Source organism: Pyrgilauda ruficollis, unplaced genomic scaffold (genome assembly GCF_017590135.1).
Source record: "Pyrgilauda ruficollis isolate IOZ18807 unplaced genomic scaffold, ASM1759013v1 scaffold37, whole genome shotgun sequence".
NCBI classification, from domain to species: domain Eukaryota; kingdom Metazoa; phylum Chordata; class Aves; order Passeriformes; family Passeridae; genus Pyrgilauda; species Pyrgilauda ruficollis.
In genome coordinates, this window is record NW_024525156.1 from 7153824 (window position 1) to 7225912 (window position 72089).

Below are 72089 nucleotides of genomic sequence, written 5' to 3' on the forward strand. Positions count from 1 at the left end.
ACTTAGCAACAAGAATTTATATTTTCTCATGGTACATGCATTCCTCTGCATGGCTTACAATTTTTTTATTTATATTAAAGTTTTAATATAGTAATTTTCAAATAAGAATATTTGAAATATATATGAAATATAATATTTCTTTTAATATTCAAATGGCTTGGATGATACTTACAATATCGTGTATTCTGGAAATTCATTTAATAAAAACAATGTCTGTAGATATAACTTCATGGCACCCTGAAAATTACTTAATTGGAGCAATTTTTTCTCCACAGCATGATGTGCCATTTAAATAATTTTATGGAACTAAATTTTGAGTAACTGAGGAGTGGGAAGGGTGTGCTCTGTAACTCAATTTTCAAATTTCTGAATGAGAAATAATAATCTTGAAACCTGCATGATATGTATTGCACAGCACGTGAAACTGACAGAAATATTTTTCTATCTTCTCTAATGGATTATGAAGCACTCAACTTTTTGCCAGAATATTTCCTCATTACTTGTTCAGCTCAGAAATATCCCTCATCATTCACACAGCCCGTCTGTATGAATTGTCAATAGAGAAATCATCAGTTAAGCTGAATATAAGTCATGGAAGTTAGAGTTCTGTAAAATGTATAAAGATTTTAAAAAGTCCTCCTCTTTTCACTGAAATTAAAAGAAAAAGCTCACACTCATTTGTAATAGCAGTGGCATCTCTTGTGTTTAAGCCATGAGATGACAGTTTCAGTGAAAAAGATTTACAAGTTTGACTGACAGTTCAGCAGAGAGAAACCCTTGAAGGTGGCACAGCTAGCTATTGTAGGATTGACATTGTAACATGACTTGAATAAATGGAATTGAAGAACAAATGATAACAAAAAAAATCACTTTGTTCATCAGCTCATCATTTCCAGTCCAACCTGCTGCAAATAGCACAAAACCAAAACTCTGAAATCTTGCTTCTTGTAAGAAGCTCAGTCATTGCAGCTCCTCTGGCTGCTAATAAATGTTTCTCTCCATAAACCCTCCCATTTTAAAGGATTTGTTGCAATACTTGGGAAAGTGGTTCACCTAAGGTATGCAGAGACAAAAATAATTTCCAGGTTACAAAGTAAAAACCTGAGAATTGAGAGATTTGGCTGCAAAACAAGAAAGAAATGTTCCATGCTTCTGTATTTTAGGTAAGTGATGTGGGTCGTTTTGGGGGGGGGGGGGGGGGCCGGGGAAGGGGCAAGAGAGGGGGAAGGCTGAAAGAGGGGAAGGGCTAAGAGAGCAACTGATTTCATAGCACAGTTTAAGAGGGAGACTGAAGTGGGCGCGGAATCAGATTTGGGCCAATGGGATTACAGGTACAGGATGGTTCAGGGCAGGACCACAGGCTTAGAATACACCATACATTTCGGAGGGGTGAGACAGAGCATACCGTTTAAACAAAATGCAATACTACAGGTAAGAGAGAGGACTGGTTAGTGCACGATCTATAAAAAATCCACACAGAACTGATCTTTGTAAAATGTCATATTCTCTCAGAAAATCTGAGATCTAAAGTCAAAATGACCAAGGAAATCCTGGATCTTCAGAAGAGGCTCAGTATCTAGAATGATTATGGTTGGTGAGGTTACAAGAAAAAGCCACGGCAGCTAAGTGCAAAATACCTTAAATCAGTTGTATGTGTGACATTAGAGCATAAATAACTCAGCTGAAATCTAGTGTATGTTAACATTCTGGAAATTTTCACCTGCAATGATTCCTTTCAAAACCTGTACAACAAATTGATAATCAAAATCAAGCAAATAAAAAAAAGGAATTTCACTCAGGCTTTCTGGTTAAATTATCACTACACTGTAATTTTTTCTGTTAAATAAAAGCACCTTTAGTTTCTTGTGCTTTGACCATTTATTAGGTGAGATACAAATTCAAGGTACTTTGAATACACATGGAACCCTTTAATTATGCCATTAAAATATTGTGCCTTTCCAGTGAGATAATGGATTTCTTAAATAGATTCTTTGACATATTCTACAGGAAGCTTGTGGTTGGCAGCTGCTGCTGCATCTTCAAGGCAGTGACAGAGTGAGGGACAATACAAAAGACTCTGCCTTAAGAGATGCACAACCTTCATGCAGTTTAACTGTTAAGGATTGTGATTAAAAAATATCTTAATATCTGTAATGTTTTAGTGGTTGAACTCCACTCTGTTGTAAACTTTGTAGGAAATATGAAACATGAATAATGGATTGTAGTTGAGATCAAATTATGCCACAGCTAGCATGTTCACATAAGAGCTAGCAAGCATGAATATTTGCTGTATTTGCTGTTGTAGTCACTACTTCAAGAAAGATGCAGAATTTTAATAATCTGGTTTGGTCTGGCAAGTTTTCTATCACTAGAGAAAGGAATAAGTTACTTAATACACTTTAACACCTACTTGCTGGTATTGCTAATAGAAGGATTTTCAAAACATTCTTTCTTTGGGCTGCAGCACATTTGGACAGCTGAGACAAAGCAGAAATATAAATTGATGATCAATCTGTAATGAAAATTTTTGATGTTTTAATCTTCTTTTGTCCTGGCGAATTTAGCAGACATCTTTAGGAAGATGTCTGAATTCCAATTCATACACAAAGGACTTTGTTACTGTCAGGAAGAAAAGTATCATCGGCTCATCTGGACTACATGATGAACAGGTGAATTTGTTTTCAACTACCTTACTCTCTTCTGGTAACAGTTTGAGTTCTGCCTTCATGCTATATTATATTACTCCTGAATTTCATTACTTCTTAAAGGCCATCTATTCCCAGATCAGTCACTGCAGAATTGTATCTCTATTGGGTGTTCCTGGAAAATAGGTCTCCAGCTGTTCAGTCCTCAAAGACAGAAGCAGAAAACCTTGGAAGGATGTTACAAGATCTGGTCCTCTTAATATCATGGATATATATTATATTGCACTGACACTGCAACTCTTGTTTGAATCACAAAGTTGTAGAATTCCAGAAAAATGGAGTCCAAATGAAGAAGTTTCTGAAAATTCATAGAGTGTACTAGCAAAGTTGTTTCTCTTTTCCTTTCTGTTCTGATCCATCTGCGCAATTCCTTATTTTTCCATCTCCATGCATAGAAAACACCTTGATAGATAATTTGGCATATATTGCAAAGTGTTAAATTCTCTTTAGCTCTTGTAATCTGTCTCTCCATTGTATTGACTGAACAAATTACACAAAATCAGGGTTTCTTACAATCACAAAATTATTTGGTGCATTGTGGGTAAGCAAAGTATCTTTAAAAAACCAACGGTTTGTTGAAGTTAAGTGGATGTACCTTTTGCACACTATAGCTGTGAAACTAATAACGCTTTCTAAAAACAAGCAAGGTTGAGTGACAAGTTTTCACTAAGTTCATGTTTCCCTGAATTTAAAGGCTGGTTTAAGCTTTATCTTTCAGAGCATTCAGAGCAAAACACACTAAGATATCAGCATTAGGGTGCCATGGTTTGACATAGCTTGTTTTTTAGTAAAGGCGTAGACTTTAAGCACCATACCCACTACACAGGGATTCATCATTTATTTAGTAAGTTGTTTCCTACTTTCTTCATTTATGACTGCACATGATGAATATGTGCTTATTTTTAGAGGCAAGGATGAGGAGTCCATGGCACGTGCTGTGACATTTTTGCACAAAGAGTTGGAGGGCAGGAGGAACCCAGCAGCAGATAGTCCAGGGGAGAGGGAAAGCCAGTCGTTGAGAGACAGCAGAGCAGGAGGGGCAGCACCCCCAAAGATAAAGGACATAGTCCCATGGTACACAAGGGAGAAGAGCAGCTCCAGTGATTTGGTTCAGTGGACAGTTCAGATCACCAGGCCAACTTATAGCCAGAAGGCAGCTCCAAGACCAAGCTGGAAAGCCACGGAAGTCAAATCCACAGGTCAAGAACAGTGAGATACACAGGTGACCACAGGCACAGGCAAAGCGGTAATATAGCTCTGGCAAAAACAAGTCTAAGCATCTTTGCCTAAAAACATTTCCTGTACAAAGAGGAATGGGATGCTAAAAAGGCTTCTCACAGCCTTTTCTGTCCAAGCTCTTTTCCCAGCACTCTAACCCTCATTTCCACAGCTGCACCACATCAGAACTGGCCTTGAGCACAGTCAAACCCCAGAGGGGAAGCAAGAAAAAACTCAGGACTCTGACACATAATTAGAAATGTTAATTTTTGCAACTGCATGCTATACCTGGTGTGAACAGTTACCACCAGCTGTCATAAATTGAATAAATTAACAATGTAGAATTAGTTTTATCTCCAGCATGCAGATGAAGTTGGTCTCTGAAAAAGAAATCCTAAACTCAACAATATTTTGACCTCAATGAATGAGGCCATGATTTCATCCACAGAATTCAAATGAGTTTCCAAAGATCACAAATGGGTTTTAAAGTCCCTCTTATATGTATTGAAGAAGTTCTCATGAAATTTAATAGGCTTGCATTGCCTTTATTTTTTGCTTGTATTATGAACTCAGTCTACACTTGTAGCAAAAACAAGGATAAAACTGACAATCTATTTAGCCGAGGCTTCCAATTTGATTTGAAAATGGTAGTTGCTTTTAAAGCACCTCCTTTATAATACAATGTATCTTTCACCTTCTTGAACTTGATGGGACAAAGAATGTAGCATGTACATTCTTATGATATTGTTTTGGCTGGTACAATAGCTGGTATGGACAGCAGCTCTGTATTTGTGCTGAAAACAACATTGATGACTCCGAGATTTATTTGTTACTGCTGAGTGGCCCTTACACAGAGCCAAAGCCTTTTTTTTGCTCCTGACCCCACCACACCAGCAATGGTACTGGGGTGCAGAAATATTTGAAAAGGGCAAAGTTGGGACAGCTGACCTCATCTGACCAAAGGGAAAATCCATGTCATGTTATGCTCAGTATAGAAAGTTGGGCGGACAAGAAGGAAGTGGAATATGGCATTCAGGGTGATGGCATATGTCTTCCCAAGTCACTTTTAGAAGTGATGGAGCCCTGCTTTCCTGGGGATGGTCTGCACATGGGAATGAATGAATGGATGAATGAATGAATTAAGTAATTAATTAATTTCTTGTTCTGATGTTTTGTGTGCCGAGCTTTTACTTTCTCTATTTAAGCGTCTTTATTCAATCCATGAGTTTGTTTTTATTTTTCTGATTCTCTCCCCCATCCCACAAACGAGCAGTGAGCAAACAGCTCTGCAGGGCTTTGTGGCAGGCTGAGGTTAACCACAGCATAAGCCCAAAGATTTCATGATTTCTGCAGTCTAGATTAAAATATTTCATGGGACTACATCTAAATGAACTTCTGCTTAAGCCAAATTGCACTGTGTCTCTAGTTTTATTTCAGGTAAGACCCAGCACATTTTTTTCCAAAAGCTTAAGTGTTTTTGACAATGTTTTTCTATCTTCATTTTCAACAGCTTTACTCTTGGTTTTTATTTAGTATTTAGTCATTTATTCCCAGAATTGGTCTAGAATTTTCCTACTTGTGCATTTTCAGTTATTTCATAGAATAATAGAATGGTTTGTATTGGCAGGGACAGCTTACACTAGACCAGGTTGCTTAAAGCTCTTCCAACCTTATTTTGAATACTTCCAGTGTCCATAACTTCTCTGGGCAGCCTCTTCCAGTGACTCACTATCCTCACCTTTCTTCCTTCTCTCTTATATAAAAGTACTCTTTTTCAGATTAAAATCTGATATAAATCTGCCTTTCTGTTTGTCTGAAACTATTGTCCTATTAGCCTTGGCCAGAAATGTTTCTCTAACTGTCATATAAGCTTCCTTTAGATATGGACAGGTGCTATAAGTTCTCCCCAGAGCCTTGTTTTCTTCAGGTCAAAAAACCCCAACTCTCTCACTCTTCCCAAGGAGACAAAATGTTCCAGCCTTCTGATCATTTTTTCAGCCCTCCTCTGGAGCTCTTCCAAGAGGTCTATGTCTTTCTTGTTCCAGGGAATTCAGAGCTGGATGTGTCACTCCAGGTGGGGTCTCACAACAGTGAAGTAGAGGCACAGAACCAACTCCCTTTACCTGCAGGCCATGTTCCTGTTTATGCAGTAAAGGATGCAGTTGGCTTTCTGGGCTGTGGGCGCACATTGTTAGCTCATGCCAAGTTTTTCATCCAGCAGCAACCTCAAGACATTTGCCAAAGGGCTGCTCAGAATCCCTTAATTCCTCAGACTATACCAATGTTGGGATTATTCTGTCTCAGGTTCAGGGCCTTGCATGTGGACTTGTTGAATTTAATGAGGTTTTTATGCTTCTTTCCTTCAGGCATATCAGGTTCAGCACTCAGCTTGGAGTGGCATGCAAAGTTGCTGGGGTTGTACTCAATCCTGCAGTCTCTGTAACTGATGACTGGTCCCTCCACCCACCCTTGAGGGACACCACTCAGAAAGGACTTTAATTCTGAACAGTGAAAGCTCAAAGTAAAGTATTAAAAAGATGTTTCATATGATGCTCACATTTTCTAGGTGGTCTTGACGTCATGTGCTGTTATGTAAACTGCTGCAACAGCAGGTGTGCTCAAGATTTGTGAACTGAGTACCCCTAATTACTGAGATAACCGGAGACAGCGATTTACTTTAACTACTCCCCACCTTTATGGGTATCCATAGTCCCATCAGGCCAGGAACTGGCCCTGCTTTTAAGGGTTTTTTATTGTTTTATGATTGGTTGGTTGGTTGGGTTTTTTGTTTATTTTTTGGTAGTTTGTTTGTTTGTTTTTAATTTATAGATGCCATATTCTTTAGTGTGTTCTGGGACATAAAACACTTCCATACATTTCTTCAGCTCTGTTTTTCTGTTTATTTTTTCCTATAATAAATACGGCAAAATGCTATTTAGATATGAAGTACCATAAGGTGTTGAAAATGGAAGAATAGAGATAAGCAAATCTGTAAAGGACCTCACAGAAATCACTAAGAAACAACTGAAGCAACTGAATTTCCTAGCACAGAGATCAAACAGAATAAGAAACCTTTATAAGAAGATAATAAAGCTAATATTAAACAAGCTATTTATCTGGCCATTAAGTATAACTTTATGGATCACAATTAAATGTTGAAAATGAAATTTGCTTTACTATGTTCTTGCTGACTTTTTTGGTCATGTGACAGAAATTCAGCACCTCTCCATGGTGCTCATCTCCAACTTTCTCACCAAAATAAAATGGAAATAATCAGATCCTATTATCATTAAGAGAGTGGAGAAGGTTATAAAGGGAAAACGATAAAAGATGGCAAACTGTCTACACTGCAAATTAGAATCACTTCACAACCAGGTCAGGACACAGCAGCACTTTAATCAAATTCTATACAGTTCATACTTGCAGTATTGACAAATCCTAATTGTAATGAAATACTATTTGTTCCCTGGTGTTGAATATTTCTGTAATGACTATAGTGGTTTGAGCCAACTGAGCATATAATTCACTTTCTTGGTTGAGACTAAAAAGTGAAAAGTGAAAGCAATAGAAGAGAAGTGGAAAAGAGGGTAAGTATAGGTCAGATACAAACAGAGATGTTGAAAAGTCCTTCAAAACTTTTCTCTCTGTAAAGCCTGTCATTTATTTTAACATCAGATTGTTATCCAAAGGTACTCTTGAAACTGCAATGCAAACTCAAAATGGCATATGGCTGATGACATTACTACCTCTTAAAAACATTCATTAATATTAATCTTATTAATAGACACTTGTTTTTCTTTATGTAGTCACTAAGAGATTACTTGGATCACCGCAAAAATGTGCATCTCATCTATTAACTCCTGAACATTGGTACTTTGGTTTTATGAACTCGGGAGTTTATCTTAATAGTCATCAGTATGAGGCTCCAACAGAAGTGCTGGAAAAATTATTCAGTAGCATCATTCAAATGTTAATAGAAGCATAAAAGCTAGTAAAATTGAACAGTTTTATTAGATTGCAGTGTAAGTTTTCACATGTTCAGAGCTTTGTTAACGTCCTTAAAAAAAAATGTATTCCCTGTATAATTGCAGTCAGGTTAATGGGATAGGTGTGGGATGAACTACCAGGAAATGGTAGGTTGTAGTCTAATCTACCATTGATTTATTAAGGGCTTCAAAAAATTAATTTTTCACATCATGACAGAATCTTATCTAGAGCAACAATGTACTATTTGGCCCATTACCTCCAAATAGTCTGCTTAAGGTGAAACTTAATGTATCAATATTAAGTCCATCAATGTTAAGTGCAGTCATCAAACACCTTCCAGCCTGGTTGTATCTTTGTGGTGCTAGTAAGTATTTGCAGTGCATAGTGCCAAGTGTCTCAACCAAACAGAGATGAAATAAAAAGAAACCTAATGCTTAAAACTTACATAACTACTTTACTACCTTTAAAATAAAAATATTTATAACATGCTTGAAATCTATTCTTATTTTGAGAAACCATTTGAATATATTTAGATTATGTAATTCCGCATGTGACATAGCATGTGACATAGCACAGGAAAAGTCAGAATACAGTCCATGTATATTTGGCCCTTCACAGATCAGATACTGTAAATTTCCATCAATAAGTAGTGTGCAGTATCAGGAGCGAGAATAAAGAGCTTAAATTTTATGTTTCCATGAAAATATTATTCTTTGTTTCTGGGGCCTGTGAAACAGCTGAACGAATATAGAAGATAATGCCGCTTAAAACATTATTTTCTTATTGACTCCTGTTATAAATAAAACTTTACATGAACAGTTAAACATTCAATTTTTTTTTTTTTTAATCCAGAAAATTTCCATGATAAAGGTCAATCCTGTATCTCAATGAGGAAGCCAATTGTTTATGAAAATATCCTTCTTGGTTCAAAAAGTCATTATTCACTATGTTCAAAGTTTTGTTCCTTATTCAAACATGCTGAATTTATATTAGTAGAGAAGAAAAAGCTGAAAAAAAAATGTTTTCTTGTTTGTGCTTTTCCTTCCCTTTTCACTTTTTAAATTATTTTTCTTTCTAATTCCCATTGGGAAGAAAGAAGGCTGAATGAGAAATGTAGAAAACAAGGGAAAACAAAAAAATTGAGAAAAAGCTCTTTTGAGCTCACTCACAAAGAAACAACAAATACAAATGCAAACAGAAAGGGCAAGAGGAGGCAGCCTTAATCACCGAACTGTGAATTACCTGGCAGTGCTAATTATTTTTTCCAAAATTCCACCTCAGCAAATTATTCTGAAACAGTTCAAAAAAGTTTCATCTACAGCAATGATAAAGGATCACAGAAGCATTATTTGTTTTTAAAAATGAACAATTTTTCTTACAACATATATAAAATTCATACCCCATTCTTTGCTACTGTATAATTTTCTATTAAGACCCTTCTCACCTGGCTTCTTACTTGCCCTTGCTAGTTCTAAAATGTGAAGGGACATTTTAAGAAAAAGAAAACCAGGAAAACACTATTTTTTCACGTAACAATGAAAGTTTAAAACAGAAAGATTAATTTAAAAATACATTTTTAGAGAAAATTTTTGGGCTGTGTTCTCTAACCTCTGGATACAAATAGAAAGTTGTCAAAGGAGTTTGCATTATCACTGTTAAGGGCAGAGATCATCTGAGACAAGAAAAATGATCCCACAATAAAACAATTATTAAACATAAAAATGAAACCTAGATTAATATAAATAATTGATCATAGATGTCAATAAAATAAATAACAGGATTTGAACAGTATCCATGGAGTTTGCTGCTGTTAAGAGTATGAATGACTTTTCTTACATAGCTCATGAAAGTAGTCTTTGGACTGTATATTTACAATGAGAAAGATATTATACTGAGGAATATTGATTTATGACACTAGTCTCACAGATCTTATAGCCAGGTATAAAGTCCTGACAGAAACAGCCATATGAATTTTCTTTTGAAGATAGGTTATAATCTGTATACTTTTTGGTAATACTTAGTCTCAATTTAGAAAGATGCTATATAGTTCTGTGAAATTTGATGGATTTGCACCTCACTGGATGAATAAAAAATGACTTCTAGGACCTCTTTTGCTTACTAACTTTTACATGTAAAGAAGTTTCAGATTATCCTGATAACAACTGATTTGTATACTATTCCTCCTGCTCTTGCATTGTCTCTGGAGGAGCAAGACACTCATTCATTGAATTTTGGAGATACACAGTGAAGAAAAGAACTATGTTGTAAAGTAGTCAAGGAAAGAGTATGTTGTGTAGCTCAGGATGGTCCACACTTGACAGAGCAACAGTGGCTTGCTTTCCCCAGGGATTTTCTGTATGCATATACAGGAAGGCATTTGTTTCTCTCTATCTTGCTCTTACCCTATGATTACAGTCATAACCCTAGGCCCTGTGAAGGCATCAGAAAAAAAATCAGAACAAGAGCAGTTTCTCCTCAGCTCCTCAGGGAAAATCTGCCAAAAGAAGATGTATTTTGTGTGGCAGTCAACATTTGGAACATTTTATTACAATCTGGATTCAAGTATAGGATTCATCCTTTTATACTGTTTTTGCTCTTTAACCTGAACAAACTTGGAAAAACATAAATGAGTTATACTGAGTGACAACTATTCACAAAGGAGATAGAGAACAAACTGACATTATATTCTCTCTTTGGGTCACCAACCTCAAATTCTCTTGTGATCTGTAAAACAACATTTACTATGTGAACTTACACATTACGACCAATGACATGATTTTACTTTTTAATGATGAATAGTTCTAAACTGAAAGCTGGGCAAGTTTCTGAGTTGCAAAAGACTTATGAAGGTATATTAATTCTGAAGCTTCAAAATGAAAAAAGATTTTGAATCCAACATTATTACATTGAAATTTTTTAACTTACTTTTAGCTGATGCTATGGCTTGATGTGTGGGGCAGCCATAATGATTTCTGGGTGCTTGTGGTAACACTGCTATATTATGTCTTTCATGTCACTGCCTGCCTAACAGAAAGATCTTTAGGTGAAGACAGGCCTGGCACAAAGCTAGGTTCTCTGGTTTGTTTGGGTTTTTTTGAGTGCATATTCTCTACTGCCTCCATAAGAAAATTTGCATGGTGGCTAAGCAGAATCGAATTCTAAGTCTTTACTTTATGCTAATACTTAGTGTTGCTAAGACCTGTTACAGGGACCCTCACATTTCCCTGCTAGTTGGGAATAATCTGTATATGTATCGTGCAGCTGTTTAAATCGCAGACTGTGTGCTATTTAAAATGAGTGAAAAGTTACATAAAAGAAGTCAGGAACTGAGTTCTGTCTGAAATTTGTTTTAGCTTACCTAAGTGACTACCTGGGCATAGCAGACCTGACTAACAGTGTTCCTTGTTCAAACAATTTTAGTCATGTTGAAAATTGGGAATTGGCTGCTATCTTCTCTCAGAAACATCACAAATTTCCTCTGTCTTCACTTTGAGATACTTTAAAAGTTTTCAGATTAACTATGCTTTCTTTCCTCCCTTGTTTTTTCTGTCCTGCCTCCTCTAGTTTCATTTTCCTGACTTCCAGATCAGGCAATCTTGCATCATTATTAATCTTGTTTGAAATAAGTGAACATATTTCAGCGGTATCTCTAGCACAGACAAAATATATGGCTACTGGCTTGTCACTGAATGAGATAGAAAAAGTAGAATGCTGATGAAGCAATTAAAAATCTGCTCCAAGTGCTGTTGAGAGTCCTCATACTTCTAGTGACTCAGTAAAGCCCTTTATGTTGCATCTATTGCAGCCATTTCTAACATTTCTGTTATTCCATGAGGTTTCAGATAGGCAGAAGTGAATGGACAGGTGGAAACCAAGGATCTTCTCTGTTATCAAGCTGTCTTCTTATCATCTGATATAGCACAACTGGAGCAATATACAATAGAATATCCCTTTACTTGCTTCCAACCTTTACCATAAATTGGGAAAAAACGGTTCCTTCTGCCTTACACATAATCTTGGTATAGACTTAAGGTTAAATATTTGCCCACTGTTTTGTGGTTTAGGTGGTTTGTGAATGGTAAAAATTAAGCTAAGGGTACAAACTTGACTTGACTGTAAAAATGAACTCTGGATAAAAATTAAAACTTTTGTAGGCTTATTTCCAAACAGTATCCAGTCTGATATCACAGATATTGTGCAAACAGCATAAGAGGCACTTTGATTTCCTCTTTTTTTTTTAATTATTAAGATACCACTAAAAATTGAAAAAAGACTTATGCTTGTATGCAACAGCTTGCATGCCTCTGTAACTTCAGCATGCTTGAAAAGCTAATTTTTCAGCTTCAGCAATAAGTTAAAAATGTCCTTGAATGGTAGCAGCAATGAATCTCCAACACACTTCACTTGAATTTTTATAAGATTGGCTCCAGGCTTTGAGAGCACCATGATGTTTTTCAGTTTTCGTAAAGAAACAGGTGCAGAAATGCTTTTGGATTCTTGCTTTTGTTTACTTCCTTTTGTAATATTGTAGTGCTGTTGTAGCCAGCCATTGTGATCTTCAGGTGACTAAGTTTGCTTTTATTTCTCAAAGAGCCTGCAAGTTGTAGTTCAGGGTTTACAACCCTTCAGTTTTTCTTACTGAAGTTATATCCTGATGTCAACATCTTTCTATCACACAGGTTAAAAACATGGCTACCAACATGGCAGATGGGTAGAAATGTGCAAATGTGAATTTTGGGCATTTTTCTTTGCTTTCTTAACCACATATGCTTGATGAAAGAAAAAGTTGCAACCATCAGCTAATCTCAGCCATCACAGAAGGTATTACGAGTCTTTTCTCTCTGTAGACCATTTTTATTTTTTTATAATTGATTTTTCTGGTTTCCACTCTTGTAACAGAACTCAGGGCAGCACATACTCAAGGCCCCTATAGGTGATGTGATTTTTGTTACAATGAACCTTCAGAGACTTCCTCTCCATCCCTCCGCTCTCAAAATGAACATGCTTAAAACACTCATGTTAAGTCTTTCTTACTCCTGTGGGAATTTATTGAAACAATTAACTTGCACTTCTGTTTTCCTATTAGATATACAATTGTCTTTCACAAAAAGACAGAGGCCAAGGCCATGAAAAATCTTAGGCCTCATGAATTAAACTAGAAGTATGCTGTCAGTCTTGCAGGCTGAGATAATATCCTTCTAAAATAAAAGTAATGCTATCAGAGCAATGTATCTTTATCAGATAAATAAAAAATAAGGGTCTCATTGTTCTCTAAACCTAATCTAATGGATGACAGTCTGTCATTATGGGATACAGAGGAAAATATGTGCAGTAAAATAGAGTAGAATTGCTGGTGTCTGGACAGTGTTGATTTGTCAAATATTCACTTATGATCTTTCTTATCAAAGCAAATGGACTTTAGAGAATAAGATAAAATGACAAGAAGTGCTGTCTTAGGGTGATATAACCATTTGTTAACTCAGTGCCCTTAATGAAAATACTAAAATAAGAGATATTAAATGTCTTTGACCAAGGAGTAAGAAAACAGGATTATAGATTTATTCTACCATAAACAGCACCACTCGGTAGATATTTATGAATTTGTGGCTCACTATACATTGCATTATGGTAGAAAAGCCACATTTTCATGTGATTCTGAAGAAGACTTTTTCACACTAATGGGTCTATTTCTCCAATACTGCATTGTATTTCTCAAGTGAACATATGGACCACTTAGAGGAAAGTCAAATATCTCTTTTATCGTAAGGTCTTTCTGCATGGTGCAAGAATGGGTGATCTTTTTTTTCCTTAATATTTTTACCATTACTTGGGTTGTCTCTTCAAATTTAGTCCCTTACTATGGTTTTGTTTCCTTAATAATATCTGTTCTCATAACCAAACACTGAATTGCCCCTTTGCTTACTTTAAAAAGCTGATCCTTTTAAAAAATCAAGTAGTTGATATTGCTGTTTGCCTTTCTTCACCATACTAAGGTATCTGATTACAGCAATTTCACTTTTTTTTATTAGAATAAAAAATTGTCTTCAGTTAGAAAATTACAACTTCTTTGACAGCTATTAGAATTCCTGGTAGTTCTCAATCCATGTCATAACAAGGACTAATTTTTTTATACCTGCCTGAACTTCCACCTCCCTAACAGTGATAGACTAGTTAAATATTCAGAATTATTATTTCATCCTATATAATGAACAGCTCAGTTGCATTAATCTAATTTGAAAATGAATCCTTTATCTGATTCTTGGAATATATATGTGCCAGCAAGTATTAAGTGTTTTTATTGGTATACTGTGGGCATTTATTTGACAGGATTTAAGACTGTCAGTTTTCTCAAGTTGAGTCTCACATCATTTCATGAAACTTGTGACTACTACTAGTAGAAGTTAACTTCTTTTAGATCTGGCAGGCAGCTATCTAGTTTAATCTGAAGTCATAAGGCTAAGGTGTCCTTTGAAATTTGAAGTTTCAAAAGGTAGCTTTGATCCTTCTTGTCTTTAGATTTTGCAACACACTGAGACATATTACCAGTATGTCCACACCTAGTGGAACAATTGAAATGGTTTTATTTCAAGTTACAATTTCCCTCCCTTACCTCTCTCTTTCCTTCACAACTTCTGTAATCAATGTAGTCTATGAAAGTTTCCATGATAACAACTAAGGCATTTTATTTATTTCTTCCATGCAGCATTTGGGTTTCTCTCTAATTCTTCTTCATCCTTTAATTGCATAAGTTAGACCAGCTATCAAAACGTAACTCAGCACCAAGAATATGTTGCTAACAAGTGGGTTTATGCCATGTGTATCCAGTTCTATTAGCCCCTCTATTACATTTGTGCTGATTCAAGTAAGGTCAGATTTAAACACATCTTTTTTCATGTTTCCTACACAAAGGAAGCCATTTTTTTCAATATTAGATTCTGGGAAACACGAGTGACAGTGTGTTGACTTACACAATACGATCCCAACATCAGCCTTACAAGATCATGGTAGAAGAAGGAATGCAGGCATTTGTGTTGAGGTCCATGTCAATTTTCCCTACACTGAAGATTACTCTGACAATAACAGTTTTAAAGTATCTCTTGTAAACGCTAACACGTAAGTAGTTCCTATGTTGAACAAGACCCTCTGCAGACTTCAGTGGCTTATAAGAGGCCTCTACAATTAAGTCCAAATCTATCAAAATTTATCTGTACATATTGGCAGGTGCCCTGATTAGTCTTTAAAAAATTATATCACAATAATGTTAATGCATGCATGGAATAATGTAGTAATGGCAGTGAAATGATAAGGAAGATGAACCTTGTCTTACTGCTGGTATACTGAAAATGTAAATTCTGCTTTTTTTCCTCATGGATCCTTCTTCTATTTTTGGTTTTTCTGGTTGCTTTTGTACTATTTTCTACAATCTTTTCTTTGCAACCTGATAATCCTACTTGAAGCTCTTACAGAGTTTAGGAATTTCTGTGGTTTTTCAGATCTAATAAATTTCTTTTTAAGATCATTTTGGCATTGGAATTAGATTTTAGCTTTGTTCTTTCTGTAAGGTGTTATAGGGTCTCTTGGGAAGGGGAAGATAAAGAGAGAGTGTGTAAAAGAATTTCCAGCCAAACAGTCAGTGTTGCAGTCAAAATCTCTTGATAAATGCCCTCTTTTTCCTTTTTTTTTTTTTTTTTGTTTCTTCCACTAACAAGATGAAAATAATGGCAATTCATCACACTTAAGAACAAAAGCAATAATCTGTCCTGTTCTTTTCTGTTTCTCTAACAACTTCTATCAGATCAAGTCTCCTAGGATCCTTCCCACCAAAGAATAAAACCACTTATGCCCTCTTCTTCTGCAGAGAATTTTGTTTAAATCAGGCAGCTGAGAATTATGGCTCTAGTCTGAGACCCAGCATATGTGCCTAATTTTCTTGTAAACTCAAACAAACCATTACTTTGCGTTCCTTGAAAGATCACATATACACTTTTATTATATCTCCAATAGACCTAGTGATTTAGTGATTTCTACCAAATCACACCATCAGTTTTTACTTTCAGTATGTTGCTCAGTGTTCATGTTCTTACTAGTAATTTATACTGACTATGTGCTGATAATTTTTGCAAAAGATCTCAAAAAATATGGAAAGCCTGCTTAGGTCTTGCTGGCCTTCAGTTCAAAGAAGATGGATTGCTCTCCAAATTCCCATGCCCAATACTTTTCCTCTCAATCTCTATTTACAAAGTTAATATTTATCTTCCCAGAAGTCATGAGCTCATGCATGATCTGCCTTATTATCTATTTCCCCGAATTCCATACCTTCTTACTTCCACATAAATGTTGAGCCCCATTCAGACTATAATGATGCTCTACAACCATTTGTCTTTTTAAAAATACATTTTATAGTCTTTACTCACTCTGCAAAGGACTCTGATTTTCTTCTGAGTTTCTTGTCTTAGCAGAGCTTTTCAGCTGTGCATTACAGTGATGCTTGACAGCTTATATCTTTTACAAGTATTGCTTCCATCAATATCTAAAGAAAATTTACCCTTCAGACCAATATTAATGCAATTACCTTTGTTAATACCTTAAATTATAAAAATTATTTTAAAAAATATTCAAAACCAAATGACTGTAATCATTCTAACAATAAAACTCATAAACCAGTGGACTTTCACTGTGCCTGTGTTTTATGCTCATATCTGTAGGGCACAGGCTGTTCTCTCCTTGAAATGACAAAGGTGAATTCTTTTAAACTGTACTCATTTCAAGTTTCCTATCCACAGCCTCCTGAATGCTTTCAAAGAGAATGACTTCTAAAGGTAATAGAGGTTCCACAGGCTGAACAATAGCTCAAATCTGTTTTGACATGATTGAAGGGATTATGGTCACAGCAAGCTTTTCCTTCTCATTCACTAGCTTGACCCTTCCCAGCTTCAAGTTTCTGTTTGACCTTCGATGACGAGGCTCACTGGTTTGAGAGAGGCATCACCTGCTCTGAATTAACATGTGCACAATGACACTCATAAACATCACGTGGAGAAAGGCATAAAATTAATTGCCTTTTTCAGCAACCTCTTTTTTTTTTCCTGTTTCAGGCACTGGTTTCTTCTATCAGACTTCAAAGGAAGGAAAGTACATTTATCCCCCGAAACAGTCCATACATTGCATTATCTAATTTACCAAACTGTCTGCAAAAGAGTGGCTTTACGTTTTGTATAATGAAGACCTTGACAGAAAAGGTCAGAGGCTCTTGCTGAAGTAGACAATGGATTTTAACACATGGCAGAAAGTTCTGGAGAGAGGACTGCAGGCACGAGCAGGTTTTCTCTGGAAATGACTACAATAACTAAAATTTCTTGGTGCTATCTTATAATGTGTCAGCTATGTCTGTGCCTTATTAATGTCTCATTCTTACTAAGTTTCCACTAACATAAAATAACAAGACATTACATGCATCTAGACTATTCCCTCTACACAAAGGCACATGTACTAGCATATTTCATCTTAATATAGTCAAGCCTTCTGAGGAGTAGCAAAATCTTTTCTGAGTAGTAGACACGGTTACTAGAAATTAGACTTTCTTCTTTTACTCAGCTCTTTGCAATATTGGTCATTCCAGTTAGTGCAGGAGATACTGTACAAAATAAGGACAATCAAGCAATAAAGACTTGCTTAATCAGTGTTGATTAAGAGTCTTACAGGCACATAGTTAGATGCAGCCTGAACCAGACTGCAGCTTTCCAGATTCTCTGGTTCTGCCACAAGGAATGACCATAAAATATACTTTAAAGGTGTACTGAGGGACATAGAAAGGCTAACCAGAGATTGCTTACCTCCAGTTCTGGCCCTGTATTGAAGCTCCTAATTTTTGCTGTAAGGCCAGCTCTGTTAAATCCACAGTAAATTGATTAGCTGTGTAGGGTTTTTTTAATTTTTTTTCCTCATAATCTTATGTTGTGTCCTCTGTGTCATGTTGCCTAGAAAAGTGGTCTCAGTCAGTACTGTTTACTGTCATATGTGCAATGTGTCACACCACATGCCTCACAGGAAAGCAATAACGAGCTTGTAGTCCTTTTAAATAGAAGTCTGGCTGCCAAACCTGAGCTCTTGAGTAAGAGATGTTTCCTTCACTGAGCCTTTCTGCACATCCATTACCTTGCTGGTGTCTAAGTTCATATGCAGTTATTAGAGCTGCCTGGAAATTTTCAGATGGAAAATATGGCTGTACTTCTAGTTTTCATATCAAAACATAATAGAATGTAAAACTTTGGCTGCTTCTGTGAAGTGAAAAATCCACTGCTTGTCAGCTCTGATTGCTAGAATGCCTCTCCAAATATCCCTAGAGGAGGTGTGAGTGGGTGATGTATGTCTTGCACTTTTTCTCATTTTTCCACACAAAAGTAAAAAAAAACCTCTTTCCCCTCAGGAATGTTTGATCACCACACTTTATGGAACTGTCATTCTTTGAAAGAAAGCTGTATTTTCTTTTTTCTGAACTTGGTTACTAATAATACATAAACAAAGTATTTTTAGGAAATAAGCAACCTTGCTGCTATATTATCTACACTGCAGAAGAAACTATCACAGAATTATAGAGTGATTTGGGTTGGAAAGGATCTTAAAGATCATCTACTTCCAGTCCCCTGCCATGAGCAGGGAGATCTTCCAGTAAAGCAGGCTGTTTAAAACCCCATTCAGCCTGGCCTTGAATACTTCCAGGGATGAGGCATCCACAGCTTCTCTGGGCAAGCTCTTCCAGTGCCTTAGCACTTGCACAGTAAAGAATTTATTCCTAATCCCAGCCTACTGTCTTTCAGTTTGAAACTTTTTCCCCTTGTCCTGTCACTACGCACCCTTCTAAAAAGTCCTTCTCAAGCTCTCTTGTAGGCTTCCTTGGAGTTTTGTCTTCAGGATAAACAATCCCAATTCTCTCAGCCCATCTTCACAGGAAAGGTGCTTCAGGACTCTGATAATCTTGGTGGCTCTGCTCTGGACTTGCTCCAGCAGGTCCACTTCTATCTTATGTTAGGTGTTCCAAAGAAGGATGCAGCACTCCAGGTGGGGGTCTCATGAAAGTGGAGTAAAAGTGGAGAACCACATCTCTCAACCTGCTGGCCACACTTCTTGTGATGCAGCCCAGATATAGTTGGCATATATTATAATTATTTCCAAAAAAATTTAGAATTTTATATTTCCATGTAATTTTCCACCGAATCCCAAAGGTTTGCTATACATGTAGGTCAGAATTTAGTCTGTCTCCATTGACAAACAATTTAGGAGAGTGTTTGAGGAAATGTCTTGAGCTACAGTACGATGTGGTTGCAAGCAAGTAAAAGTAGGAAAGAGAAGGCATGTGGATTATATTTACAATAGTAAATTAAGCCTCTGTCACTGATGCCACCAGCATGGAACAGTCTTTTCTAAAGATTATAACTTCCTGTATCATAAAAAATCAGTCTTGATCAGATTGAAAACTAGCTGACACAGATCCTAACACAGAACATGTCCCACAGGTTTCAGAGAATGTTGAGAACTACGATCATCTGGTGCAACATGCCTGCCATGTTCTGCCATTATCTGATGTTATCACACCTTCTTCTTTTTTAAGAAACAGCCTGCCCCTACCCTCCCTCTTCCAATCAGATATAGGGAAAAGTATGCACAGTATAATTAAGAACTGGAGCCAATTGCCCCAAGAATCTGTACAATCTCCAGCTCTGGAGGCTTCCAAAACCCAACTGGACAAAAAACCTAAGCACTCTGATCAGAATTGTATGTTGAACTTGTTTTGAGCAGGAGGTTGGACTAAATGACTTCACAAGATCTTTTTTGTGGGGTATTTTCACAGTCTACCCTTGGCAAATGGCCTGGATAACAGCATCTGCTGTGGGTAAGAACATGAAACTATTTAATGCGTATATTGGGCTGAGTATGCCAAACTGGAAAACATTTGCCCACAAAACATTGTACTAAATTGAAAGACAACTATGAATTACCAAATGTAAAAGGGAAATACTCGAAATGAATAACCAAGGATGTGAGTAGGGACTTTGGAGTAGACATGGCAGTAGCAAAATCCTGTTTTGACGTGGCTAGAAGTCATTGCACTGGCTTCACACTTCTTCCATGGTCAGGCAAAGCAGAGTGGTCAGATACCATAAGCTGTTTCTCTCTGATCAGGGGTACTAGCATGGATTACTGCAAGGAGACCCCTCACAGGATGCATGTGAGATCATGCATGTCATCTCATCAGATGCACAGAGCATCAATAAGTCCCACAAGGCGAGAACATCCACAGCTCTTGAAGGATGAGGATACATGTAAGGGAACCTGTAGCCCCAGACAGGGCAGGGGGTACTTGTAATGCACAAGTGCTGTTAGAGGGTGGGGTGTGTTTGTACCACCATTTGTGTTTCTGATTAGAACTACTTGGGATTAGTTATGGAGATATATTTAGAATTTTGTATGCATTTATTAACATTTTAGTTTTAACTGCAGGATTAGCAATACTTAACCTCCATGTATAGATTATTGATTGCTGGTTAATTACGAGTTGTTAGTAAACTAATAAACCACTTCAGACCTGCTCTTGATTTAAACTATGCAAAATTAATAGTCTGCCTCTGTGACACCTTCCAACATTAATGATTCTCTGATTTTATCCCGTGATAACATTTTCATTGTCAAAATGTGCTTGGGTTTTCTTTGGTAAGGCAGTAGTTAGCACAGGCCAAATTCATGTCCAAAAACATTTCTGTGGGTGCTCAAATTCACCAGTACAGAAGTAGGTAGTCACTTGCTACATGCACCAAGCATTATGCCCTAGTACTAACATCCACATTTCAAAGGTAGCAGATTTTCTGGACCTAAATTCTGTATACACTTAAGAACACAGTACTCAGTGGTGAGTTTGGCTTTGGTTGGTTTTTAATTTTATTTTCTTTAATATATTTTTAATGGGGTTGTTTGTTTGTTTGTTTGTTTGGGGATTTTTTAGTGGTTTTTTTAGTGGGCACAAATCAATTGCAAGTGTCAAATATGGGGACAATCGGATCACTTAAATCTTCCAGGATATTTAACCCAGTTTGCTTAGATAGTAGTGCTTAGATTGTACAGTCTTTTATCTGTTTTGTAATAACTGGACAGGCACAAGGAAACAAAGGCAGAATTGCAGCCCCACAGGACTCAGCCCTTTCTTAAGAATTCTTAGAAATGAGACTACCATTACTCCTTAAGGAACTATGCTACTGTGTTTCCCCTTCATGTTTCTAAAACACAATCCAGCTTTAACATAAAGTCAAATTGAGATTATGCTCTCACCCCCTCAAGAGCATGTGTATGTCTTCTAGTTGTAAGAGCAGATACATCAGGTATATTCTTGAGCTGAAGATGCTCAGTCTTGCATAATCACTGCTCTGTTCATTTCTCTTCACATGGGAGAAAGAGAAGCTTTGTGTTAAAATCCAAATTCAACAAATTCAATCTCCACATCACATTGTTTTTCTAGCATCATTACACTTCTCATCTTTATATAGACTGCAGGAGGCTATATTTTAGACCCGTCAACAGGGCTAAGAATCATAGCCAGCACAAGAAAAGGTTTAAATTCCTGGCAGTACTGGACGTTGCTGGAGCCAAAAGATTAATGGAGCAATGAGAAGATTAAGTAATGGACTTTTTGGAAAATAGAGATGAAAGTCTGGGTCAGGATAAAGACACAAAAGTAAAATGAAATAAGCATTTAAGGAAAGAAATTACCCTGCTCAGTATAAGGGAACACATCTTTACACAGACAGGCCACAAACCCTTATAGCAAGTTTTTCTTCCTTTCTTTCTTGTGAATTTTTTCTCTTTCTTGTCTTTGACCTTTTGTTGTCTTACAGCACCATATAAGTAAATTCTCACAGTTATAGCTAATCCCCATTGAGAAGATGTGAAGCCTCTAAATGAACAAGTCACTGAGAAAGAGAAGATTGGCTGAAGCAGAAGCATGACTATTATTTTAGTATCACTGGTACATTTTGTCAGCTAGAACAACAGTAAAGGAGATAATCTGACTAGATCAAGTAGTTAAGAAATTGTATGCACTGGAAGAAAAAAATCAGTCTTGCACCAGGAGCTATGGGAATATATAGTAAATATGGAGAGCCAAACTGTAGGTCTGTACAGCATTAACTCCCACATCTTTAAGCCACTGAGACTTCTGGAAAGCCTCTGGACAGTATCACTGGAATGTAAAGAACTTGAGGTGAACTGATAAGCCAAAATAAAGTAAAATTTAAGGAGAAAACACTAGGCAATTGTTTGATACTTGCTTCAGGATTCTGAGCAATGCTTTGTAATGTCAGTGCAATCAGAATGTAGTAAAGGTCATGCAAGATAAGTAGAAGAATCTGTTTCTGTATCATAGGTCTCAAATATAAAATCCAAATGGTGGTTACCTTGTCATTTGCATCTGAAAAAGAGAAACTCCAAAGCAAGATATGTGAAAAATTCAAGAACTGCTTGCTACTGAAAATTGGTTTGAGCTATCCTTTATCTTTCCCACCCCAAAAGAATTTGTTTTTCAGATTCCATCCCTGAGATTTCCTCCTTTTTATTCTAAAATATCTTTATAATTCTGAACATAGATGCTTTTAGTTCCAGCAGGTATTTCTCTAATAAGCTTCAGTGGGTATGGCTTATGTGTCCTTGGTGGGACATAGTTATCTCATTACATTTCTAAAATTTATTTTTTAAATGACAGGTTGCCTACCTATACTGATATATCAGTGAAATTCTTTCCCTCTTTTTCTTATCAACTTGCCCATCAAAACTGAATAAATGTTCCTGGAATTAAAACCTTCAGGGAAACAGTTCTGGTGGTGAATGGACCATAAAATCTAATTCAGCTCTGGGACTAAAAAATATCTGGATTTTTCTTCTAATGCAATTTTTTTTAAAAATGCACTAGAAGAAATTTCATCAATAAGGCACAGTTTCCATTTTAACAATATCATTTTGCAAAGATGACTGCTGAGAGGGAAAAATCCCGACAATTTCCTTATAGATTCAATTTATTAATGTAGAGTGCTATTAGCAGCTGTTCCACTGCATCAGAAAAATCCATGGAGATCTTGTAGAATGCATGGATATAATCAAATCTGATTGCTCTACAAGAAAGAAAAACCTTTAGAAGTGTTTTGTTGAACTCCTCCCAAAATTGTGGAGTGGCTAGAGAGTAGTTTAAAAGTTAATATATTGTCTTCTTTTTTTGCATTCTTGAAGGAATATTTTTTAATAACAAGGAGCAACCAATTTTGATTTCATCATCTAAATAGAACAGACACTGCAGTTGTGGCTGTGCTAAAATATTAGTCAGTTGAAAGTCTTTTATTTTTACAGGATTCTGTTTATGTATAAAACAACTAATCATGAAAAAAGATTTCTGTATTTGGGTCTACAAGACCGATTGATTTATGTACCACTAAAAACAGAGGAAAGACTCTAGCTGCTTTATATGTGTAGGAACATCACTCATTTCAATCACTGCATTGTCACTTTTAAAGACAAGTTTGTTATCCTTTCACTTTTATTGTTAAAATTACTGGCATCAAGGGGAAAAAGCATTTTATAGAGACTGCTCTCTAGAATAAGTAACTACTCTGAAGTTCACCTTTAGACTCAATTTTTTTTAATGTTTTCTACATGGATAATTTAGCATTCCTGTTGTACATTATATCGTAGCTTTTGGCACTGACAGCTCAAAAATATCAATCAAAAAGGAGTTGGATAACACTTTAATGCAACTTATATACTTCACTTTTCATTCTTCTCTTACTTTTTAAGGTCATAAGCATAGAGAAATTACCCTAAGTAATGGCAAGCTCTTAGAACAAATGCATGCAACAAACGTAAATATCACAACACGTGCCATAATCTTTTATAATATTAGCATAAACTGATTCACTTTTAACTACAGGCAGTACTTAGAAGTGTAAATTGACAGTGCAAGGTCAAATTAATCAATTTTATTTTCCTTTCCTATATTTCATAGAAAAAATATTTGGGTTGATCATCAATATTTCCAGGTAAGGAATATATTATTTAATAAAGTTTTCCCTATATGATATGCGTTGTCCATAAAGATTTTATATCTAGCTGTATTTTTTGTCTGCCTGCCTCCATAACAGCAAAGTCAGTGTAGATGATTCAAATAATAAAAAATGAGTAACAGATCAAAACCTGAACATCGTCATAAAAATGATCTGTAAGCACCTAAGTGGCTCTCCGCAGGTAGAGATTTTCAGTCAGAATTCCAATTGCAGAGATCCCTTTAGGGATCTGAAAGTAAAGGAATTAATTTTTCTATATATCTGGTCCTTTCTTTCCTTGGCAAGCACTCTCATTGACAGAAGACAGCTCCTTCTTAAGGCAAATTAAGTAACAGCAGCTGGCAATGTATGATTCACACAATCTGGGGTCTTGCAGTGGTTCTGAGAGGTTCTTCTGCAGGAACAGAATGATGATTTTGGGTAGAGGGTGTATTGGCACAGGGTCCTCATTGAGCTCTAGGCCCATAATTTTTGGCCCACAATACTATCACATTAATAAAAACAGTAACCTTCCTCTACTGTCAAATATTACTGATGGTCTTTAAGAACAGAACACATCAAAAATATTGAAAGTATATAAAGAGAAATAAAATTATTGAAGAAATAAAAAATTTTGAAGTCTACATGTACAAAAATAAAAACTACACATTTGATGGAAAGGATTGATCAATTATTACCAATTGTTAAGATAATAAATGTCACATAGCTGGGATTTATAAAAGGGAGATTGTTGTAAGCAACAGTTTTCCTATGGCATATCAGACCTAAATAGGGATATTTTATGAAGAAATAAGGAAAAACTGTTTTTCATTGAATTTTACTGTCAGTGCCATTTTTGCACATAAGATGTTTTCTTCATCATAAGCTGCAGAATGTAAGCCATTTTATATGATATATTGTTCTAAAGAGGCAAATATTTTTCCACATCTGTAGTTGACTTGGGGGGCCAGAAGCTGGAGTAACTTCAGGCATATTTTTCTGAAGATGCATTTTGTAATGCTTCCTTAAAACTATTTTTAAAAATTAGATTCTAACATGAATCCTGTCAAATGACAGTATCTAAAGATAAAAGTCAAAGTACAAATGTGGAAGAGCTTGCCTTGACTCTAAGTTCCTCCTCTGAAGTTCAATGGATTTTGAGTGAGGTACATGTGCTTTTGATAACCTTTGCTCTTATATTAACTTTACTCACAAGAGAATAGGAAGAAATAAAGGATTGAAATGACCTAATGTGAAATGATGAATGTACATTATTAAATTAGAATTATAACATTCAAGTAGTGATGTTCTAATAATACAACTGAGGCAAAATTTATGGTCAAATCATCACCCCATTGACTATAACACTTCTTCTCATGCATGGAATATCTATGTACAAGTCATGATCACAAAAAATCTACATGAATAATCCAAATAGCAGTGACTTGAAAGATAGTTGTCAAACACACAAATAGTGCACTAGTGCTGGGGAACAGCAGACTAGTCACATTTACTGTGAAAGCTGAGGGAAAAGGCCTATGAATTATTTGCTGAGATCTGTTTCAGTGGAACAGTGAATCCACTTGGCTGCCACAGGGTGGCATTGTCAAAGAGGAGTTCTCTAACATCTAGTTTATGACTTAAGTGAAACTGTTAAGTCAAAATTCCTCCTTTCCCTGGGAGAAGAAGAATGGTAAATTTCAGATAGTGTACAGCTTCTCTAAATCAGGATAATCCTTGCTTTTAATCAGTGATATTGACCAAGAAGATGGAAAGTTAAGCCATAACTATGATCAGTGCCAGTGCCTTGACAGAGATCCAATCCTAAGTGTGAGTAGCAGACAGAAATCCAAATTTATTCAGGTGTACTTGAACAATTAAAATGTAATAGGGCTTTTGTAGTTACCTGACTTGTTGCCAAATCAAATTCAAGTCTAATCCTTACCCTCTAGCCCTTTTGGTCACTTTGTCACTGTTAAAATTAACAGTACCCTGTTATATTACTTGCACTAACATCAGCTTTATTTTAAAAATCACTAAATAAATGTTTCCCTCATATAGCTGCCTGAATTTTTAAGAGTTTTGTTGAAAATTGAGTTGCAAATCCAGCTTCATTTTCTTGTATTCAATAGTTAATTTTATGCCTTCTTATTTGACACACAAATCTTTGCAGTTGGTCTACTCTTCTGCATTCTAACCAGGGGGACCCCAAAGGGATGTGGATGAAAAAAATGGTTCTTAAAACTGAAAAAGGAAGAGCTTTTTATTTTTCTGTTCAGCAAAATTGTGATTTGATATCAACATGAAAAAAGCAAGAGTCCTTTTAAGAAAATATGTACTACTATTTGCTGACATTTTGTCAGGTACATAGTAAATGTTATCTTGAGGAAAACAGAAAAAAATCTACAAACACTTGAGAGAGAGCACTGTAAGCATAAAAGCCAACAATAGACTAGCAAAAACCTAGTTTTCATGGTGGAAAACATACTGTACGGAAGTGAGACGATGGCTGTCAATACCCTTATAGCAGAAAGGTCACTTTACAGTTACAATAGTGTCACTTAACTTCCTTCTGTCTGAAGCTGTCAGCAGAAGATAAATGCTTACATCCACTGCAATCACAGCATGAGTTTTATCCTGTGATGACATGCTTGCCAGAAACAATTATTTAAGCCTAGGTAAAGACACTGAAAAAAAATTATTTGGTTTAACTTCTAAATGACTTAAACAATGACAAACTCTTAAATAGGACCAGAATGTATGTAATTTTGTTTAATTTGTTCTTATTTCCAGTCTAAGGGAAACTGATTCATGCTTCTGAATGAAGTTAGGCAAGCATACAAGCTACAAGTACTTGTTCTATTCCCATGTCACTCAGTGGCAGAACTTCAGTCAAGTGTAATAGGAATATTGGTTCTAAATGTAAGTTCAATTTTCTAAATCAAAATGATCCATCTCTCTTGTGTCATGAAGACAAACGACAATATTTGAAACAGGACAGGGATGTATCACACTCTTTTGTAAAATGCACTCTCAGACTTCAGATCTTTGCAAAACTGCAATCCAAGATGGATCATTAGGTATGGCATCTACAAATTCTCCATGCACTTGGAAGTCACAAACTAATAGATTTATTCTTTTTTTTTCCCTTCATGGCCTACTGAGAGTCCAGAATAAATGCCAACATGCTTTTAAATGTACTATGATGTCTTCAAAATTCTGAGAATCTAGATGGCCTCTGTGAAGCCTCAGACTGAAATGTCTGGATGGTTTCTATTGATGGAGCTGGCAGATACCTTTGCCTCGTGACATGCTGAATGTTTTCCAAGACAGTCTTGGAAGTCTTCAGAATGCAAGGCCCTTCTGCTGCAAACTGCATTCACAACTTAGCTATGTAGTTATCCTACTCCACCTCCTACGACAGATCAGGAGATATGATTAATTCTCTCCTTCCCACCAGCACATGATGCCCAACCACTTTCTAGAAAGTAGAGCATCACTATGACTAGTATTTGTTTTGGAAGACAAACATTTTAATAAGGAATTTCTCACCTCTTCCTCTTTTCCCTTAGCTTTTATTGCTAAACATGATCTCATAAGGTAGGGACGATCCCTTTGGTCAATTTGGCTCAAATGTCCTGGCTACATTCCCTCCTAATTTCTTGACCATGCTGACCTTTTGGGTGTGTCTGGTGTCTGATAGGGAACAGAAGTGCAGAAAAGACAATAACCTCTAAAATGTGTCATACAATTTTGAAGACTCCAAAAGAAAATAAAGATTCAGATACAATGAAATTTTATGAGGGCATGGCAGTGTGGTTGTCACTGAAGGAAATTCCAATAAAGTATAAAAGATTTCCAGAAACAACAGTTTTCTCTGCAGTAGCATTTCAGTTTAAAAGTATTCCTCTCTGTTTCTCTAAAACTTTTGAAATTATCCAGTACCAACTGTCTAAGTCTGTACCTCATATTGCAGTATAATTTCTTTTTAAAGGGTATTATCTTGACGGTCCATGTTACAGTGAATAGTTACTGTGAAAAAGGTATCCATGCCACAAAAAATTGAAAAAATGCTTTTTGTGAATATGACCTCCATAGCTCTCATCCTACTGGATATCTGGGTCTGTTTGCACCTTAAGGTAAAAAAAAAGATCTGTCAGCCTTTGGCAACATGAGCATATTTTCTTCATGTAGGGTTCTCCACATACTACTTTTACAAAATAAAATCAACTTTTACTAAGTAACAGGTTATATTAACCCTGAGGCAGAGAGAAACTGTTACCTGCTACAGCAGAGAATAGTAAGTGTCATTTGACAGGAAACCATGAGACTTTGAACTTCCATTTCCTTTTCTTCTGGGTCATTTGATATCCCTTCCAAGCAGGTGAGATATGTATATTTGAGTCTTCAATGAAAAAAATTCACAGCTAGATGCTGTTATATTTCCCTGGGTTTTGTACAGTACATTGTTAAGTAGTACCATGTTAGGGGATTTTTGGCATTTGGAATAAAAATAGAATGCTCATTTATATGGGAACCTCTATAACAATATTGAATAATCACACTGTTTCAGCCATCTTCTTTATTGCTTTTTCTCTGTATTGTTTCTCTGTATTTATTTGGACTCTGAAATATGGAGAAGACTTCTTTCAGAAGAAATGGCAATGTCACTTCTTAAAATTAGTTGCTGAAAAATTGATTAAAAAGCAAAGGCTTTCCGGGTCGACTTCTATGATAATACTGTCAAAACTGTTCAATTTTTTCTGTTGTTGTCTCTTGATAGAGGAATTCTTTCTTATTTTTCAATTATGAGAAATATCTGTTAATATTAGAAGCACAAAAGAGCAGATAAATAAAGATTATCTTTGCTTCAAATAGATTCTCCTGATCAAATCTACATTTCCAAAGCCTGTTTTAACTATCAACATAATAAGAAAACTTTTAGTATACTATGTCTCCCTTACCATTCTGAGAACTCTGCTATTGGCATTTAGGTTTCTTTCCTGGACTTCAATTTAAATACTTGTAATAAAATTTTGGAACAATTCAAAGCAACTTTGACTCATCTGGCAAGGTATAAAAATTTCAGACTCTATATTGGTTTACCTTGCTCTTTCGGGGCTCAGAAAACAATAATTGCACCACTTCAGTTTTCATTTTAAATCCTGGTGGAGGATTGTTTCTTTCATTCGAATGGATGGAGAACCTCCAAATATACAATAAGAGTTACAGCTTTCTATTGAGAAAGGTTTCTATTAATTAAGTCCTATGCAGTATTCAAACTGCTGTTTCACATCTACTTTTTGCATGATCAAGAAAACCAATAAATAGATAATAAAATATGTTGTATAGGAAAGGAGTTGTACATCCTCCATTTGGCTTATTTTTGCTTTTTTATTCATTTACTGTGGAACGTCAGAGTGATTTGCTTCTTTGTAAAAAGGAGAGAAAGATGTGAAAACCATCAACAGGACTATGCAAAGATGTCAAAAAATATGTCTGTGTGAAAGAGTAGGATGTATGAGAAAAATCTTGGGTTTGTTTGTTTGTTTCAAACACCTAACCCACCCCCCACCCTCATTTTCAATTTAGATAGCCATAGGTTTTGCCTTTAAATCTTAAAAATTTTGAGTTTTATATTTGATTTCAGTTAGAAGCCAAATTTAGTGATGAACTCAAGTATCTCAGATGTGATCACAATTATTTATAAACAACTGACAGTGGGATCTGAATAACAGAGAAATCAAATGACTGGGTTTTTTTTGTTTAGTTTGTTTGGGTTTTTTTTCTCCTCTTGTTTCTCTTTCTGGCTTGTGGCAATTCTTCACTGCCCTGTCTCTACTGAAAGGAAGAAAAGGACTTGTAGATGTGGCAAAGTTCCTAATGTGGACAAGTTTACAGCTGGTGGAAGAGGCTGCGTGACAGATAGAGAGAACAAAATCCACCCATTTTGTAATTGAATCTTTCAGGACATAACCTGACACAAATGCATCAGTATCAGTGTCTGAGTTAAAGACAGTCACCTACAAAACAGCTCTTAGAACATAACCAGAAATTAAATAGGCTCATTTAAGGTCCTCAGAAAATCTCATTAGAGGGAAACCACCTGCTGTTGGGGGAAATGTAATTTCCTCCAGGTTTTTTCTATACCCTTGCTGACTGCTGGAGACTGATAAATCTGCATCTGTGCACAAAATGCAGGGAAACTAAAGCAGAAAGGGAAATGTATCTAGCTCTACAGCAGGGCAAGTTATGGCCTTCTTGCAGCCATGCTTTACCACTAGCTGTATCCAATTTGCTGCTCACTGTCACCCTTGAAGAAGGTTTGGGATGTTAGGTTTTCTTCCTTTCCTCTGAGTGTGTATAGCTCAGACTAGCTATTACAGCTATAATAGAGTGCTATTCCTTCCTTCAATGCCAAGTATAGGAAATCAAGGTTTTTTCAGAAAAAATCTAAACATTCAAATCCTGGTCATGTGAAAAGAGGCAAGATTTCACTTTTAAAAATTTATATATTAATAATAAAAACATTATTTCATCCATCTTTTATTAAAAATTAGTTTTTCCATTTAATAAGGAAGAAATAACATAGATGTTTCAAACAATAAAAATATGGGGTTTTTTGATCTTCTGGTGCACATAGGTTATTTTCTCACAGGCACACATCAGTAACTCTCCAATATTTGCTCTCTAATCTAGATAGCACTCAAACCCAAGAACTATAAATGCTGTCTTTCATAATCTGTCTTTCTGTAGTTAGCCACAGCTGAAATAAGCTGATGCCTGTTCTTTAGAAGACTGACGATGAGCAACACATTAGTATGTAAGACATGCTGGACTTAGAGCTGTTAAAACTCTGGCATAATGCTAATATGGATGCTGCACATTGTCTAGCACTCCTTATATCAGAGGTAGGATGCACTATCATCTCCATCAACTCATAAAGTCACTCATTTGGAAAGGAAGCATTGTTTCTTGATTTGTTTTAGCTGAGAGATTGTCTTATGTAACAGGTAATTTCTTAAGAAATATTGTCTGCATTAGAAAGAATTAAAAAAGAAATAGAAACAAAAATTACCAATCCAGTTGGTAAGTATGCATGCAGAAAGAATAAAGATTGATTGTACTAAAGAAAATAATGCATCGTATTTTGAAAATCTATTGCTGTCTGGTATGCTGACAATGTTGCCAAACATTTCTGCCATTCCTAAAATCAAATTAAGTGACCTGGAAAATACAGAGTAGTGAAAACTCTGCTCAACTCCTTAATGTACAACAATGTACATAAAAATGTCCCACTATACTCTATCTCACATATGAAGGTATCTTGCCAGCTTGCTGATACAGTGAAAACAATGAATCTTTGTTTCCAATTTCAAGCACGTTGATCTACTATGAACAGACTAAAAGTGCAAAGAAAATAAGTTGGTTAAGAAACAATTATTGTGTTCTTCTTTTGTAATAGGCAGAATAACCTTTACAGCATCCTATGATTCATTAGTGAATATGTCAAGAACCTGTAAATAACACTTGAAGCTTGTGCTTTTTTTTCTCTTAATTAAACTAACAGTGAAACTCTTATCTCTTGAGGCATATGTTGCTGCCCTGAATATTTTAAGCAATATTTCATTCCTTGCAGTTGTTTTCACACTAAACATGAAGGTGAATTAAACAAGTAATAAAATTCTGTTCAAACTCAAAACTACCAGATTAAACATCTTTAATATATCCAATTTGTTTGACCTACACCCAAGGATCAGACCTTTCTGATTTTATAGGGCATAGTTTATTTTACATTAGTTGATACACATAGTCCCATTTACCATGGTTTAGTAGCTCCAGTCAGGCAGCAAAACAAGCTTTTTTGCCTTTTTTTAAAGTAATGAAGTTGTAGTTAAATTTTGATCTAAATTTCAACACCTCCATTCCCCTAAAGAGAGATTTCTATGACTCTTAATGACTTAGGAGTAGTTCTATTAACTGCTCTTCATGCGACTAATCGTCATTCATCATACAAACATGACTATTGGCATGCAGGATTCCTCCTCCCATTCCTCCATTTACTTCCACCTTCCATTCTCAATCCCAGCATGTTCTTCATCATGTATTGACCAAGTGTTTGAAAATTCCAATATTCCAATATTTAGTCCATGCACAAGGTGGGAAGGGAAGCTAACTAAATTAATCTCCCATCTCCTTACAAACACAGAATTACCTGGATTACCTATTCTTTTCCTTTAACTGGCTTGAAAATTCCAACCAGAGGACTTTGAGTACAATCAAAAGCTTATTTAAGGAAATTGGAAGACATCAAATGTACATCAAGACCTTGGATCAAGTCCTTGGTATGTGGTAATCTTTTCTTTTTCTCAGTAACAAACTCAGTTATGACTATCCCCAGACTATAAACTTGAAACAGTGAGTACTCTGCTTTGCTAAAGGGAACAGATCATTACAGTCCTTAACGTGCCTCATCTGTACACAGACAGCTTCATTTTTTGGCGTAAGAAAGCAAGGAGCTACTTTAAGTCTCATCACCACAGCTTGCTCCATGGTGGTCAAGAAACAGTCATATCAGTGAAAAATAATAATTTAGGGTCAGGTTTTACTGAGCCTTGCTTAAAGATGCAATGTCTCTCTTATGCCCTCAGCCTGCAAGCAAAATACCATTTCTTTATTCAAACATGACCTCATTTAATCATAACAGTAGCAAGACATTTTCCTAAAGAAAAGAATATGCTAAAGAAGCTAGAAGTTATTCACCTTTGCCTTTCTCTTCCACATTTATCATGTGCTAACTACCCATTTTATCACGGAAAGACAATAGAATGTGACAGAAGTTTTAAAATATTTTGAATTCAGACAGTTACCATGAACACATAATAATTGATTCAAAGGAAAAGTGAAACCAGTAAAATAATTAATAGACATACAAGAGCCCATAATGTGAAAATTTTTAAGTCTTGTGAAATTTTTCATAAAACAGGGGAAGAATTTCATGGCAAACATTATTAAAATACTTTTGAGGAATGTGAGGTGCTCGATCAGGTTTCCCAGAGAAGCTGTCAATGTCCCATCCCTAGAAATGTTCAAGGGAAAGTTGGTTGGAGCGTTGAGCAACCTGATCTAGAGAAAGGTGTTCCTGCCCATGGCAAAGGGATTGAAACTAGGTCCCTTCAAGGTCCCTTTTAACCAAAGCCAGTCTGTCATTCTAGGAAGAAAAATAACTGCATCCAAAACCACGACAGTAAGGCATGAACAACTACAGGCAAAAGCCAACCCAGAAAGCACAGTCCCATTTTACATAAATATAGAAGATGTTGCTGAAGTGTCCCATGTTCCCAACACACTTTAGAAACCCAAGAGCAATACTAAGAAACACTCTGAATATATAATAACCTCTACCCAATCTCAGAAAAAAAAGCTTCCTGTTCACCAGTAAGCCCCTAGTTTTTCTAAATTATTTATAAAAAGGGTACCATCTACAACCTTGTTTACATACTACAAGACCAGACTGAAAAATAACTTTTATAAGAGTGAATTCTCCTGGTTTCTATATCTATGTAGTAGAAGTGTAAGAAAGTTAATCTGAAATATTTTGTTTGAACCCCATTGTCACTTGATTTACCATTTGTGTTTGCCCATGAATAGACCTGCACAAGCTTTATGGACATCAGTATCAAAAATTATAATACAAATTTGTTTTATCATTTACACTAGTACAATATAATTGTGTTTATACTCTGATTTTCAATTACTTTAGTAAACCCTATTTTTTATATTTTATCTTCTTCATGGAACATTCAATCTAATTTACATGTAAAATTTTATTTAGGTTTTGAATCTCTGTAATTCATTAACCTTGTGCATCTTGTCTCTCAAATCCCACTGATTGAAACTGTGTCTCCTTTTTTTCCTATTTTTAATACTGACATCAGTGAATAATAGCAGAGCAAAAATCCACAAGTGAATTTGCATGTCTTTCAATCTATATATAGAATGTGAGATACGATACATTACTGTCTCAGAGATGGGATCTGTGACACATTCCCTATGGTCATTAGCCTTCTTGTGACAGCTGTTAAACAGTGGTAAGATTTGGAGCAACAGAAAAGCTTTAGATGCTTCTGAAATGCTGGCTATCCTCTGCCTTCTTGTGACAGCTGTTAAAGCTTTTCTGTTGCTTTTCTGGAGCAACAGAAAAGCTTTAGATGCTTCTGAAATGCTGGCTATCCTGCAGTAAGTAACCATTCATCCTTTGCTGATGATACTGACCCCCTGCCTGGTAAAGATGAAGCTCGTTGTTTTTTGGGAAATGTTTAGGCTTCTCTTTAGCACTGAGCCGTTGTCTCATGCTGTTCCTCTTCCTGCCTGGCTGATCTTGAGCCTGGGATAATTGCTGGAGAGGTCATAGACTTGCAGATGAAAATAAAATGTCTATTTCTATGGTCCTAGATAAGCACTATTTGATGGCAAAGGAGTTACTAAGATGAAGTATTACATGGTATACCTAAACAGGTATTGTCCTTACTTTGTCATTTAACATGGCAGCCTGTAGTACAGCAGAGGAGGGGAAGAATGAGCTGTGAAACATTTAAATAACTTTCACCTGATGAAAGCAGGAGTGCATCTGGCAATGACCATATTTTGTCTTTAGACACATACATCTATCAAGGACAAGACAGGTTATAGGACAAGGATTCAAAAGAGAACAAAGCAAGTGAAGCAAACCTAATTAATAGTAATAGGATATTAAATCTAAGCTATATCACTGACTCCTTATATCCATCTAAAGGTGATAACCAATTGTATTGTGTAGTTTGGCCTATACAACCTTTCTAAATCTGCAGTGCAAATTTATTAGTGTGAATTAGATATTAAATACATCACCTAAGGTAACAAATGTTGCAGGGTTTCTTGGGAAAAAGGAAGTAGAGACAGACAAAAATTTTTAGACTAAAAATTCACTTTTGTGGTTTCCTTAAATTACAGAAGTCAAAAGAACTATTCCTTGTGGTTTAGCCATGAGAAGTTTCTGATACCTACCAGACAGAGCTGCATGTCTATAACATGTTGCAAATGATGATTAAAATACACATCTTTAAAAGAGAGTAGTGATTTTTTTTTTCCTAGCTGGATTATTATGGTAACCAAAAATTATTTTCAGATGAGTATTTGTGAGTGGTGCTAAGAATATAACTTGAAAAGCATAACATATGACATGAAATGTGAATGGGGCTGTTGTAGTTCTCTGTAATTGTCTATTTTCAGAAAAATTAGAAAGCAAGAAAAAGCTTTTAACTTTTCAAAGTGAAAAATAAGAAGAGTGAATGCATCTTTCAGTAAATATGGGAAATTAATTTTTACAGGAGTTTTGGTTGCTTCTTTGCAGGCTTGGGTGTGTTTTATTTTCTTTTTTTCACTGTAAGAAAGCAAGAACTTCTTACAAGTAGTCTAGTAAAATGCAGTGTATTTCATTATGGCTCAGAAGAAAATGTAAACTATGTCAGTGGTTTTGGCATAAACTCATTGCACTGCTTTCAATTTATTTTTATATCTGAAATAGTGAGAGACTTGTTTGTCATTGCTCTGATGACAGGTAAACACTCAAACTTGGATGCACAGAGCAGTGGTGCAGTCTCCAGGAGGTTTAAAGACATGACTGGGTAAATCTGAGCAACTAGGCCTGACCTCATAACTGACCCAGTTTCTAGTAAGAGCTAAGACAGGATGACCTCCTGAGATCCCTTCGAAACTTGAGCTGCGCTGTGATTGCGCAAGTCTTGTAATGTGTTTGCAATCTCTGCCATGACATGCTTTGCTATCTGTGGCAGCTGACAATTGTGTTGTCTACTGCCTAAAAGAGTTGTTAAAGGAATGTTCCCATCCTTCTCATATCCAGGCTGCTTCTTCTTCATGTGGGATCACAGAAGACAAGATAGCAAGAACTTTTTTTCATCATTATAAAGGATGTGGAAGAGAGCATCACCTGCTAGAACTAGAAGTTAAATCCCAGTTAAACCAGTAAGAACATAGCAACAGTGTCCTCAGGCACTGACCGCTGAAACTCGCTAGAGTCCTATGCTTCTTCCTCTTTCTGTATGAAAGTACATGCCTCAAAAACACATACTCAGTGTAACCTTTTATTGGAACTTTGACTCCTCATACTTAAAGGAACTTTGCTTATATATTTGTTGCAACTCACGTTGCAACAACCTTCTGAGTCCTCTCCCAGTTGCCACTCAAAAAACCACAGGATTGTGTCTGGGTGTTGTTTTTGGCTTAAAGTGTAAAATCAGAGATTCCCCTATGTCTTGTATACAGACAATGTATTTCAAAGAGCAACAGTTTTGTGAGGTAAGCAATAAAATTTCCATTTTTGATGACTGAGAGGCAGTGACCTCAGGATGTTATGCACATATCATCAGAAGAGCTGACAATCAGGTTAAATATTTTGCAGTCTAACAATATAAGTATAAGCAAATAACATGACTTCTCAATAAATAGAGCTCATTGGTACCAGCTACAGAAGGCAATATTTCAATTAATCAAGAAGCCAAAATGAACTAAGAATTTCTCATTCCAGAAAATCTCTTGATGCTTGAGGAACTGTAAAGCCTAAAATATGTTTTCTAAGCAAAAATGTTAGATTCGTAATAATTTATACGATTAATCTTATCCATAAGCAGGACAGAAAAAAAATTCAGCTATGATTTTTCAAGAGAAAATGCATTACTTGTGTTACAATAAGATTAAAATATTTATTATGTATCAAAAATACAATGTTTATTGTATAAAATTAAACTGCTTTGTATAAAGTAAACTTCATTTATTCCAGTTGTCATCAGTTCATGCAGTTTGTATCTTATTTTCTCTTTTTAACTGCATAGATTATTATAACACACTGTTTTACTTTCTGCTTGGAAGATTATAGAAGATATTGTCCTCAAGAAGAAAGATAATGTTAGCTGAATGAATCATAATTTCCTGCAGCACTCTAAGCAGATGCAATTTGATGTCAAAACCTCTATAAAAATGTCTCCACATTTCAAAATAAGTATTTCATATTTTGTTCCAAAAAACGAACCTCAGCCTTTGTACAAACTAGGTAGGAATTTATATTTCTATTATTTTGGGTTTAAAATATACAGTGCTTCTAAACAATCCCATATTTTCTACTAGGTAGAGGAAAAAAACCTCAAAACAAAGGTCCGTCATTTACACTGTAGATCAGCATGAGACCTCACCTCTCTTTTCCTTCTCACCCTCCCTTCCATCTAAGAAAGAGGATTTCATTCTTCAGGTGGTACTAACCTGTTTTTTTTTTCACAGTTCCTTAGGTGTCTTAGCCTTTTTATATTGCTAAGGATCTTCAGTTTTCCCACTCTACATCCTTCAAGCTTTGTACCTCTTCACGCGATCTGCTGTGACATTGTTTTCCCAAAATTTTCCTCATGCTGTTGTTTTGCTGCTATAATTCCCATGGTCTGGCTCCCACAGGCTCAGTGGTGTTGCTACTTTAGTTACTTCTGAGAAGCAGCTGCCATTAGAGTAAGAAAGACCCTTCTTTACCACTGTTCTAGCTGCTGCCCAAGATAAGCCTGGTTGTGCTAGTGGGGACAATAATGTGCATCCAGAAAGGTCAGCAGCGAGGCAGTGGGCAGTACCTGCCCTGATGTCCTCAGCAACTGAGGCAGCACCAGCAGGAACAACCAGCTGGGAGGCTGAGCAATTCCTGATGGAATGTAGTTGTAGTTGCTAAAGTGCTACAGGGAAAAACAGCCAGCTGCATCAGAGAAAACATACAGGTAAGGCATTTGTCTAGTAATTATTGTGCATTCTTTAAGAACTGTCCACTAGGAACAGTTTTCCCTTTCCTCTCTCTCTCCCTCCTCTTTCACTCTTGTTTCGTATTTTTTCTTTATGCCCCGAAGCAGTATCTGTCACCAACAGAATGCCTGTTTGCCATCGGCTGCAGACTCCTGTGTTAAATTTTTGTGCATTTGAACCTGTCCCAGCATCCTTTTCACAACACTGTGTACCTCTGGAACAGGTGCTCTAGCTGACTTCTCTGACAGCTTTGCTCCTAAGCTATAAGAACACCAGAACCAGCTTTTACTATATTTGAATGTGATGTTATTAATTTCCCTTATAGTACCTTGCATGATGCTGTGTTTTTGATTTTGGGCAGGTGTGTGGGGCTTACCTGCCTACAGGGTCAGGCCACAATATTAATGAGAGTTTCAGGTGGTCACCATGTCATTATACTTTAAAGTGTTATATTAAATATAATTATACACATATAATATAATATAAAGTATTATACTTTAAAGTCCTGACCAATAGATTTATAACTTCAACTATCACAATGAGAAAATTGAGAAGAAACAGAGGCATGGATATTTTCAGATACTAAATATACGTACCTATGTAAATATGTAAAGACAAATAAATAAATAAATGTGTATATGTATATAGATATAGATGATAGAGATAGAGATAGAGACAGATGATATAGATAAATGATATATGATATAGATATAGAAAAGATAGAAGGATTCAAGCCAAAAATAAGTAAAGAAAAACTGTTTTCCCTACATCTACCAGAAGTTTCAGGCAAAAAAAACTTATTCCTGGAATATTAGCACAGTATTAGAAGGGTTGATAGTAAACTACAGTATTTCAACTTTCATTGAAAAATGATTCAGGAAAAATACCCTTCTCCAAATAAGTATCATCTCCAAAGAAAGAATTACAACATGTTTTATGCAAAATTAATAGCGATACATAAGAAAGCACTATCTCTACAAAAAACTTTCAGAGAAGACTAAAATGGAAATAATTGGAAATTAAACAATAATTAATAGACTCTTGATAACTTTAAGAACTCTTCCTCAGAAGAGGAAGGTTTATCTTAAAGTAGAAGTATTTCCGGAAAAAAAGCTTTTTGTTATATAGGATAGCAAAGCTAATTTTCAGAAAGCAATTGAGCTACAAGAGTAGAAAACTCAGACATGAAATCTCCACTGCATTTCCCACACCAAATGGCCCAAGAACTGCAAAGCATTTAGAACAAAAGCACTAAACCTTCGGTTTTTGAAATATAGTGTATGTTTGAACATAGGCTGTAGTCATCACATATTTATGAACAATTACCTGATTGATTCAAAGTATAAAAACAAGGGGTATGTGTCTGTGAGTGTATTGTGAATAGATACTTCTGGCTTTGTTAAGAGGTTGAGAAACTATTTTTCTTTAGAAGTATATGTATGTTGTTATCATTTTAATAATTCCCAACATTTTTGTCCTTATTCCAAAACCTGCTGCTGCTAAAGATAAAGGTAAGCTTCCAGCCTTCTTTTACTTTTATTTAAATAAAACATAAAAAAGTCCAGCCTTCTTTGGGAGAGAGGACAGAAATCCCTGCTCTCTAGTTAGCTGTCTTCTGTAATCTGGCATTCTAATTCAAATTAATGGAACTTCGCTGTTTGCCATAAACCAAGGAAATATTTTTATTTACATTTCATAATATGTGACATTAAATTCTGTGTTCTCATAATTGCAAATTCAGAGAACTTAAATTTCACTATTTTTATTGTGCTGCATTCTACTTGCTCCCATAAGAGATCATGAAACCTCTGTTGTTTACATATGCATCTAGGTGAAAACTTACTTGTGGCATTGGAGGTTCTTAGAACCTAGAAGCTTTACTAGTTCTAGAAAGTATTTTCTAACCTGCAGGGTGATGTCTCTAAACACATAATCTGTAAAAAACTATTAAGGCATTCTAGATTCCTTTCCTGAATAGCATCAAATTTTTAGCTTACTTTAAAAGGTGACCCTCAATTTCTGTCAACTGCAGACAAGTTACTGGTAGAAGGTGAATACTGATGTTGGGTAATTTTTGTATATCAATATAAAAGTGTCTAGTAATAACCAGATATCATCAATGTCAAAGAACAGAAAGTAGCCTAAGATGATAGATCATGGGATATAATCATTAGCGACTAAACTATGGAATCATCTGTCTGATATACTCCCTCAGGCTAAATGGCCAAACCTGAGCCCCCAAGATATGAATCAAGCCAAGAGATTCTCATGTTTCAAAGACCCTAAAGAAATTCACATTTCTTTTCAGTTGCTTGCATAAACATGTAATATTCAGGCCAAGATGGTTGTGTTTCTTTAGAAAAATTTGGAAAACTAGCGATCGATAGTACAATGTACCAGAAATGTGTAGCACCATGAGGTGAACAACCAGATGCTGTCTCTTACCATGTGAAAAAAAGAGAAAAACCTATTTGGAATGAGGCTTGAATTTTTCTTCACAAGAAAATGTGGTTTTAATTAAAATTAACCTGGAAATTTCTTGTGATATTAGTAAAAAACAGTGTTCTGACTGCTTGGTTGTTGTGCACTGCTTACCTCTATCAGAAACAAGGTTTGAGGAGCTCTGAGTAACAACTGTTGATAGAAATACAAAACTAACAAACAAATGAAGCCCAGAAACACCCCAAACAAACAAAACAGAAAAAAAAACAAAACAAAAAAAAAAAAAAAAAAAAAAAAAAAAAAAAAAAAACAGAACAAAACACCACCTCCAGATGCACTCAGTTGAGCTTTAATGGGTAAAATGCCAAGGAATTTAAAAATGGTACAATCACAGCAATGCTACAAAAAGTAAAAAAGCTAAGAAATTATGCTACCAGGCTTGACCAATGGTTTATTTTTTATATAAGCTTTCTTTCATTCCATTGCAACAGTGAGCAGCTGCTAGCTTGATTAAAATTATAATAAAATAAAGATTGTATGCTTTTCTCCACTGTCAAAAGAAGAATGTCAACTTGTTATTTTTCAATGACAGGCTGTCTTTCTCCTTCTGAAAGGGCAAAAAAATTAAATAATGTGTTTCATCTTTATTTAGAATTGAGCTTGTACATTATCTACAAGTCAGCCATGTATTCACACCTGTGAATCTGAAATTGCACAAAAGAGAAATGAAATCTAATGAAAAATATTTTTTTGGAAGTTATCCCTTCATTTCTCTTGAGCTAGTGTTTATCCAGTTGCTTAATCTCTGTGGGGAATATATTTGAGTATTAACTACACCTAGGGCGCCAAACGCCTCTTAACCTGTATTTATTTTTGGGTAACTAGCTGTGCCTTCCTGGCACACCTTGTTCAAGTTCAGATGTAGCTCAAAACAAAACAAAAAAAAAAAATTTTCTTATGCTGTAAGATCGTGTCTGGATGGGCTGTTTAGGTCCACTCTGGCTAGCTGTGGACCCTAGCCTACAGGGTCTTTTATGGACGAGAGCAAAAGACGAGAAGCGCTCTTCTCCACATAGAGTCCAATGTGCTATCTTTATTTCCAAAGAGGGAAAGAGGCTGTCACCTCATGGCGGGAGGCTTTTATGCCCGGGGGAATGGGGGGCAGACGAAGAGGTCCACACCAATGGGATATCAGTGAGGCGGGGTGGGAAGAGGGGTAAACTAGGGAAGACACCACCAGGGTGTACTGGGGTGGATGAAGGAATGACCATGTGATGGGAGAGGGGGATAACAAACCATGTGATAGAACATAAAGTATTCAGAGCAAGACTACTCAATGCAAATGTCCAATAAAGCAGAGCAAAACAACAACAAAATAAAAAATTCAGTGCAATGCAAACGACATCTTTTATACTTTTGCACTCCACCTCATGTAATCCCGGTCCATTTTCCTGTAGTCACTGAAGTCTCCAGTTTTATTTTTTTTTATTTCTTCAAATCCATTTCCTTTGATCGTACCTCCATTCCAGAGTGTTTCTAAGTCCTTCTTTTCTGTTTCCAAGACTTCAGTGGGAATCAATTTTGACAAGCTTTGGTCCACGTCCCTGCACTTCATGGCATCCCATGCCTCTGGATGGCTTTGACTTTGGTGAAGATTTTTTTTTTTTTTTTTCAGTACACATGCCACGACTCTCATATCTTCCCCTCAAAGTTGTGTCTTCCTCCTTGCTTTTTCCCCCTGCTTTTGCAGCATCTCTGAGGTTAGTTTTGGCATTCTTTGGTCCTTTGCACTGCATGTCATTTCCTCCCAGACCATTTTCTTATCATCACTAAATTTCCCAAAACTTTGGGGTTTTTTTTGGGTGCATTTCATTTGATTGTATCTCCTTTCCAGAGCCTTTGTAAGTCTTTCTTTTCTGGGTAGCAAGATTTTGTTTCCCTTCCCGAAAAGAAATGAAATTTCCTTTTGGGAAGGGAAACGAAATCTTGAGATTTCAATGGGAATCAAGTGGTCAATCTTTGGTCCATGTCCCTGCAGTTGCCTCCATCCCATGCCTTTTGATGCCTTTCACTCTGGCGATTAATTTTTTTTTTTTCCAGTATCCATGCCATGTCCCTCCTATGCACCCCTCAAAGATCTGTCTTCTTCCTCCATTTTTTCTCCTGCTTTGGCAACATCTCTGCGGTTAGTTTTGGCATGTTTTCTCTTTGCATTTCACCTCATGTAATCCTGGTGCATTTACATGTAGTCACTAAATTTCCCAATTTTTTTTTTTATCCATTCTATGTCAATACTATTTTCCCCTCAAAGGTTTGTCTTGCACCTTGATATTTCCTCCTGCTTTTGCAACATCTCTGAGGTTAGTTTAGGCATGTTTTTGTCATTTGCACAGCACCTCATTTCATCAAAGACCATTTTCTTGTCGTAATTAATTTCCCAGTTTTCGGGATTTTTGGATTTTTTTCAGGTGCATTTCATTTGATCCTATTTCCTTTCCAGAGCCTTTGTATGCCTTTCTTACAAACGAAATTTACTTTTGGGAAGGGAAACTAAATCTTACGAATTCAATAGGGGATCAATTGGGCAATCTTTGGACCAAGTCCCAGCACTTGACAGCATCCCATGCCTTTTGATGGGTTTGAGTTTGGCAAAGGTTATTTTTTTTTTCCAGTATCCATGCCATGGCTTTCATATCTTCCCCTGCAAGTTTTGTCTTCCTCCTCAACTTTTTGCCCTGCCTTTGCAGCATCTGTGAGCTTATTTTTGGTACCTTTTGGTCCCTTGCACTGCACCACATTTCCTCCCACACCATATCCTTGTAGTCACCTAATGTCCAAATTTTCCTGTTTTTGAGATTTTTTTTCAGGCGCTTTTCATTTGATCCTATCTCCTTTCCAGAGCATTTGTAAGCTTTTCTTTTCAGGTTGGCAAGATTTTTTTCCCCTTCTCGAAATTTAATTTAATTTAATTTAATTTCATTTCATTTCTTTCATTTCATGCCATGGCTCTCTTATCTTCCCCTCCAAGTTGCATCTTCCTCCTCGACTTTTTGCCCTGCTTTTGCAGCATCTGTGAGCTTAGTTTTGGCATCTTTTGGTCCTTTGCACTGCACCTCATGTAATCCTACCCCATTTTTTTGAAGTCACTATATTGGCAAATTTTACTTTTTTCTTCAGTAACCATGGCATGGCTCTCATATCTTCTCCTCAAAGTTGTGTCTTCCTCCTCGGCTTTTTGCCCTGCCTTTGCAGCATCTCTGAGCTTAGTTTTGGTACCTTTTGGTCCTTTGCACTGCTCTACATTTCCTCCCACACCATTTTCTTGTAGTCACCTAATGTCCAAACTTTTTGTTTTTTGGTATTTTTTTCAGGCGCATTTCACTTGATCCTATCTCCTTTCCAGAGCATTTGAAAACCTTTCTGTTCAGGGTCACAAGATTTTGTTTCTCTTCCCAAAAAGAAATGAAATTTCCTTTCGGGAAGGGAAACGAAATCTTGCGATTTCAATGGGCATAATTTGGGCAGTCTTTGGTCCATGTCCCAGCCCTTGACAGCATCTCATGCCTTCTGATGGGTTTGAGTTTGGTGAATTTTTTTTTTCAGTGTCCATGCCATCTCACTCTTATTCTCCCCTGCAAGTTTTGTCTTCCTCCTTGATTTTTTTCTCCTGACTTTGCAACATCTGTGAGGTTTGTTTTGCCATCTTTTTGTAGTTTGCCCTGCACCTGATGTATTGTCAGTCCATTTCTTGAAGTCATTAAATGTCCCAATTTTAGGGTTTTTTTCTTCAATTGCATTTCGTTTGATTGTATCTCCATTCCAGAGCGTTTGTAAGTCCTTCTTTTCTGTTTCTAAGACTTCAATGGGGATCAGTTTTGGCAAGCTTTGGTCCACATCCCTGAACTTCACAGCATCCCATGCCTTTGGATGGCTTTGACTTTGGTAAAGATTTTATTTTTTTTAAGGATCCATGCCATCTCACTTCTATTCTCCCCTCAACGTGCTGCTTTCCTCCTTGATTTTTTCTCCTGATTTTGCAACATCTCTAAGACCATGTCTGGACCAGTTTTTTGGGTTCACTCAGGCTAGCTATGGACCCTAGACCACACAATGTTGCATGGACATGAGGAAAGGATTAGAAATGGTCTTTGCCACCTGGAGTACTATATGCTATATTTATTTCCAAAGCAGGAAAGAGGCTGTTCCCTTATGTCTGGAGAGTTTTATTCCTGGGGGAGTGGGGGTCAGTGTAGAGGTCCACAGCCAATGGGATACCAGTGAGGAGGAGCGAGGGGAGAGGCAAACCACGGGAGAGTCCACCAGGGGGTACTGGGGTAGACGAGGGTAAGAACATGTAATGGGAGATGGGGAGAACAAACTACGTGATAGAACATAAAGTATTCGGTGCAATATAAAGACTACTCAGTGCAAATCTGAAATCACCGAGTGCAAAACAACAACTAAATAAGCAAGTTAGTGCAATGCAACATCATGCTGCTGAAATATTCATGTCCGCAGGAAAGCAGAGCTTTTTCTATTAATATTACCAGTGAAAGAAAAATGACTGCCTATTGGAATTTGCATTGAAATGGAGTGGTTACATTTTACTTCAGTCTCTGTCATCTCTAGCTAGTGGTGTCTGTACTCCTACTCTTTTCTTCACAAACTCAAATGAGTTCACCTATACTGTGTTTTTTCAATATTCTGTTTGATTTTCTACTGGAAGGGAAGCAGTTGCCTGATAGGATCACTTACAGTCAAGAGGAATTTCATTTGTTGCTCATCACCTCTCAGCCAGTAAATTGAGATTGGCAGCTGATATTTTGTTTGATTCATGAGTGTTATAATGCAGAAATCTCTATGGCATTCAGGAAAAAGTTTCAGTTTGACTTCTGGGGGGCATTCCAGACTTAATTAGAATATATATTAGAGATACCAGCAGGAAAACCAGCAGTTTGGTTGACTCTTAAACTAGGGTTCAGTGATGGGACGATGAATCAGCTCTGTGAACACAGTGATGGAAATTTAGGAAAACCAGCAGGATCAAGTGAAGTTATTTCCAAAGTTGGTGTATAAAGCCTTAGACAAACATATGGTTGCATTTATATATGCTGTCAAATTTTAATGGAGACTATTTTGCTAGTAAAAATAAATATTCAGTGGTTATTTCCTAAGAGTCTTTTTATGTGAAAAGAACAATATACTTTTTCTAAGTTTGTTTTATTTCTTCCTTCACCAGAAATTTCACAGTAGAGGAGGATACCTGATTTTTCTGTCTATTTGTTACTTCACACCATAAGGCTTCATTAAACCATTCTAAGAGAGTCTAGAATCTACAAATACATTTATTTTACTCCAGATTAATTTTGTTGGGAAGCAATAGCCAGATTGGTGTTTTAATGTGTTCATTTTATTGGAGGATTTCTACTGTAGACCGAAATTGTTTTCTCTAGTTGCAAGACAGTCTTCCTTCAGAGCTAATAAATCATGTTAAGAAGTGAACTCATCATAATAGCTATAGTTTTACAGTTGTTTGCCTTCTGCATATTCTCTTCAATATATTTTAATTGCATGTTTATGTTAACATTTATATGATTTAACACAAAACTACTTTAGGTTTGATTTGCATCCTGTACAGGAAAGTATTTTTCTGCAGATTGATTCTACCCTTTGTTATTTATTGAGAACTGACCTTGACAAGGAGGCTTGGATGGGCCTGATATCATCTTGAATGAGAATTGCTGCCAGGCAACATATCATTCCTCTCCAGGGTGAGTGAAATGCTACAAAATTATGAGTCCTCTACTGACTGCTGTGAGCAAGCTAGAACTAAATATACCCATTGGATAATGATAGATAACATTTATGGCCTTCAACAAATGAAAACAAAGCATGGAGAGATGAGATGGAAAAAATCTCTTGCCTTTCTGGAGACTTCATTTGGCCCATGAGAAAATCTAAGGATGCCTATATGGCAATACATGCATACAGTTTTTCCAAACTAGGAGTTAAAATAATAACAGATATCATAATTAAAAATGAAGAGATGCATTTTTTCAATCCATAGTTCTTATTGGCATAAAAGCAAATTAATGCCGAAAAAAGTTAATAGTGGTGTCAATTATGAAAAATTGAAAAGCAATATTTTTAATTCAAACAAAACCTACTGGACTTCTGGAGAGCAAAAAACCCTACTTTAATTGTGAATATTATTCACAAGTCATAACTGATGTACACAAACAATAGATCATTTGACCAATTCATCCTGTATATATATATTAATCACTACAAATGAATGTGCTACAAATGAAAGTGCACAATTTAATTACATCTATGTAATTAAATTTCTAATTTCAATTAGAAAATAATCAGTGTGTATATATGATATAGTATATTATTGTACATTTGGTGCTACAGCTAAATGATATCTAGCTTGATTCAGTGTACTGCAGTATGTAAACTCATCTTGACACAAAATCAACTTCAAACTGCTTCTGTTTTCTCTACTCTGAAAGAAGAAATGGAGAAAGAACTGCAGCAAAATAAAGTGGGGATGAATTTTATAGCTAGGATCTTTCTGAAAAGATACTATACATCTATGCATAATACAGACCACTTATAGCATCAGAGAACATTTTATCTCTTGAGAGCAGAGTAGCTGTACTGGAGAGTTTCACTCACTAAATTTAAGAACAACCTTGAACAGATTATTCTTAAAAAGCAAACAATCCTGTGCTGAGAAAGGCAGCGGAGCTTCGTAGAGATCTTTAAGAATATCATATCACACAGCAGAGTCAAAGTCTAAACAGCAGTTGGTTTCTGGGAGGACACCAAACTGAAAGAAAGGGGAGATATCAGTGTGATTAAAAAAAAAATATGGCCATTTAACCTCTTGCATGGAGCAAATCTCTTTGGAATCAGAAACCCAAACTCTAAAGCAGTTCTTCAGTGGCAGAAGGTGCTATTTCAATCCAATTGACAACCTCTTCTCCTTGTCCCAGAGAATACTGTATAGTGATTTGTCTGTTGGTTATGGAAAAGCCTGATCTCCTAGGGAGTATGGATCCATCCTAGAAAGATTTGGTGAAAAGCCAATAATCCCAATTTGCATGGATGCTGCTGACAGAGAAGAGCAAGAGAAAGAATCTGAAAGCAAATTCAGATGATTAGAAGAAAGATGGCAGTAAGCACAGCTATGCCAGTGAAAGTTCCTAAGAAGATGAAGAATCTTAGTATCATGCTCAGAAAGTGCAAGGAGTAAGAACTTGGATTCATCAGAAACCAATAGGATTCATCCAACCACAGTAGATTAAAGAGCATCTATTAGGAAGAAATGGATTTTAACTCAACAATAGAACTAGGTTTCTCATGCTTGAAATAAATAGCAATAGTTAAGTTATGGGAGAGGGCATGAGCACTCAAGCAGAGGAATTAGGAATGGTTGGGTTCTCTTCATACAGTATGCTGTCATGGTTTAAGAACGTCAGGCCACAATTAAGTGGAACACTCCAAACCTCTTGCTACTCAATCACTTCCTCTGACCCTTCCTGCAGCAGGCTGGAGAGGAGAATTGGAGGAACAAAAGGTGAAGATCATGGGTTGAGATAGGAACAATTTACTAAAACAAGAATGAAATTAGAAATGAACAGCAACAGCTACAATGTTAATAACAGAGTGTACAAGAGGTGAATGATTCACATGCGAGCGCCTACCACAAGGGAATCATCAATACCTGACTGATCCACTACACTACCTAACCACAGGGACCCTTTTCCTCCAACGCCTGCACATGTTGTGGTGTGGTATAGAATAAATTCAGGGTCCTCAGTGTCCATACCCCTCCTGGTTACTGCAAATATTAACCCTGTCCTGGCCAGAACAAGGACATGCGAAGAATAGTGTGGATTATCTTAGTCCAGCACTAAATGAAGACATATAATAGAATGCTGAATATTTATCTAATCATTGGGAGACTTTAACTGGGTTACACAATGTACAGGATTAATACTGAAATATATATGAAATATTGTTTGCCCCAGAAGGTAACAGAATCCAAATAGATTGAAATTTCCAGTCTCAGATAGGAAGAGTATATTTTTTGATGTGATTTTCTGATAACACATGATGGTGACACTGGTTGTGGTCTGTTTATAGAAATTAGAGGCAAGAAATACAGCAGGCATGGTAATCTTGACTCTATTTAAACTAGAAAAATGTTTTATAAGGTTCTAATGCAGAGACAGCAATTTTATACACTATCAATGACTAGCAATTGGATGGAAGCTTCACAAGGAAACTGGGGATGAAAGCATGCTACTCCAGGGGTGCAACTGGTTTCTGGGTTGACTCACTAATATCAGTTCACCCCATAATCCTTGGACAAGTACTGTTCTGCTGCTGATCATATGCTCTCAAACCTACTGGGCTGCACAGCCCCCTAACGAGTCATTATGTTCCTACTAAGGAACATCCTACTAAGGAACATTGCTATTGTCTTGCTCTATTTACAGACAGCACTTGTCAACTAGTCAAGGTATTTCTCTTGTCAGATCGTGAGCATTATATATATATATATATATATATATATATATATATACACACAAATGTATATATTATATCTTGTACACTTTGTTTGGGTAACTGAATCTGCTTTTGGAAACTCACATTTATGGAAATAAAATTGTAGTTTACAATCATGGTAACATCTCTGATCACAGGAATCCATACTAGCAGATGTTTTTGTAACTATTGGATATTAGTTCAAAATCAGGAACATAACTTCCACCTTAGTTTAATTAGCTATATTGTCAACAAGTACTATTTCACACAGTGTATCAGAACGGAGGCCTGAGCTAGGGACAAATATATCTTTAATAATTTAAAATTCTCCATTAGGTAAGAAAATTAATTCAAATATTTTTGGAAAATGACACTAACTTTATATCAATTTAAAATTCTGTTCCACAAAAGTCTGATTATTCCTCGATTCCATGTAAAAAACTATGTACATCAGCAACACGGCGAAATGAACTGAAAAATTACTGATGTGTTGTCATACTGGAGTGCAATGATTAACCAATGAGAATACATGGTTAGCGTAGATATAGTTACTTGAAAGAGTAATTATAGTCTCCTGTAAAATTTTTACCGTTTCTTTTTAACACGGTATTTACTCCTTTCCACATACCACAATGGATATCCCAAAACATCTAAACATTTTTCCTTCAGAAAATGAGCAAACCATGCCCTAACTGCTAAGATTATGATGGTCTAGTACCTGAAGTTTGCAGAAATCTCTTAAAAGTATGTTTTCATAAGATGCATTTTGACTCCTTTAATTTTTTTTTTTTTTTTTTTTTTACGGGAAATGTGCCTTCTACAAAAAGTAGTTTCTATTTCTACATTCTACAGTTTTGAAGATTGTGAAAATACCTGTTTTGACTACTTGTGTTCTTATAATTTTATGTGAACAACATGGCTACGACCATTTCCTTGTCAAGACTGCTTTGTATCTTGCCCTATTTCTACGGCTGAAGAAAAGCATGGTTGAAAATTACTGACTTTTTTGCAAAGTTGCACTAATCTGACACAATGCTGAATTTCATAAAGTTTGAAAAAGATTTGCTTTCTGCTAATAAAAATATTTTTCCCAAAATGGGCTGGCTAAGTTGTTTCTAAATAAACAGTATAATAAGAGAAAAAAATTCTTCAGAAGACTGAGTATCTCATTTAGGTTAAATTTAATTCATTTCTACTCAGGATTATGTAACATTTACCTAGGTATCTAGTCCTTGTTAAAGAGCAAGACAGATTCTACAGACCTACACAATTGATTTACCATATAATTCACTTTGAAGTAAATATTCTCATATGATTCAATTTGAACTAAATATCTGCTATTAAAAATTATAAATCACTTAATAAGTTGATGGCTTAGTATTAAAAAAGTTGTAACATTTTGTTTTCTAGACTTAGCACCAAAGCTGATACACCTTGGAGTCTATCCTAAGAATGTTTTTGTGTAAAATGCAGCTGCTTCTGTTTTACGTGCTACAAACAAAACTAGACCAAGCTCTGCAGCTGCTTTTTGTTTGTTTGGTTGGTTGGTTTGGTTTTTTTTTTTTTTTTTTTTTTTGTTTAGGCCAGGTATTACTGTCATGACTGTTAAACCTGATGCATCCTTTTAATTTGAATTTCAAACATCACTCCACAATGATGTAAAAAGAATAATTTAATTTCTTTGCTTTCTACTGTAAGTATTTTGAAGCAACCCTGTTCTTGATCAAAATTGATGTCTCAATTGGAAAATCTACTCTTCATTTCCTAAATGAGGTTCCATAGACTGAAGAAAAATGAAAATGCTAGTTGTGAATGTGATGTATACATGTTTAATAGAGTTATGAGTATTTGAAAATTTGGATTCTTTTTGTCAGATTCCAATGCCACTTAACAATGGTCTCAAACTGAATTCTGCTATTAAAAAAAGGGAATTTGCAGTTTTACTATAACTAGGCTAAATATACATATTTTTTAAGTGTGTTTGTGCACACTTCATTCATAATTGAAAATATAAATACCTTTTTATGTTCAGCTCTTAGTCTTAATTCTCTATAATTGTATAATTCATCATATGCATGCAGAAACATAATTGTCCCATGAGGATTCAGTAATAGAAGAGCCAAATAGCAGAGTGTGAATAGCATTGTTTTACACTGGTTTGTAGTTTGAAGTCACAGTGCCATTTAACAAGTAGAGAAATGAGCATAAATTAAGTACTTGTAAAATGAATGGTACAGTGAAGAGAAAGTGTTTTCTATTCATTTTAATGCTGTCTACTGCTAGCATCAATATAAAAAACATATTTTATTTAAGCCTGGGTAGGATGTTAGTAAGGTAAGTCATCCATGGGACTTTAAAAATTCTTCATTAAAATGAATAGCTCTCATACTTTCGCTCTATTCATTTGGCATCCAATATCCCCATTTAATTTGTGGAAGTCACAATTTCAAGTATGCCACTCGAGAACTGAGCTTAATGACTAGCATTATTTAGATGCATAAAATGAGAAGAAAAATGTGAAAAATCACACTGACAAGTGCCATTTTCAGAGCATTTAAGAAAAATTCTGTAGCACAAAAAAGGCCAAGCACGAAGTTTGCCAATTGTTTTGATTGCAGTTTTCTCAGTTAGAAAGTACAAGCACACAGTGGTGAAATTTCAGTCACACACGCACGTGCACCCTCGTCTCCTCAGATTTCAAGAGCGCGTTGAGCAATTAGAGAAGTCAGTTACCTTAGTCATTATATTTTTAATATCTGTTTTATGAAGTTTTTTGCAAAAGCCTAAATGTAAATTTCTTTAAACCACTAGCCCTTGAGGCTTCAGTATACTGAAGACACAGACAGAGCAACTGACTTAAAACAAAAACTACTACAAATCTAAATAAGCCAATAGTAATTACTATGCTTAGAAATGACTCATGTTTCATTCATGCAAAATGTTACTTTTATTTAATCTTAAAGGGTATCCAAACCAAACATATAATGAGCTGGGATGCACATAACAGATATTAATCTGATTTGTTCTGAAAAACCCCCCTGAGACATCTCATTGTGATATTTTCCTTTCCCCAAGCTTTCTGTAGTGACTCAGTGAGTGTGCGTACACAGGAATATGCAGAAATTGGAGCATATACTGCCATTTTCTATTCTTTTCCAAGAATATTTTATGGCTTTAGAATATTTTTGCCTGAATTTTTTATTGTTCTTAGACCATTTGTTAAATTGATTTTACAAGCTGCTTTCATGTACTTTCAAAAAGAATGAAAGTATTTTAGCCATACACGACATCAGGTGAACACTTAAGAAATGAGAAGGCAAATATTAAATCTCTGGTGTACCCTATTAATCTTGCAATGCCGCACACCCTCCCACAACATAATATTTTATCATTTACAATCCTCCAGCTTCTAATACCTGCTCTCTTTTCAAGTTATCCACCTATCTTTTTTTCCCTAAAGTTACAGAAGTATTAGCTTAAAGAAAATTTTGGAATTCATGAAGTCCATTCTCCAATTTAAACAGGCACTACACCCACACTGCATCAAGTCAGATATGGCTTTATTTAACTGAGTCTTAAAAATCACTCTGGACAGAGAATCTGCAGCCTCTCTGGATAGCCTCTCTTGGTACTGAATTACTCTTCTGGTGAAAAGAGATTTCCTGCTGGCTAAACTGAAGATCTCTTTAAACTTTCATTATTTCTCACAATATTTTCTTCTGCCAGTACTTCCTCCTTAGTGCTTAGACTCTAATTTATTTCATTTTTAACAAGATCATCTTCCTATCTCAGAGCTGTCTCTGTTGTGCCTCAGCGTTTTCATTTATGGCTGTGGATGCAAAAGTTTTCCCATTCCTTTTCTGGCATATTTCAGTGATTCTTTAATGATCTGTCCTGAAAGACAGAAACACAAATTCCTTTACTAATTCTGAAGATTAAAGTAAGTTCCTTGAAGCTTCTTCAGCAATGCTGATCTATGAGGACTTCTTTAAACACACCCAAAGAAAATACTTGCTTAACAGTCAAGTGATTTGCACTGTTCTAGAAATCTTTATCACCATAGTGTGTTACTGTCAAAGACATTCCCTGTGATAGTATGAGAAGGCATGAGTATTTCACAAGAATTTGAGACCTTCTAAAGGCCAGTTCTTCATGCCTACAAGAACAAGGTACATTTTTGCAAGTGTTTTTCTCCAGATTAGATGTCTATTAATAAATGTTTTAAATATTTAAATAAATATTGAGAGACCTCACTACATTTATTTCTAGCAAAGACCAAGAAAGAAGATTTCAGTGGTGCTAGATTTCCTCTGTTTCATGACTGAGGAATGTTATCGATTACATCTTCTCCCAAACCTTCTTGGTCCTGCTGTCTGTACTACTTATAGTTTCAGGATTCATTTTATATTACATGATCAAGGATTGATCACCACACTAAAACTCTCATTTCACTACTCAAATGAACAGACTTCTAGTTTTTCTTTTTTTTAGCTCAGAACTGTGGTTCCTCTTTTCCTCTCTTTTTTTAGAGATTTTGCTGTAAAGAGAATCACACTTGAACTTTTGATTATTGAGGAGGTTTAGCTCTAGGGCTGATGGTACTTCCATTTAATGAAGACATTCCTGCATTAAACTCAAAAAGATAGATACATCCATTCCCCAGCTTCTCTGTTTCCTTCCTTTCATTGCAAAATTTCCTGATTCATATAAAACCCCACATGGTATTCCACGTACCTCATAGTCCACATTATCAGTTGTCCACAGGGCAACACTGACAGCAGTATTAGTGAAACACTGTTCAGAAATAATCTGCGATTAAAAAAAAAAAAAAGCCTGAGTTGGTGACAGCTAGAAGGTGGGTAAGCCACTGGTAGCTGCACCCTCAGCAAATGTGCAGATAACACTAAGCTGAGTGGTGTGGTTCAGCCATCTGAAGGATTGGATGACACCCAGAGGGAGCTGGACAAGCTCTAGACACTTCTAGAGGTGGCCCATGGGAATCTCATGAGGTTTAACAAGACAAAGCTACACCTGGGTTGGGGTAACCCCTGGTGTCAGCACAGGCTAGGGGATGAACAGATAGGAGCAGCCCTGCTGAGAAGGACTTGGGAGTGCTGGGAAATGAGAGGCTGGACACAATCCAGCCATAGGCACTCACATCCCAGAAACCGAATGTATCATGGCTTGCATCCAAAGCGGTGTGGCCAGCGAGGGAGGGAGGGAGGGAGGGGATTCTGTCCCTCTGCTCTGCTCAGCTGAGACCCCACCTACAGTGCTTCCTCCAGCTCTGGGGTCCCAGCACAGGAAGGACATGACTTATTGGAGCAAGTCCATATCACCGGCCGGGGGCTATGTACAAATCACGAATGGGAAGGGACTGCTAGGAACATGCCTTGAGCTGTTTTATTTTCCAGCATCAGTCTCATTACTTGGTTATGACAATGGGAAGATGCCTGCAGCTCACATACCTTCCATTAAAACAATGCTTGCTTATTTCAAATACAATACCTGTTTGTAAGCCTTAAAACACAATGCACAGAGCTCCATTATTAAACTTAGAACTTCCTAATGTCTCGCTAGATATACTTTTCTGCTGTTTAGGGAGTTATTCTAGACAAGTGTTAATACACAGACCATTCTTCCATTTATCCTTACTTTTCTACTGTTTACATAATTTTTCTGCTGACTTATTTTATGGCTACTGCTTAGCTCTAATCACAGTTCTGCTGTGTCTGAGGCCTGCCTTTCACAGCTTTCCCCAAAACCCCTGATTTTATGGATTCCCACGGTCCAGAGAAAGCCAACAAGTTGATCAGAGAGATGGAGCACCTCTCCTATGAGAAAAATCAGAGAACTGTGATTGCTCAGTCTGGAAAAGAAAAGTCTGTGACCTTTGGCAGTGATGCAACTGTGTCCTTCCGGTACCTGAAGGGAAACATAGAGAAGGACTTTTTGCAAGGGCAAGTAGTGACAGGACAAGGAGGAAACACATGTAAAGATTTTCTTCCTCTAATATCTAATCTAAACTTTCTTTACCTTTTTTTTTTTTTTTACTGAGAGGCTGCCCCATTCCTAGAAGTATTCAAGGCCAGGTTGGATGAAACTCTAAGCAAACAGGTCTAGTGGAAGGTGTTCCTGACCAAGGATGATGTTTGGAACTATATGGTTTTAAAAGGTTCTTTCCAACCCAATCTATTCTTTGATTGTGGTGAGGTAGGGGTATTTGACATTAGACTTGGTACCTTGTAACTGACACTTAACCTATAAAGCAAATTGTGTGACCATGTAACTTTTAATAAATTCAAACTTTAAAATAAAGCTCAATTTCACAAACACTACTATATGAAAATATAATGTGGTTGAACTTGATGAATAAAAACTCTAACCATAAAACTGCTGAAATGAAAGTATGAAGGAACTTGATTTAAAAACATTTTTATTCATAAAATGTACATATACCATAACATCTGAATCTGGAATATGAAAAACTGAGACACTTGTGGGATCAATACTCCTGCAAGTGTAATGCATTCACAGTATGAATACATACAATCCATAGAGATGGAGAAGATTTAGCGATTGAGCCTAAAAAAATATTTGGGGTCCACATTTCTGCACTTCAAAAGAGTTTTTTAAGTATTCTGGAAATTTTCTCATGCAAATAGGCAAAATAATGTCTCTTAATTTGATTATTGGTTTAGTCTGCAGGCTCTGAAAAACTGAAACAGTACTTGATTAAGAAACAGACTCTGTTCCTTTACTTGGAGACTGCCTCAATCAATGAAGATTTTAGCTTTCTCTTCTTTTAGCAGTTATCCTGAAATCTGAAATTCTTTCAAGCACTAAATTACTAAAAATATCAATTTTCTTTATGTTAACATAAAAAGATTAAAAGTTTTGGTTGACAAGAAATTGCTGCCAATGAAAATATAAAAATAAACTGTGTAGCAGTTTTTCTAGAATCAATCTGAATTCTCTCTTGCAACAATAAATGTGGTTTATTTTGCAAAAAAAATTTTTGATAAAAGTAAAAAACCATGAAAGCAGTAGGGTCCAAAGGAATATAAAATTTTTATGTCATCATCAACATTGCACTTAATTAGTCCAATAAAAGTAAACTTGACACAAAGTTTCTAGACATATATAATGAATAAGCTGATCAGTTTTTATCAGACTCTTGACTTATTTACTGTTTAATAGTTGAAAGGTGAATATTTCACAGGCTCATTGGTCCATTCCAAATTAACCAATCCTGATTCTGTAAATTCAAGTAAAATCAGACTGCTGAGAGAAGCTATGGTATTCCGTTCCTGGAAGGAATGACCTGGTTGGATGGGACTGTAAGCAAACTGATCTAGTGGAAAATGTCCCTGCCAACAAATATGGGGGTTGGAACTAGGTGACGTTTAAGGTACCTTCCAACCCAAATTATTCAATGATTCTATGTTTCTATGATTCTATGATTCTATGACATTTTGAGGGTATTAAAAGTCCTAGCAATTTTCTATTGTCCACCAAATGCCACAAAAATATTGGTTCTGACCTTTTTGGTGGGTCTTGAGAACATTGAATGTGCATGCTTTTCTTTTTGAATAAAAAGTTGTTATACATGTTATACAACAGATTTATCACAGTGTTAAAAATAAAATTATTAGAACTGTAAGGAAGAAAGTAGCACAGAAAATCACAGGTGAGGAAAAAGAAAATACATTCTCAGGAGTACAACCATGTGACCTTGCTGTCACAAGGCAAGGATAATGTGTGCTTTAAATTAGATAACTATGGCTATGTATGTCTAGTTTGTGCAGAATCCTTAGAAGAACAACTTCGTGGGTGTTGGAGATTTGCTTTGGTTAGAGGCTTTAATAACTTTTTCTTGTATATTTAAATATTCAGGTGAATTGGTCTTTGACTGCTTGTGGCTGACTGGGCAGAACACAGACCTAAGGCACATGTTAGGCATCTAGAATATTAAAAATTAGGAATTCTCCTGGCATCACCTTATCCAATGAGAATATTTACTTACTTTTCATCTTGTGTCAAAGGAGAAGAATCCCCAAGACAAATGACTCAGTTCATCTAGCTGGCTAGACTGACTTGACAGAACCCTTGTGAAAGTGCTTCAGTTAAGTACCTTTGGGATGACAGCAGGACAGAAATCATAGTTTCTGAGGCAAATGAGGGAAGACAGAGGTCAGACAAATTATTCTGCTCTATTGTTCATAGTGCATGGTTGTTCTAAACAAATATGGTTCATCTTATTCTATTATCTAACTGCAGCTGTGGGAAAATAGGGCTTTCTGCCCAAAGAGACGTCCCAATATTTTCTTAGGATACTTTTTGGTTCACTTTAGAAAGTGTGTTTCCTTGAAAAGTGAAGGTAGGAACAAAATGGTAGTTCACATTCTCATTAATAACTTTAAAGCTTCCTTTATCAAAAAGAATCTAATCTAGTCTGAAAAGTGTTGAGCTAGCAAATTAAATTCTCTGACTTTCAAGCGAAATCACTCTATAAAGATATAAGATACTAGACTAAAACTCTACCAAAAATTTTAATATAAACTTAGCCGAGGAGAGTTTGTATATAGAATGCCCCCGCCCTGTACAGAGCAGATGAAGAAGCAAGTTGTAAACCTTGAGAATTATAATCATCACTGTACCTGAGGACTTGATCCTGTTGCTAAAGAACACTGAGGAATTTCTAAGATCTTACAAATCCACAATGTTGTAGGAGTGGGAAAGCAGTCAAGAAAGAATCTGGCTAATGTATAGACCCAACCACACATTGGTCACATTTGTTGGTATGAATATTTATGACATATATATGGATACCTTTGGAGCACACCAAAACCATCTTTGTCACATGAAGATCAACAATAAACAAAATCTCTACCTAAATAAACTGTAAAGGTATTTTTAACATGGAGTAAATGAAGCAACAACAGAAGACTGAAGTCTAAAATACCTTTTGTAACTTGGGACAGAAATTTAGTAAGGAATGTCAGCCATAGCAGCTAGATACCTTGGACTACCTGGAGTAATACCTTGTCATTTGAAATAGGTGAAATGAGCACTAAGAAATATTTCAAGAGGATGGATTTCCAAGTTAACTGAATTAAGTATCAGATGTAGTATTGGTGGGCTTTTGTAGTATTGGCTTTGAGATTAGGGCATTCAAGAGAAATGGCAAATTTTACTTACCTTATTTAAACCAGGGAAAGATCACAGAAGTTCTCATAAGAGGCAGGGTAATTTTTTATTTGGTCCTCACCAGCACAAAGGATGTGATTCTAAGTGCTGATGCTTGAGGCCAATTCAATTACAGTGACTGATTTTTTAAATTCAGTATTTATAAAATCACAGAGTGTCCTTATTTGGAAGAGACATAAATCATATAGGAGACAGAAATCACCCTGCTCAGGACATCCCCAAGAGTCACACTGTGTGCCTGAGAGCATTGTCCAAGTGCTTCTTGAACTCTGGCAGTTTTGTGCCATGACTACTTCCTTGGGGAGCTTTTTCTGGTGCCCAACCACTGTCTGGGTGAAGAGGCTTTTCACAATATCTAAACTAAGCCTCTCCTGACACAGACTCCGGCCATTCCCTCAGTCCTGCCACCGATCACCAGAGAGAAGAGATCACTGCCTGCCCTTCTGCTTTCTCATGTGAATAAGTTGTGGACCACCATGAGGTCTCTTCTCAGTGTCCTCTTCTCCTGGCTGGACAAGAGCCAGCTTCAAATGGCTTCCTCTAGAACCTTCAGCATTTCTGTAGCCCTCTTCTGTAGCAACAAAAGCAGACATTCACTAGAGCTGCTGTCAATTTAAAAAGGTGAGAAACATAGAAATGAACAAATTTCATGAAAAAAAGGTAGAAGAAAAAGATAGGAAGTGAAAGTCTTCTCAGGCAGCATGGAAGTTTCTAGCTGACCACAGTGGAAATAAAAAATTATTGTGTGTTTCTCAGAAGTAAAAATCTCTTGAATCCTTATTGACAAGGAATTTATGCTGTGATAAGAAAGGTGGTTAAAAAAGTAAAGACTTTGTAGAGTAGATCAGAGATCTGACTGCAATTCCAAACAAAATACCTAGTAGTTGAGTATTCACATGTAAGAAATCATTCCTAAATCTCATGTTAAGGACAGATTGGCTCTTCTCCAAGAAAAACAGCAAAAACCACATTAATTAATCACACACAGGTCTACAGTGATACACAAAGAATAATTACTATGTATTCTCTGTCTATACTTCAGATATTTTTCAACTATTTTGTAAATATATGCATGCACAAACATACAAACTTGCACATATATACGCATGCAGATTTTTTGAGAATAAATTGATTTCAAAATTTCCCTAGTATTTGATACATAGTGTACATTTTACTCTTGGGAAATTTTGTCTGAAATGTCTTTCTTTCATGTTATTTCAGAGAGAAATTTCCAATAGTTTTGTTGTTTCCACTAATTTTTTTTAATTTTCTGGAATTGTCCTTTAAATGAGCTTAGTAAGAAAAATGTTCCTAAATTGCAAACATCAAAAAGAAGGAAGAAAAAGTAATTCTGCAAGTAACTATAACATTTTCACAGTCAGAATTTAAGTTGCTGTCACCCAATCAAGTAAGCAGGAAAAAAATCCATATGGCTTATGTTGCCACAATGATGCTGTTCAGGTTTTGCCTTTTTTTCTTTTATATGTTCTCTATATTCTTCACACATATATTTGTAGCTCTGTAGCCTATTGTATTGGAGGCTAGTTTTGCCAGTAATTTTCCATGGCCTTTCCCTAGGCAGAAAGAAAGAGCAACCTCCAGAGCTCCAAGCCCCAGGGGGTACAAGGTCTCAGCGCTCTCTTGGTTCTTCCTGGGAACAAAGACCAAGAACAATTCTTTGAGATAAATTTTCATGGACAAAGTACATCTAGTGTAAAAGTGGGAACTCCAGAGAAGGGACTTGACCTGGGGTGGTGGGGGGGGAAATTGCATCACCACTTGTCCTCCTAACTGGTGCTTTTTACCAATTATATTAATTTTCTGAAACCTATAAATGTGTACTCATCCCTGTAGGGGTGGGCTTTTGTGGACATCTTTCCATAACTGCCTCTGAAGGCCTTCAAATAAAGATCCCTTTTTATATTACCTCCTTACTAAAATTATCTTGAGTTTCATTTCCAGGTTGGGAAAAAGGAAACAACAGTAATAATTAAATAATTCTGAATACAAATCCAGTTAATTACTTTGGAATGTTGCTTAGACCTGCAAATCACAATACAGAGTATTCTTGAAACTATGTGAGGTAGTAACTAAATCTGAGAGGGGATGTGGAAAGATATATACTCAATTAAAGTGGAAGACCCACATAGGAGTCATAAAGTGGGAAGACCTGCTGAGGGGTCTCCTTTATGCTGTTGGTGGATATCCCTGAACAAGTCAGCCAAACCACTCTCCATTCTAGTGAGCTGCTCAGTGATGAGTCCCCATAATAGGATGCTGGCAGCCTGGTTGAGCACAAGGGTGTCAGCTTTCCTGGGACACTGACAGACAAACCAAATACTAAGGGTCAAGGAAATCTCCCCTCTTCATGTGACAAGAGAAAAAGGAGTACATTTATTTTTCTTGATTTTTCAGATTTTGAACCATAGATGGGTCAAGCTGCAGTCGGCAGCAAACACTATTATCTTGTTTGATTATTAGAAATTGTGTACAGTTGTGAGTTTAATGAAACCAAATTGGCAGCAATTACTGAAAAATGACAATTAAAGCAAGTTTCACTGGTGACAAATTGGAGGTAAACACCAAACTAGCCAAACAGCTTGTAAATTTGCTAAGTCAGACATACAAATCACACCATTTCTTGTAGTAGCTCTACTAATAGTAATTTAATCTGAGAAGTTGTGTCCTATTACTATAATGCATATGGATTACCTACAATGCATCTTCTGCCTTTTTTTTGTTCTTAACTCATAAATATTACTCGGCCATTATCTGTCCTAACTGGAATGTTGGTACAGAAAGACACATAGGATCAGATGTCTAGAGCCATAATTCATACTGTTCAGAGTACCATCAAAAAGACATTTAGAGCAGGGTCTGTAGAATATAAACTGCCTCTGTATGGCTTTCTGTTTGAAATCAAAGTGGCCTTTTCATATCTTAGAGAAAGTGAAAGCCACATAATTGCTAGATGACATATGAGCAGAGAATCCAGGGCTCTCAGATGTTTTTCACTGTAGCACCTTAAAAACATGCTATTCAGCAACAATTATTTTTCATAATTATCTTAAGTAGAAATTTTCCTGATTTTTCTAGTTAGTGTGGGTGAGATTATCTTAAAATACCAGCTCGGGTTTTCCAGTAATTAACACCTATAGATGATGACAGACAAAAGCTTTAAAAAAATTAAAAGACAAAAGATTTAAAAATCTGAATCTCCAGATTATTGTGGCTTTTTTTCCTGTGTATATACCATACAAACACATACAGAAACACACACAAACACACACACAGTCATGCATTTTGAAACCACATAGAAATGATACTTGCATATTTTTCTAGCCTGCAGGGAAAATAGTTAGAGCTTTTATCATTGAGGGTATGAAAAATTCAACATTAAATCATTTGGAATTAATGGGATTTTTTCTCTTAGGGCAGAAATAATTCTGTGTGGTACCTCCTGGAAGCCAAATAAGATGATTTCAGTCTCTTGGGAGGTGATATAACAGCTTCACAGAAGAAGCCTTTTGACTGACTTACATTTAATTCCCAGTAGGTGTTTCATTTTCTCTTAAAGATTTAGTCATTATTTTTCCTTTTTACTCAGAACAAACATCTTTCTCTTCAATTGCAACAAAAAGGATCAAAACTCAAAGAGATTATTTTTTCATAAAATATAGGACATGCGCATTTTCTTTCTAGAAGCAGTCTTCTGAATCGTCTGAATGATGAACTAATACTGATGAATGAAAGAGAAGAATTAAGTGTATGTTTTTGCAGGTCCAATGCAAAAAAAGGAAATGTTAAAAGATAAATATATGGATAAGAAAAAATTCAATTTTCAACCCAGCTTATCTGTTTTGACACATAACATTCCACAGATTAGAGTACTGACTGAAAAAAATCAAATCAAAAATGGAAGCAGAATTGTTGCATGGTTACCTTTTCAGGATTCAAAGGAATGTAAAGTGCTCCATAGGAGAATTATTAACAACATTTTGAAGGGAGTAAGAGAGGGGAGAGAAACAGAAACCCCCAAAATGTGGACTCTACCAGATAGATGCAAGTAAACACTTACAGGAAAAAAGTAGAGATACTGTAGGTAGACATGGAAAGAGAACCTCTAAAACCAGAATTCGTCTTCTCTACAACATTAAACTATTAAGATTACCATATTTCAGATAATCATATTACAAACTTAGGTTTTAAAAACTGTTCACTCATAGAAGTCCCTAAATCAGTAAGTTTTGGAATGAATATATAGTCATCTTGCATGTCTTCTCCCTCAACAAAAGCTGTAGAAACTATCCTTTCTTTCCCACATGTTTGTAATGCCAAATTTCTATCCCATTCTGCATTTCTCAAGAAACAACATTAACATATTATTTTATGTTCTCACTGTGAGAATAATAACCTATACAGAAAAGCATTTTAGCATTCCCTGGTTTGTTTTTTTCCTTTCAGGTACAAGGCAAAAAAAAAAAAAAAAAAAAAAAATTAATGCAGCTAAGCCAAAGAATAAGAATACATATTCTCTAGGAGGGCTATAAAAATTCTCTGTGGAGAACACCTGACATGAACAAAATGCAGCAAGGTGAAGAAAGGTGCAAGCAGGTGTGCAATCAGCAACCAGTTCAAACTCATGAAAAGTGGGAAGCAGAACTGCAGGAATTTCAAGGACTGATGCTATGAAATCTGAGCTAAATGGTTAATTATGATGCTTATTATATATATGACTAAAGAGAAACTGCAAGATTAAGTCTTATTATAGCTTTTGGCAATTTTTGAGATCATCTCCTGAATCACAAGCTACCTTTGTTTCTTAGATAAGTGCCTTTTCCTGAAATATGCAAAATACCTACAGAGTTAATAACAAGCCATAAAAATGTATATTGCAATCAGATATTAGACTGTAGAGTTTGGTATGAAACAAACACAGCAGATAATCTATTCATTTTATACTGTCTTTTCAGAAATAGAAAAGAAACCAAAGAAGAAAACAAAACCAAACAAAAAACCCCAGACAAACAAAACAAAAATCAACCAAACAAAAAAACAAACACCCCCCCCACCCAAAAAAAAAAAAAAAAAAAAAAAAAGGGAAAAAAAAAAAAAAAACCAAAAAAAAAAAAAACCCCCCCCCCCCCCAAAAAAAAAAAAAAAAAAAAAAAAGGGGAAAGAAAAAACAGAAAAACTGGTTTTAAAAATTTACTAAAGGACTTGCCAAGTAAGAATATCCTGAGCTACAAAATATTTGTAGAGTGTGTTTAAAACTCTGGAAATTATGATCCCAGCTGCTATCACTGATAATAGTATTTTGCTGTGTTTTTTCATATTTTGTCAAATGTAGCTGTTAACCAACTCAGAAATCACTGTGATTTGAAATCTTTTCATGTTCATGCTTGTGACTAAGTTGAATGAAAAATAAATAACTTTTTCAGTGGTTCCTGGTTTTCTTTTTCCCTAAATGGGATTCTGTTTAACATTTTTTATGTTCAACAACTTAAGATGGCATGGAGAATATTGCAACTCATCTCTCTGCAATTTGATAGTCCATTTTCTAAATCAAGAATGCCAGCTTCCATGAGTTTATTCCCCTTAACAGATTCTACATTCAGTAAGAAGTGGATGACTACACAAATTTGTAAAACAGTCAGTATTTGTCACTAAATTTCAAGTGGTAAACATGACTAAAAGAAAAAGTTTGACAGCTGCAATTTCTTCTTAAAGAAAGTACTAAGAACATTTTTGCTTATATCTTCATTTATTTAGAAATTTGTCTACACTTTGAAGTCAAAAGGTAATTAAAGCAATAACATATTACCCATTCATATTCAAAAGTTAACAGTTATCTCTCTCTCACTAAAAAAAAAATATTTGGGAAAACATATTCACTGGTTCACTCCCTGTGAATATGATATTCCAGACTGCTCTGTGCCATGATACACATGGCACATTAAAATGTTGGTGTTTAACAAGTATAATCTAGCAAATGCTGCCCTTCTACCAGAGAGTTAGCTCGAGATCTATTTTCTTCAAAGAAAAGTTCAGGGAAAAAAACAAAGTAGTGTACCTAAATACTTAAGTTAATAAATTGTAAGAAAATATGTTAATCTTTGCCTATTACATTTCTGCCAGCTTCTTGCTATTGGGAAATACTGTGTTTGTTTTAAATGCCCCCAATAGGGTAAATAACATTTAAACAGCAGAGGCATACTATTATATAATAAGGAGCTCCTGTCCTTTCCCTTTCTTTAGTATAGATACTGCGTTATGACAGCACCCAAATTTAACATGAGTTCCAACTAAATAAACATTTCTATGTTTCTTTCATCCATTCTCACTTTGCTATATTGAAAACCCTTTTTTTCACAATGGAACAATCTTCCATAAATTTCTTCTTCTGATCAAAGTCTCAGTTCTATACACAATAATTAATCCACCAAAATGCAGAAATATTTCATTCCAAACATAGAATGAAAAACACCTTAAAAACCCTGAAACAACAAAACCTGAAAAAAACCCCAAACTGTAAATGTGACTCACTAGTGAGGAGGGAAATTTTATGTCTGCTGTTTTGTATTTTAGAACCTTACTACCTAAATCTGTTACCAGGAACAATTAGAAAATGTATAAAAGGAACAGTCAATTTCAAGTTTTAATCAACATAAAAATATAAATTAAATGAATTCATGGCTTCTAATTCCTGAGGAAAAATATATGTATAGTATTTTACAAGAAATTATTTCATAATATATTGAAGAGGAAAACACAAGTTTGCAAATAAAGTATATGGTAAAAATGATAACCATATATCCTTACTTGTATTAATGACCATATAATCCAACTAGTCGTTAATAACAGGCTGATTTTATTAGAAGTCAAACACTGTTGGGACACCTTGTACTAGAAAAAGATTAATAGCTTCTAACTTCTATATCACTAAACTGATAAATAGATAAAAATCTAGCCTGTTTTTTCACACACAAAATACAAAAATTTCAAAGTGTAACTGTACAGCATGAAGAGGTTGCATCACTGGGTACTCATTAGAGATATAAAAGCTAGAATCCCTCTACTTGGGGTACATTTAAAATCTAGAAGTCTACTTGTTTAAGATTGTTCTATACATACCAAAGAAAAAAAATTCTACTTAAATGGTAATTACTGAAAAATTAATCCTTCAGTGTGTAAAATAATAAATTGCCTTTTTAACAAAATCTCTGCAGATGAATATGATTTAGAAAAATTCCTTTTCTCTAGACAAATAATAGATAAATTTTTGATAAATTAGTCCAAGAAAGAAGTTAATTATTTTCCAATCGCTCATCACACAGTATAAAATGAACTCACATTACAATGCAAAATATGAGCATCGAATTTAAAAAGTAAATATTTGAAGTTGCTAAGCAACAGTCTTTGTTTATTATATTGGTTCTGAAATGCAAGCAATAGAAGCATAAAACAAAGAAAACAAATGTACAAGAATATAATCTATTTCATACTCAACATAAAAAACCTCTTTTGTTTACAGAATATAAATTAATAAATATTCTTGACAACAACTTGATCTATGGTTCAATGAAATTTTCCTCTATTGTTACTGTTATTTTGACTTCACTTTCAAAACATTAGTAAAAAAGACATAACTAAATAAGAAGAAAAAACTACAGAAACATTGTCTTATTGAATGCAATTTCTGGGAAATGCTCAAACTAAACTCATTCTATATCTGAGTGTGGACACAGACTGATAAAAACAAGAAATATTCATTTATAATAAAAACATCTATGCATACAGACATGATTGCCCAAATGTATTTATTTAATCTCACTTTAAAACATATGTTTATTTCTTATAAAATAACATTTTTATTAACATTTCTTATTATGAAACAGGTGATCAAAGCCAGGTTGGATGGGGCTTTGAGCAATCTGGTCTAGAAGGTGGTATCCTTGTCCATGGCAGACAGGAGTGTTGGAACGAGATGAACTTTAATGTCCCTTGACATCCAAATTATTCTATGAATCTACAAAAAAAAAAAAAAAAAAAAGGTATTTCGTCTTCCTATTTCTGAATCACTCAGATTACAAAAAGCCAGGTTTGTGACTGTGTATCAGGGGACTGCATAGGGCTGTCCAGTTGTGGAGTAGTGTAGCCATAATGAAGGAATAAAGGAATAGTTACTTCCCAATTTTTTCGAGGCAATTGCTGAAGGTTAACCATTTTCTTTTTGTGACAAATCCCTTGCTGTGAGTGGAGAGAAGGGAAGTGGACTCATTCTGTGAAAAGGAGTGTCCTATCCTCGTGATGATTCTCAGCTGGAGAAGTGCCACCAGACCCAGTCTGACTTAGTGTTTGAAACCTGAAATTGAACTGCCTAATATGACTGCCCTACAACTGCCTGCATTTTCTCTGTTTGTGTCATCACTTCAGTTCTTAAAAAGACATGTGGTTCTCTTTCACAGCTTTCAATTTTTTCTTCAGTGTAAGTAAATGAGGTCAAGACTTTCTGTAAATGAGACAGATGGCCAGCTAGGAGATGTGACATTGGCCATCTTGTAATGTGCCTGACTGCAGTCACTGGGGCTAAGGTTATGTACCTCTCATTGGATATACTGCTGAAGTGGATGAGGCCTTGCTCACCCCACAAAGTGAACTTCAGACTCAATATATAATAGAATTGTAAAATACGCTGAGTTGGAAGAATCCACAAGGATCATCAAGCCCCATGCCTGAACCTGTGCAGGACACTCCAAGAGTCACACCGTGGACCTCAGAGTGTTGTCCAAAAACTTCTTGAACTCTGTCAGGCTTGTGACTACTTCCCTGGAAAGTCTGTTCCAGTGCCCAGCCACACTGTGGGGGAAGAACCTGTACCTGATATGCAACCTAAATTTCCCCTGCCTTGGCTTCATATTGTTTCCCCAAGTCCTGTCCCTGGTCACGAAAGTGAAGAGATCAGAGCCTGCCCCTTGTCTTCCCCTTGTAAGGTTGTTGAAGAGCACTATGAAGTCTCCCTCAGCCTCCTCCAGGCTGAACAGGCCAAGTATCCTCATCCAGTTTTCATCAGGTTTCCCCTCCAAACTGTTTCCCATCCTCTTGGTTCTTCTTTGGACGCTGTCTGGTAGCTTAATGTCTTTTTTGTGTTGTAGTTCCCAAAGTGCCAGAGTTTCACCTTTTATTGCTAGCAGTGCATGTCAGGTTTTTCCAGGGAGTTTCCTGACTGTGTGGAGACATTCTTGGTCTTCTATAAATATTTTCAGATCTTTGAGAAGATATTTCTTTGATCTATCCTCCCTTTTCAAGTATGCTTGACTTTTACCTCAGTTGCTACAAACGTTACCATATGTAAATAAACATGGGCATGCACTAGAGCAGTGGAAATGCTGGTTATTTTATCTCATGATCCTCAGACACTTTTATCCCAGATGTTCTGGAGTAGTCCTTCAAGATAAACATATGAAATCATTCCTGCATTTGGGGAATACAGATGTCTTAAAAACCAGAAAATATTATTATGAGATTTTTTTCCCTTAAACAAACAAAACCAAACCAGCAAGGAAACAAACCCCATTTTTTTCTATGTATTTTACAATGCCTTACATATATTTTTAAAGAAAAGAGAAATTCAAAGAACAATTAAGGCTCACATTCAATTGTCTGTAAGTATCCATAAGTATTGGATTGAAGGTTTGTTGATGTTGTTGTTGATGTTGTTTGATGTTGTTGTTTTGTTGTTTTGTTTGGTTTCGATATTGGGTTTTTTGTGGGGAGGAGTGTTTGTATGTCAGCAAAATGAATAAAGCCAAATGCTTAATGTGGAAACTGAACTTTCAAATGCATCATTTTGGAGGTATTAAAGAGGTATTTTTAAAGCTTATTCTTATTCTTGTAAGATAACAAGAAAAACTATCTGGCTTTAGTGTTTTATTTTTCAATAAGGATTTCTCTCTGAATATTTTTTTAAGAAAATGGAGCTTACTTGGGTCAGTCACTCCTTTGGCCTCTGAAGCCATTCTGAAGTCTCAGTTGCATACTGGAAGCAAGGCTCAACCAGACAAGCAGATATTTCTTAAGATACTCAGTAACTATGAGAAGAAAATCCAAACTAAATAAAAACAAATCAATGTAATAATATTTCCATTAAAATAGGAAAACGTACTTGCTCTCTAGTTTTTTAGTCTCCTTTTGAAAAATGGGGAAATTGTTAAAGGTTTGGAAAATACAGAGGAGAACAGAATAATTTTAGATTAATGGTCTCTGGGAAGGTGTGCAGTGCATCCAAACATGCAACAAAGACTGAGTACCTTTAGAGACAACCAGACTGTCCTGTTCTTTAATGAATGTTAGTGTATAGCATGATAAGAACTTGCAAAACACATCCTTAATTTTGAGCTTTATTTTGTGTGATATGTATCGCTGTCTCATAGAATTTTGAGATCTCAATGTAAACACACATTTTGATTATCATAAATAAAATGTGATCCTATGAAATAGTAGAAGAAACTGTAGACCTGACTTCTTATAGCTCCCACTGCCATTAAGCAACAATTCCTAAAGTTTTAAAGGAATGGTTTAATAAGAACCGCCAGGAAAATGAGTTCCTTATTTTAGTAATGATGTTCAAAATCACTGCTAAAAATAGAACCAAAAAAATCCTCCACCTGAATGCTAAAAAGAAGAGAATCAAAAAGAAGAGTTTGATAAAGCTATAAGGTTTATTTCACAGAACACTATTATTGGGTTATTAATCAACAAGTTAAGTTATTAACCTATGAGTCAATTACAAATTTGGAGGCAGCCAAGCATTAGGAAACGATAAATAGGAAGTGGATTCAAGGCAATCCTGTTTATGGATTAAGGATGTAACAAGTTCTACTGCTATGAACACAGTAGGAAGCTGTCAGCAAGCACACCATCTTTGCTCAAGATTAGCAACATTTTTCCAATTAGTATGGAGGCACAGGTACTATTAGCTAATTTCCCTGCTCTTACAATTGCATTCTTGACTTTTTGATTACTTTCTGTGAGGATTTTTTTTGTTACATAACTGAAAAAACATCTCTCTCCTCCTTCACCTTGTAAAAAGCCATGATTTCCAGAACACTTCCCCCACCCTGTGGGTGGGAAAGGTCCTCACTCATTCTTGAGCAGTGTGACACACTACCTAGGTTGAGAAGAAGTACATGGTTTTGTCCCTTTTGAAGGTCCCTTCCACTTCACCTGGACAAGACCTTAAAAGTAATAGCAACACCTGACACTTAATACAGCCTAACAAAAGATAAATATTTGAGGGAAATTGTTCAAGCTTAAACTTGATATTCAAAATACTTCCCCAGTTTCATTGAAAGGACACAATGCAGCTGAACATATAGCAAATATGATGCCTTTTTTTTTTTTTTTTTTTTTCTGCAGGCGTAGTCCAAGGTATTTCCAAGGAAAACTTTTGCAACAAGCAGTTAGCCATAAAGAACAGTGTGTAAACTTATGGTTCCTTGTCTTAATCCCAATGTCTGAGAGGAAAATATTGGCAACAAATTCCTCATCATCACAAGCATTTCTTCTTAGGAAAATACTTTACCATTAAATTCCCTACACAGAGGGATATGGAACTATATTAATTACACTTTGTATTCATTAAGTTTTAGCCTGTTTCACCAGCAGTGTTTCTGGATACCCAGCACAATTCATCTCTCATTATCAGGATGAATATGGAATAAAGCAAACAAACTTTTCTACTTTATAATTGTTGTTGGCAGCATTTAATATTTACATACATGCAATATTAGCACAAGGGATACAAAGTCATTATAAACTAATGCTTTACAAAGTGGAAAGACAATATTCTCGGCATCACTCTGTGCTGCATTTCAAATGGCGCATTTCAGGCGATTTATGCTAATTTCCATCATTTACAGAACATAATGATACAAATCTGTTAGATTGCATAACAACAGCCTCTAAGTGTTTAGAACTATGAAGAACATGTTAATGCTCTCATTAACTGTAAGTCGAGAATCAAATTTCCATTTCTAGGCAGAGCTGTTATTGCTTTACTCATGATCCACTACACTTTTCATGTTTCACAAGTTATAACAGCACTGGTCATCTCTTTCCCTTAGTTGCCTCATTGAGTAATCCCAAAACAATAAAGAGAGAGAAATTGATACTGATCTTACCTGAAGTAACTTGTTGACCACTTTCTGGTTGGTATTCGCTTGACAAAGGACAGTTATATCCAGTTTCCCTTGATGTGCTTGGGAGTGTCAAGCATATACAGGGTTCATAGCTTAAGCCATTGATATATTGAAAGAAGAAGGCATAGCAGAGCAAATGTTTGCCTTTCAATCTGACATTATAGTGAGAAGGATAATGAACACTGTGTTCATAAGAAAAAGTATGGCTAAAGCAAGCAAAATCCATCATTTCTGAAGTGCATGAATGCTGGGAGGTATTAGGAGAAAAAGGTCAACTGACTGTCCAAAGCCTATCAAAAAGGTTAGTTACATCAAACAGTACAGCCAAGATATGTCCTGGATCAACAGCGGAAATGCTTGTCTATTTACTCCTTCTTATGCTCAAAAATTTTTATCAGTAGTTTTGAGTAGAATATTGAAAAGGACAATGATGAGTTGAATAGAAACAAATTTGTTCCAGGTTATACTTAAGCACATTGGATACATCCCATCACACTGACAAGGCGATGTACAGTTACTGACCCATAACTGCAGATATATCACAATTATGTCACTTCCTAAACTTGTATTTGCTAAGGGAAACAATTTACATAATGACTGTTCACATCAAAGTCAGTAACGATAGAGCTGTTTTTCAAAGTGTTATCTTCTGAATCATTAATATCCTAGGACTGCAGGAGTTCATGTTGTGGATGTTATAAATTTAAAAGTATAACCTAAATTAAGTACTGATCAATCATTATACGTATAAATAGCTTTCCATAGATTCGCATTTGGAGCAGAGAAATTACTCAGCAGCTATATCAGTGACTTGTCTGATACAGTTATTTGATCTGATACAATGTATCTAGAAGAATAACAATCAAAAATAAATTCCTTCAAGTTGTTAAATAAGCAAAATCTTAAGTGTTACTTCTACATGAAAGAGGAAAACAGAGAAAATGCTTAGGTTACCCAAAGAGTCTAGAGATAATAAATTATAGCAAACATCAAGTACTAACACACTGTAGAAATTGAAGGTATTGCAGTGTTGCAGAGAAGAAACATCCAGCATTTCTGTAGCCCATCATTTTCCATTAACAGCAGTCAACAAGCTACCAAATGTGCAATGCCACAAGAGATTACAGCCTAAGAAATGCATAAATGCAACACTTAAAATTTAGAGAAATTAATAAAAAAATATGTACTGGCAGTCATTTAGGTAGTAACACTATGCAAGCATATTGTTTTACCCAAATTGCATTAATTTGATCATGTGCAGTATAAACAGTGGCAAAACTATCAATAATAAAATGATGAAAAGATTTTTGCTTCTCTTTTTACTAGCCCAAAAGACTTTGTGGAGGTACAAGAAAGGCTGTAAAGTGTACTACCCCATAACCCTTAGAACATTCTTTCTCTCTCTTGACTCCTTTTCGTTAAATCGCTTCTACAAAGACACCCATGCTGGCTTTCTATCTGCCATGTGCACTTCTGGTAACCCTACCGAGCTGTGGTAAAGTGTTCTACAGTTTAACTCTGTGTTAGTAAAATTAATTTATTTTCTTGGAACAGAAAGTGATCAGTTTTTCTATATTCATATTCCACAGTCTGTCATAATCTTAGGGATATCTGTATCAATCCTCCAGCATGACTTCACCGTGACTGGTTTCTACATAAAGCTGAACTATTTATTATCAGCTAGTTCGCTGTCTTTTAACTTGTCTGGTATGCTGTATCTATCCACTAGCTCTGCAGTTTATTTTCATTTTTACTGATGTGCTCAGTAAATATGTCAGCTTTATTGAGGCATTCACTGTCCAGATAGGACCAGGAATGTGCTGAAAATTAAAGCTGATTGCCAATACCAATTTCTACCTACTAGA